Genomic DNA, 72,089 nt, shown 5'->3' with positions numbered 1-72,089 from the left:
AGGGGTGTTATAAACTTTATTTTGAGTTAGTCATCCATCCTTTTTAAAGAGTGGCTTGTGTTTGTGCCACAGCTACTTATTAGCATTTCTAGAACATGCTTTCCCAGCCATATTTAGACAACTTCCCTCTGTTTGTTATTACTACTTCGGGGTTAGCACTATGGGTAGGGGAGGCAGCTCTATGGGCCGGAGTACTTTGCATTGACTGAGTGAGAAATGTAGCGTTGCATGGTGAGGGTCTTCCATCGAAGAAGTGGTTTCGTGCTCATGTCAAATCATGGAGGTCTTTTATCTCCATCCTCATGGCTGACTACCCTTCCTCCCCTGCAGAGGACTGCAAAATAAGAAGCTTTTGGAGTCAATATTCGAAGGACAAAATAGTATAATTTATTGAACATTTAGAGGAATCACAATGATAAAGCAACCATTGAGGAATGTTACACTTAAAGATGGGAACAGCAGATATTGAGTGAAAGCAACGAAGACTTGCAGGGGAATAAGATACTGGGGACAGTGAAGCCACTGGCCTAGAGCAGAGCTGTGGGCTGTTACCCACACAAATGAGCTTCACTTATCTGGAGGTTTAAACAAGTTTCAGATCCTCCAAGGCAAATGAAAAAGAGATTAAAACAATCCCAACAGAATTCAAAGAAGCGCTCTCATACAGCAGGACGATTGGCTGGGAAGGAACAGAGAGGAACAGACTGGGGCACCTGAGCCCGCACAACTGCAGCCCCTGCAGGGCCCAGCAGGCTTCCCTCAAAGGCAGCCAAACCATCAGCACCCGCCAATTCTTACTTACATTCGCCAAAGCCACCAGCCAGAGACGAGCGAGACAGTCTCCATTATTCGATTAACGACCTTGTGTAGCAGCTCCCTGTTATCACATCAACACGTACCGGGTCACCAAAATTTCAGAGTAGGGACACTCAACCCACGAGAGGAATCCCGGGCCACTCAAACACAGTGGCAGAGAAGAGCAGAGACAGAGAGGAGCCTTAGCAGCAGGAGCAAGTGGACCTTCTAGGAGCAGCGCCTGAGCCCGGCACCTAGCAGCAGCATTTTTTCTGGCAGCAGCACTTCTGCTGGCAGCAGCCGCAGCCACAGCCCTTCCCGCAGCCGCAGCCCTTCCCGCAGCCGCAGCCGCAGCCACCACAGCCACCACAGCTGCAGCAACAGGGTCTGCAGCAGCAGCTGCGGCGGTAGCAGCAGACCATGGGTTGGCTGCAGCAGCCCCCACAGCAGCCACAGCAGCAGGGGCAGCAGCCGGAGCAGCAGCCCACGCGGTAGCATCTGCAGACGGTGCAGTTGCTACAGCCGCCACAGCCACCACAGCCACCGCAGCCACCACAGCCACCACAGCCACCACAGCCACAGCCACCACAACCACCGCAGCCACCACAGCCACCGCAGCGAGTGCAGCAGACATAGGTGCGACCTCTACAGCCACAGCACCCCATGGTGTCAGTAAAGAGGACTCAAGAGAGGTGAGGAGGTGAGGAGATTAAATGAGGACGTGAGGGAGGATGAGGTCCTTCTGTGGGGGAGGCCCTTATATACCACCTCTCAGCTTTATTTTTAGCCCAATGTCCACAGAAGAATCTCACAAGACTTTTTATTGACTTCCTCTTGAGTACTCTGACCGGTATGACATAGCCATTTTTAGCGTGGAAGGTGCCTTAGAGAATTTTGAGCTCTTAGTTAAATAAAGGTGTGTTGTTTCCAGTCCTGAAATGATTGGCATGAAACAGTCCTAAGGCCTCAAAAGAGACTCTTCCCTCAGACTTGGGCCCTAGAGACATGGCCTGAGCATCTGTGTATGCAGGGACTTTCTTTGGGATATTGAAAACCAAATGGAAAACTAGAATTCCAAAAGCCTTCTGGTTGACAAGTAGTACAGCGAGGAAAAGCATTTTCAAATTTCCTGTGGGTTTTACAAAATCTTCTTATAAGAGAATCACAAAAGTAAATCCAGGAACAACAGTGTTTGGAGAGAAGAGCAGACCTTCATTTAAGGTTCTTTGCAGTACTGAATACAATATACAAGACCTAAAAGCAACCCCAATGTCCAATGGAGATGATTGGGGAAAACAAGAAATTCTCATATATATATAAATATACACACATATATGTATATATGTATATGTATATGTGTGTGACTATGTGTTGGTGCTAAGCCAGGACATTAGGACGAGCCTCTGGATGCTGCCCTGCAAGCAGAAAGAAGAACCGAGGCCCCACTTTTACATTAAGTGGGCAAGCTAAAACTTGTGAGCCGGATGCTCTGAAGAAGTACAGCATGCTCTCATACACCCGCCTGGTCACACATTATCTTGGCAGTACAAGGCAGCAGTTTCCCCCTCTCTTACACATCCTTAATCTGGTTTGCCTCCAACTATCAGTCTGAGACTTTTCTTTGCCCTATGTGTAATCAACCACAAGAATGCAGGGGACATGATCTGTAGAGCCTACATGTCCAGCTCCATATCTTCCTTTGATGTTTTAATCATGACAACATAGCTTTGACAGCATAGCTTTGACAAGACAATGTACACCCTGACGTTCCTTTGACAAATGCTCATTCTGTAACTGTTTGTACTCTTGTCAGTGAGTCTTTCTTTGTGATGAAGTCATTAGGATGTAACTGATCAAAAAAAATAGAATAAAAGGAGGCCTCTGGCAGTTGCTCTTTGCCTCAAGCCTAAGCGAGCCTTGGCCCTCTGTGCTCTCTACATTCCTCTCACGTGTCTTATCTCTGTGCCTACGACCGATGGATATATCACTTCATGCAGCAACTCTATATATATGTATATATACAGATATATACATATATTTTTAATTAAAACTGTTTAAACTTTGAGTATGCGAGCCAAAAAGGAGAGTTTCATAAAGCCCAGGTGATAGTAAAAGTCAATACCATAAAGCTTACCACTGGTAATAATGTGGATAGAACTGAAAAGGTTCAGATGAAGTGAAATAGAGAAAAACAGATCCTGGATTGTTTTACTCATATATAAGATATAGCTAAACCAAGGAAGCAGACAAAACCGAACTAAAACTACTGGATTCAGGCAGAACTAAGGATATTGCTGGAGAGGATGTGCAGGGGTGAGTACCACAGAGGGTCCAACATGCATATGGTATCATAAGGTGATTGGCGTGAAATCTGGCATTTTCACACACATAGGAAGAAGTATGACTCTGTTCTCATAAAACATTTGTGTCTTACAAACCAATTAAAAACGAGAGCAAAAGATTGGAGAGATAACTCAGTTGAATGCAACACATGCTTTGCATATAGGAATTCAAGTTCAATCTCCAGCCTTACAGGGTGGCCCCTGTACATGGCTGCAAGTGATTCCTGAACTGTGGGTAACTCTAGTTCTGCTAAGGGTGCCCTCACGCAAAGAAAAGACAGAGAGAGAGAGATTAAAATTCTATTGCCAGTAGGTCAGATCCATGTGTTAACTGGGACAGATGGAGGCTCAGTAAGTACCATCTTCCAGACGCAGCCAATCCTTTCCAATAAATAATTTATTCTGTTTTCCTGTTTTACAATGATTCAAAACACAAGCAGGAACCTCGTCTTAGGAGTTGGTTGCACAAAACAGTAATTTTAGAACCTTATATCAATATTTTTTATAGTTTTAAGTAATTAAATCATTCTTCCCATGAATACAAAATTCCAAGAAGTCAGCTAAAGCTTAAATCCATGTTTTAATATCAGCAGTGAGGAGTACTACATTTAGGAATATGTAGTACTTTCTGAGTCTGGTTCTTCACTTACTCTATTGAGAAGTCTTTGTTAATTTTTCTATTTAATGAATCCCAGAAGAGATCAAAGCCAACACCTCTTAAGATCAACGTCTTAGTATAAACAAAAGCAATTGCCTTTACCCAACTAATGATACAGACTTCCATTTTTATTTTTTTTAAAAAAAGCAAAGATTATTCTTAAACACCTCAAGCATTTCTTTCATTGAACAGGCAAATGGAATACTTAAATATAGCCAGGCACCATGATAGACCTCATGGCAAAAAATAATACGCATTTTAATTTTCAGGACGCAAGCCTCTCAGAAGTATTTCTGATCGAAAGATAGATTGTAGATGAGAATATAGGTTAAAGCTAAAATGTTAATTAGCCAAGCAAGTTCAACGAGGAAGGGGGCAAGGGACCTCATGAAATCTTTTTTTGGGAAGTAAGTAAACAGTAACAAGGAACTGCCTCTGGGGACAGCTCGTCAATTTCGTATATAAGGCCCACCAGGGAACAAGGACTCATCCTCCCTCACCTCCTCCTGAACCAACCTCCTCACCTCTCCTGACTCCTCTCAACTGACACCATGGGTTGCTGTGGCTGTAGAGGTCGCACCTATGTCTGCTGCACTGGCTGCGGTGGCTGTGGTGGCTGTGGTGGCTGCGGTGGCTGCGGTGGCTGTGGTGGCTGTGGTGGCTGTGGTGGCTGTGGTGGCTGTGGTGGCTGCGGTGGCTGTGGCTGTGGCGGCTGTAGCAACTGCACCGTCTGCAGATGCTACCGCGTGGGCTGCTGCTCCGGCTGCTGCCCCTGCTGCTGTGGCTGCTGTGGGGGCTGCTGCAGCCAACCCGTGGTCTGCTGCTACCGCCGCAGCTGCTGCTGCCAGCCGTGTTGCTGCAGCTGTGGTGGCTGTGGCTGCGGCTGCGGCTGCGGCTGCGGGAAGGGCTGTGGCTGCGGCTGCTGCCAGCAGAAGTGCTGCTGCCAGAAGCAATGCTGCTGCTAGGCGCCGGGCTCAGGCGCTGCTGCTAGAAGGTCCGCTTGCTCCTGCTGCTAAGGCTTCTCTCTGCCCTTCCATCACCTCCTCCTTGTCTCTCTGCTCCTCTCTGCCGCTGTGTCCTGAGCTGCCTGGGATTCCCCTCGTTCGCTGAATATTCCGTATTCTGAAGTGTTGGAGACTCAGTACGTGTTGAATGTGATAACAGGAAGTTGCTGCACAAGGTCATGTCTAAAATGATGGAGACTGTCTTGCTGATCTTCTGGCTGGTGCCTTTGGTGGCTGTATGAATTGGCGCGTGTTGATGGTTTGAGGGAAGCCTGGCGGGCCCTGCAGGGCCTGCAGCTGTGAAGGCTCAGATCCCCCATCCTGCTTCTTTCTGCTGCTTCTTGATCCACTTCTCCTGCTGGGTGAGATGGGTCCTCTTGCATCTGCACAGAAACCTTCTTTTCATCTCTTCTTGGTTTGCTTTGAGTAGATCAAGTGTGTCCAGAGATACATGAGAATGTCATACCAGCAGGAAAAATGGAATGGAAAGGTGGGAGCACCTGCTCCCACCTGAGCAGCGGCCCCTAGCTCAGACCTTAGATGGGTAGCTTGGAGATTCTCCACGTTTTATTCTCTAGCATAGGTTCATTGCTTTTGTTTTACCATGTCCACCTGATTTCCCAATTGTTGCTTTATATTTGTAATTTCTTCTAACTGTCTAATAAACTGTACTAAGTTGTCCTTAAAATATTGAGTCCCAAAAGCTTCTTATTTGGTGGTTTCCTCTGGGGTGTGGGTGGGAGGCAACTGGGAGTAGGAAAGTGAGCGTCAGGACTGACCTGAGCATGAACCCCTTCAAAACAGAAGATCCTCAAGGAGCACCATTCAGCATTGAGACTTGAAATAGATGCATGTGTTCAAGAAAGAGAAATAAGGGGCTGGAGCCATAGCACAGCGGGTAGGGAGTTTGACTTGCACGCGGCCAACCCAGGTTCGAATCCCAGCATCGCATATGGTCCCCTGAACACTGCCAGGAGTAATTCCTAAGTTCAGAGCCAGGAGTAACTCCTGTGCATTGCCAGATGTGACCCAAAAAAGCAAAAAAAAGAAAGAAAGAGAAACAAAACAGAAAAAAAACTGCAAATGGCCAACCTGCACACAAAGATTGACAAAACCCACCTTTACACATGGATTTCTGGTATGGATACTTGGACATATTTCTTTTTTTAAAATCTTTTTTAAAAAAAAATTAGTGAGTCACCGTGAGATAGTTACAAGCTTTCATGTTTGGGTTACAATCACACAATGATCAAACACCCATCCCTCCACCAGTGCACATTCCTCACCACCAATGTCCCCAGTATACATACGCCCCCTTTCCCACCCTCCCCTTGCCTCCATGGTAGACAATATTCCCCATACTCTCTCTCTACTCTTGGGCATTATGGCTTGCAACACAGACACTCTTCTTAGGCACAGTGATAACATTAACATCAGGGATCCTTCTACAACATAAATTTGACTCAACACTGTTTTTTTTTCATTTTTTATTAAAGAATCACTGTGATATACAGTTACAAACTTATGAACTTTTGTGTTTGCATTTCACTCATACAGTGATTGTTTACCCATCCCTCCACCAGTGCCCATTCACCTCCACCAATGATCCCAGTATCCCTCTCATCACCCCCACCCCATCCCCCACCACCCCACCCTGCCTCTGCGGCTGGGCATTCCCTTTTGTTCTCTCTCCTTTTGGGTATTTCTTTTTTTTGATCAGTGGATTTACTCAATTGAGTTTAAAGTCTTATTTCTATCAAAAGATTGATTACTAGGAGTTTTTAACTCAGAATCTAAATATGCTTTATAACCAGAGAACATAATACCACTCCTGAATTTAGAACTTTTTTTTCCTATTGTTGCTGGCAGGGAGATGGAGGGCTCTGGCAATGTAGGCTGAAAAAAACATGCTAGAACCTTAAACCAGCTCAAAAGCATGAAGGCTATGGAGACAAAATATAAAGTCAGGAAAGCTGTTGTGATGCAGAATTCCAGATCAGAAGCATGGATGCATCTGTGGGACAAGAGATGCACGGACACAGGCTGCTAAAAGAACTCCAGGATAGGGCTGGAGCAATAACATAGCGGGTAGGGCATTTGCATTTTAGGCGGCTGACCTGGCTTCGATTCCCATCATCCCATATGGTCCCCTGAGCACTGCCAGGAGTAATTCCTGAGTGCACAGCCAGGAGTAACCCCTGTGCATCACCGGTGTGACCCAAACAACAAAACAAACAAAAAAAAGAACTCCAGAATAGAGTACCAGAAATTCATTGCTCTTCCTCAGGAAAATCCCCTTTAATTCAACTTGTAGGAATTTGTTCCTACAAGTAGGAATTTGGGACAAAGATGGTTATGGAAGATAACCACATATAACTTTCCTCCGAAGTCTCTTTGGGCACTTTCCACTCTGGAGAAGCCTATGTTGTCTCTTTGGTACTATCTTTTCTCCCTTTGTTTCCCAACTAAACTTGTCTTACTGCACTATTCATCTCCTCCTGAAAATATTGCCTGTGAGAGAAGGCAACATTCCTGGTAAGACCTGACTTTCCTCTTTTGTAAAATGCAATTCCTTGCTCTAGCACGAGTTCCATGAGTTCAGGTTGCAGCAATCATTTCCCACACAGCGCAGAACAAGTGGAACCCTGGTATGGTTTGACAACCACCTCATGGTGCCGGTGAAACATGGTTTGTTCCATTCAGTGCTGATAGCAGACTTTTATCAGTCCTAAATTTCGCCAGTCCTTCACTGGGTTGAGAGAGAAGTGGTAGACAGCCCTCTCTGCCCCACTACACATAAGCCAACCCAGGGCAACTTATCCTTCCAATGGAAGCCATCTCACCCACAGGCAATAACATTAATTGCAAACAAATTAGCCTTTGGGCTCTGAAGACTTTGGGTGAATTCCACTATCCCCTTTCCAAAAAGAACGTATTTTACTAGGGATTTGCTACACATTCCTAAAACATCGCCATCAGTTTGCATACAATAAGCATGGCTCGAACGAACAAAGACTCTTGGGGCTGGATAGATAGTATACTGTATAGGATGCTTGCCTTGTTCCATGACCTAGCTGGGTTTCATCACCAGTGCCCTATATTGCCCCCAAGAGTGATCCTTAGATCAAAAACATAAGAAATAAATGTGCAGTTAGGCATAAGGTAAAAGTAAATCCTCATTCACTGTTGGTATGGATGTAAAACTAGTTTATCTTCTATGTGAAAGAGTCTGGAGATTTTTTAAAAAACTAAAATTTGAATTATATGTGTCAAAATAGTACAAAAACAGTAATTTGAACAAAATACATACATACTTTTATTCAGTACAGTTCTATTTACAATAGGCAAGATCAGAAAACAACTCAAGGGATACAGGAGGGACGACTGGATTAAGAAGTTGTCTTACAGGTGCTGTAGCGATAGCACAGCAGGTAGGGCATTTGCCTTGCATGTGGTTGCCCGGGGTTCAATCAATCCCTGACGTCCTATATGGTCCCCCAAGCAACACCAGGAGTGATTTCTGAGTGCAGAGCCAGGAGTAACCCCTGAACACTGTGACCCAAAAAGCAAAAAAAGAAAAGAAAAGAAGGAAAGAGAAGAAAAAAGAAGTTGTCATATGGTTCTGGAGCAATAGTTCAGCAGGTAGTTCATTTTTCTTGCACATGGTCAACCCTAGCATCTCATATGGTTCCCTATGCACAGCAAAGAGAAGAAGAAGGAGGAGGAGGAGGAGAAGAAGAAGGAGAAGTTGTCACACATATACACAATCGAATATAGAGTAGCAATTGAAAAGATTGTCTAACTTTTGGATTCAACATGGATATATCTGGAGAATATCATGCTCAGCAAATTAAGTCAGAAAGCTAAATATAAATAACAGATGACTTCACACATAGGTTTTATATATAATACACACACACACAAAGTAATGAACAATGTCCAGTGAAAACAAATCTGTTGATCTAAAGACAACTCAGGGAAGTTTAAGTGATATGTTATATGGGTACCTGATTGAAACAGATGGGACTAGGGAAAAATTGAGAAAGAAAAAAATGGAAGTCGTATGGTCTTTTGAAAAAGAAAATTAATATTATTTTTTCAAAGCTAATAAATTATCAAGTGTAGGTTGTGACTAGCAATTAATTCCAATAAAACACAAAAAGACAAATAGAAGTATGTGCCTCCTGCTGGGAGAATGGAGTTCCTCCTATGACGTAGTCTAATAAAAAAATAGAACCTGAGTTTATGTCTGGGTCAAATAGCTACATTGCCAGACATCAGGATGTTAAATATGTCATAGAAACCTCACCATAAAATTCTAATAGTCAGTTAAAGAAAACTCTAGAATAAACACAAACACATTCAAAAAGAGGCCATGATATAGAGGGGGAAACAGTTATAAGAGACTATTGAAGACACATAAACCCATTGCAGTGATATCCCTGAATCTTAGGTGAAAGTGAACTCCATCTAGATGATTGTTTTTTAAAATAAGTAAACAGGAAATTTATGTACAACTAATTAATAAAAAAATAATAAAAAAATTATCTTTATTTTCGTCATGATAAGGGTTGTGCTCTTCTCTTTTATTTCAAGTAAGTTATACTTGAAATAACCTCACTTTGCCTTGTTATATACATACTAAAGTAAGTATGCATGAAATGGTATCTTAGAAATTTCCTTGACTGACCACTGGACACATGGGAATTAATTATATATTTAAACTTTGGGGTTTTAACCATCACAAAGTTAAGAACATGAAGAATTGAGCCATAACTTATCATTACAAATCAATTTTAAACTATGAATATTCAAAAAGCTAACTTCTTAATTTACTATATAGTAAAATTCTATTTAAGTTCTATTTGGTATGGTATGTAAAGTTTAAAGCAAATATTACACTTTCAGTAGGAATAAATTAAAATATATTATGTAGACAGGCTGGAGCGATAGCACAGTGGTTGGGCATTCGCCTTTCACGCGGCTGACCCGAGTTCAATTCCTCTGCCCCTTTCGGAGAGCCCGACAAGCTACCGAGAGTATGGAGCCTGTGCGGCAGAGCCTGGCAAGCTACCCATGCGTATTGGATATGCCAAAAACAGTAATAATAAGTCTCTCAATGAGAGATGTTACTGGTGCCCGCTTGAACAAATCGATGAGCAACGAGATGACAGTGACATTATGTAGAAGAAATTTTGTATCACTGTGCAAGTACTGATAAGTTTGTCTAGTAATTCTTTTTTTAATTTATTATTTTTTTATTAGTGAATCACCATGAGGGTACAGTTACAGATTTACATATTTTTGTGCTTGTGTTTTAGTCATACAATGCTCAAGTACCCATCCCTCCACCAGTGCCCATTCTCCACTACTGATGATCCCAGTATCCCTCCCACCCCTTTCTAGTAATTCTATACCTAGTTTACCCAAAGGAAATAATCAAAAGGACAGAATGTGTAGTGTCCTAAAGCAACATTTTCTTGATCACTTATTTTGCAAGAGGAACTGATTTATGCAATCAAGATAAAACCACATAAATAAACTAATGTTAATAATATTATTATTTCTATTTTAGGATGAGCAGAGGATAGAAGTGAGACTATATCACAAACTAGCCAATTTAAAGATAGAATCACTGGAATTTGACCCTATACCTGGGTATAACGTGTTCAAATATCTTTTTTTCTTGCAGCATCATTTAGAATTGCAAAATATTTGAAGTCATCTTAAAATTGAGTTTTAAGTCATTAAAGCTATATGCTTATTGTCAATATTCTCTATAAAATGGTATAAATCTATTGGCAAACAAGGACAAATTCTAGCAAAGAGCCTTATGCCACCCTAAAATCCAGATACTATCTTATCAAAAGGTCACATTTCTAGTAAATGTGGAGATGACAGGATCCTCCAGCCATTCATGAAATTTGTGCCTCTGCTGGTTCAAATTTTCTTGTTTTTCAGTTTTAGGTGAATATCTCAGCTGTTTTTCGTGAGACATCCTATCCTGGTGTGCAGGTCATATAGCCACACAACTGCCCCTCCCTCACCCACCTGCCTTCCTCCTCTTCCTGGGTCCTTACCTGGGCGCTTCTGCTGCCACCAGCTGGCACTCTTCAGGATTGAATGCCCTCTGCTGGTGGGCACCGCTTTACGCCCTTGGCACGTGTCCATTTTACCTTCCCTAGGTCAGATTATCCCTGTGTGCCCTCAAACATCAAACCCCAGCTTTAACTTTTGACAAGTCTTTACTAAAGACTCAAAGAAACAAGTAGTCTCAAGTCAGGATAGAAAGAAACCACGTCCCTTACCCAGTGTGTCCCTTACTCCAATCCACCCACCAGCACCAACAAGCTCCCTCCCCACTCAGAGATGGGCTCTCCAGGTCCCATCAGTTCCCAGGAGTCCAAATAGCAGACACTTACAGTTCCTGTGAAACCAGGAAATGTATTTTCTAATGAAGGTTGTTCTGGCCCTACATCATTCTCTTAAATGTGCCTTTCCCCCAACTAGACGGTAGAAATAACTACCGTCTTCAGGGCATAGCTTCCTTTATTCCCTCCCACCCACATAAGTTTGGTCTTGATTCTAATCTCAGGTGGTTCCCAGCAGAACAGTATTTTCAAGACCAGTGCCCCAACATCTCTCCCTCCTGTTGGTCCAGTACTTAATCCCAAGGGTACATGGACAGGATGTGAGTAGTACACCTATAATGAAAAGGGCCAGACCATGCCTCATCTGTGTTCATGTTCTATTAAACTGGGGGTGGTGAGGTGGTTCTGGACCATTCTCGGTTTTCACAAGAGCATGCAACTGATCCCCCCAGACAGGGAGAGGCCAAAATCCTTGCTGAGAAACTGAACTCCTCTCTTCAAACAGTTCTGAAATAACTGCCTCGTTGCTGAGCCCAGATGGAACCTCTGCATGTGCTTCTGCAGAAACAGGACGAAGCAGGTCTGTCTTTGCACCTTACTCAACAGGGCAGTGACCTGAAAGTATAAACTCCTGGGAGAAATTGTTTCCTTGACAAAAACCCCAAGGTTGGGGTGTTCTCCTGACCATTGGGACCTTAGTATACAAAGAATTTGCAAATAGGCATCTGGGAAAGGCTAGAATAGATAGCAGGACAAGAAAAAGTATACTCAGGAAAGACTAGTAAAAACTGGGTAGGCTCTTTCAGATGTCTTCTGATTGGCTATGTGGAATGCCCCAAGCCTCTTCATCCAACAGCTATTGGAGGCTGATGCGCTTACTAATTGTCCTTAATGTCTCTGTCAACTCAAACAATGATTCACATCCCCCCTCCCCCCACACCAGGATAGAACTTTAGGGTAGAGATTTTGCCTACCATGAGGCCAATCTGTGTGAGGCAGACTCGGGTTTGATCCCCATCCTGGCATCCCATATGGTCCCCCAAGCTCTCCACCAGGAGTAATTCCTGAGTGCAGAGCCAGGAGTAATCCCTGAGCATTGCCGGGCATGACCCCAAACAAACAAACAAACAAACAAACAAAACAATGGTTCATGTGTCATATTGTGTTGAATAAATATGTGAGTGATGTGAGCATCACTTATGACTTCCCAGGGAACCCTAAAACCTGGACAACGGTTTGTCTCATTCTCTGTGACCAACCCCGTCTTGACAGAGATTGAAGGCACTAATCTGATTTGCATTAAACAAATGGCAATGCCCAGTGTGGTTGGAAAATAGAAAGCGAGCATTGTAGAGAAACGACCAGTGAAGCCACCAAAAAGGGTGAATTTTGAGGTACACAAGCTAATAGACATCTCCAGGTGAGAAAGCAGAACCACTCCAATATTATTTATAGGGGTCAGAATGAATAGGTAAGGAGTAAGGAATGAAAAATGTAGTAAGAAATGGAGAACTTGTTGATCTTAGAGCAAAAGAATTACGTTAGAGTCCTTTAGACTGTTGCCAGAGTCAATATTTAGGCTAAAACTTTACTTAAATTACAACCATCTATTCAATATGCAAGACAGACACTTCCAGTTATAACTTTCACTGGAGACTTTCCTGCGTTTCCACACCCAGGATTTTACTGGGACACCGGCATCAGTGGGAAGGAAGACAGCTGACAACTATAGCGATACATGATTGAATATGGACATTCTTTTCCACCAACTCCCCTCTCCACCCCTGCCCCACAAATAGGACGTCTCACCCTCACAAGTCTTTCTCCATTAATCTCATCTAACAGCTAACTGGTCTTCATTTGCACTGGAGAACATTTCATTGGTGTCAACAACAATCCCGTGGATGCTTCTCACCTTGACTGGATTTGCTAGCAAATCCAGTTGAGCTTTCCAGACCATTGCCTGCACACCTCCTCAATGATGCAGCCTTATCCCCCGAACTCCAGCAAGAGCTTCTGCAAGATTCTGTGATCCCATCACAGCCCTTCCCAAAGTCAAGTCTGAAAATGCAGTATAGAGAAATCCTGATACAGAAGGTATGATCTCACCTTCTAACTAACTCAGACCTCCCCAGGATGGCGGCTTCACTCTTCTCAAAGATAAAGATGGCGTTTACAGACATCTATAGCAATGCCCACGAAATGCAAGATTCCTCCCACAGTCCTCTCTCGGGCTCTACCCAACCATCGCTCCCTTCCTTCTTCCAAATACTCTCATTCCAGTGACTGGAGATCCACTTCCCCCTTCACTCTAGTCTGCTCAGATGTCAGCTTCTTCTGTTGTCCTCCTTAGACCATGACATTTTAAAATTGAAGTGTTAGACACTGAAAGAGGAAACCTCTGTTTACCTTTGCCAGCTGTTGTGATCAGCCATGTTTTTTCTTGACTGCCTCAGCCTACATTTTTGACTTCCTGGGAAATCCTTGACTCTTTCTGGTGAACAGGGAGTTAACAAGTGTCCATCATAAAGTTCTGCCCCAGAGCTTTTGGTCCTGTATTAAGTTCCTACCCATTTGAAGAGCTCCTTTTCCTTTCTCTTCTACTTTCCCATAAACTTTCCTACTTTCTAACTCCTGGGATCTTTATTACTCAATATTTCCATTCCTTTTATTTCTTTTTAAATTTTACCCAGGTAGTAGAACAATCCAACTATTTATTTTATTTTTGGCTTTTTGGATCACACCCAGAAATGCCCAGGGGTTATTCTTGGCTCTGTACTCAGAAATCACTCCTGTTAATGCTTGGGGGACCATAGGGCATACCAGGGATTGAACCCCAGTTAGCCGCCTGCAAAGAAAATGCCCAATCTACTGTACTATTGCTCCAGCCCAATATTTCCATTCTTGAAATTATTGAAGAACCTGGGAGATGCAGACAAATAAAGTCCTGCCATCACGACTCCAGAATCCTCTGCATCAACATATTCCCTAATTTACTAATCTCTCCTAATCTATTTTTAATATGTTTTGATCTTTACAGTACCTCAGGGGCACAGGAAACGGTAGACCTTAATCACTTGGATCAAAATCACTCTAGGCATATCCTTTTTTATTGGTTAATTAGATTATGAATGTAATAGTCTAGGGCCAAGATGACAGAATGTAATTCTACCTTCCCTTGCTGCGTCTCCACACCCAGGTAATCCTTCCTCTCTGGCCTGTGCTGTTAAGTTTCTTGTTGTGGTTTCCTCATTGTGGACATGGGATTTTATTGCATCCATATGCATTCCTTCCATGGTTATAGTATGATTCATTTCTTCATTTAATTTTGTCCAAATGATGGATTTTTTTCTTTGTTCCAGATTTTTCACTCCTTTCTTAAATTGTTGTAGTTGAGATAATATGCTTACATCAGAGTTAATGTTTGTTTATAATTTTGTTGTACAGTTACTGCAGCTCACCATCACCAAAGTGCCCAGTAAGCCCCATCAATGTCCTCATGTTATTTGAGGGGGAGGGGTTAATTTTGGGTCACATCCAGCAATGTCCAGGTTTACTTCTGACTCTGCACTCCTGGTGGTGGGGACTGAACCAGGGTGAGCTGCATGCTGCCAAATGCCCTACCCACTGTACTATTGCTCTGGCCCCAATGTCCTCATCTTATTTTTTAGTTCACCTATTCATACCTCTTCCCCCACCTTTCTTCCATCCCCAAATCTTGCTCCTTTCTTGGTCATCTCAGTTCTATACACCCAGGTCTAGGATTTGCATTATCCTTATTGTTTCTTCAATTGTTCTGCCTCTATAAATACTACAAATGAGTAAAATCATATGGTACTTGCCCTTCTCCCTCTGACTTATTTCACTTAACATGATACACTCTAGTTCCACCAGCTGCAGTATATTGCAAGTTTTTAATCCCCTCTTGTAGATTAATAGTATTACCTCCTGTATATAAGCAGCAATATGTTTATTCTTTCATCTGGCGTGGACATTTAAGTTTTTTTCAACATCATATATATTGTACTAAGTATGGCAATTGACATAGGTGGACATACTTACTTTCAAAATGACGCTTTTGTGCTCCTGGAATAGATACCAAGAAGTGGGATTGCTTAGTCATATGGAAGCTCTATTCCTAAGTTTTAGGAAGTCTCCATACTGTTTTGAATAGAAGCTAAACCAGATAACATTCCCACCAAAGTGTATGATGGTTTCCCTTTTTACCACAAACAAGTTTTATCTACAATACTAGAAGCTACTAATTTCTAGTATTTTTATATAATTCCAGTATTTTTATATAATTATATCTTTTTATATAACTGTATAAGGATACCTCATTATTATTTGCATTTTCCTAATAATAGCTAAGAATTAATGCCTTTTCACAATATTGTCCCTATTTTTTCATGATTGTTTCTTCCCTTGTACTTACTTTTTTGCTTACCTTTTGTTTTTTTCCCAATTTATTTAGCTGTGATAGTAGATTATTTATTTTAGCTCTCTCTTAACTTAAGCCTGCACTGCTATGGAATTCCCCCTCTTAGTACTACTGTTCTTGTGTCTTATGATTCAGATAGTTTCTGCTTTCATTCTCATTCATTTTGAGGAACTTTTATTTCTTCTTCAGTATTTTCTCTGATCCAAAGTTACTTAGCATTTTGTTTCCAAATATTGGAGCTTGTCTCATCTTTCTTTTTCTTATTAATTTATACCTTCACAGCATTATGGTCTGAGATGATACTTTATATAAATTCTATTTCAATATTTTATGGATACTCTAATTGTGCCCCAGAGTGAGATCTATCTTGGACAATGTTCCACGCACACTGGCAGAGAATGCATACTTGGTTTTTCAGGAATAGAGGGTTCTATGTATGTGAATTAATCCTACTCCTCAAGATTCCTTGTGTGGGTTTTTGTTTCTGTACTAATGTCCTGCCTGATTCATCTGTCCAATTACAAGATGAAGATGTTAAAAACTTCCACAACTACTGTGCTACCATCATTTTATCTCAAGTTTTTTAGCAGGTGTGTAATGAACTCTGTTACTCTTTTATCAGGTGCATATATGTTGATGAGAGTTAAGTCATCTTGATCAATTGATCTCTTACCCAGTATGTACTGTCATTCCTATCTCGTTGTTTCTAGGTTTTCACTATTTTTGAGAATATGGCTGAGGGCACCAAATGTGGTGCCAAGGATCAAACCTGGGCACATGCAAGATAAGTGCCCTTCCCACTCTACTGTGGTTCTGGCCCCAATCCTGGCTTCATTTCTGTAAGTTATTAAGGTCAGACCATTGTGAAGCAAACCTGCCTCGGCTGGTTATCGACATAATGAGATGGTTTCTAGGGCTGGTATCATAACAAGGGATTGAAATTTATTTTATATATGATGATATGGCTATTACCTACTTGTACTTCCAGTCTGTCCATAGTCACCAAGCTGAATAGTATTTCTATCATACATAATCCTAAATATTCTGATGTGGAGGTGAGTTACAGGAGCACATGACTTTTTGTCTATTTCATTCATTGAAATAGTTTGGCTCCTAGAACAGTGCGTAGCCCATTATAAGTTCTAATTAATATTTGCAAGGTGAGAAGAAAATCATTTCTAAAAACATGCTAGGCTTCTGATACTTCTCTGTTAGCTGCTTTCACCCTCAGAAAGAAAAGCAGAAGTCTCACATTGGATGCCGCTCAGTAATGCAGTCAAACTCCCGGCCCGGGCTGTGCCTGTGCTTCCCGCCCTGCTCTCAGTCTCAGAGCTGAGCCACCAGCCCTATTTGCTGATGCAAGTTCTCCTCTTCTGTGGCATCTGGTTCCTTTGACATGACAGCTGGAACATGAGCACGTGGTAATTCCTCTGCAGAGACAATATCTATGACCTTCCAGGGTCCTTCGCAAGTGGGAAATACCCATGTGCTTTCGGTCACTCAAGGAACCCCCCAGACACTCCCTGTAGGCACTGGTGACATGGGTCTTGAGGGGTTGTTCTTCTTGCTCCTGCTCCAATCCTTTCTGCAGTGGTTTCCATCAACTCCTGTGAGCCTCCACACTGCGGCCTCAGCTGGGGGTGGGAGACCACAAAAAGGAAAGGGGGGTCGAGCAAAGCCACTGGCCCTTTGTCCTGGGGCAGGAAGTAGGGGGAGTAACATGCAGCTCCTGAGCCAGTGTAAGACGTATCTTCTGCTCCTTCCTCCATCTCTCATCTTAGAAGCGAGCTCATTGAGGCAGCAAACCAACGACAGTTCATCGCCAAGGCACTGAACTCAAAGAAGGGTCTTGCTAGGTCTATACTGTGTGTTCTACATGCATGGGGTAGGAGTGGGGAGGACATGAAGCTTGAAAGCATCTCTGTGGCCTTGTAAATTAATTATTATAGTGTGCTTATGAAGTCGGCGGGCACCCACAGGTGGCTTATGTGAGGCATAGTAGAGAGATGGTCACTTTCTCCTGATCCACCTCTGCCATCCTGGGACCAGTTTGGGAAGGCTAGGGTGGATATCGCCTGTAGATGAGCCCCTGCACAGCATGGGCCAGAGTCCCACAGGTCCCACTAGGTGGCCATCAAGCCACAGCTGACGTCCACTTGATCTTCACGGTGTGGGACCTGATCCTCACCACCCAGTTTCTCAGGGATCCGTGGACTCAGGCTGGAGTGAGGAGTTTCTCTGCAGGAAAGGAAAGTGAGTCCTAGGCCTTGTCCAGGCCTTCCAAGTCTTTTTCCTATCTCACAGAAAAGAATTTCAGGATGATGAAGTAAAAGCAGATTTTATTTGGAGGTTTTTAGGAAGGGGGAGGAGGGAGAGAAAAGGGAGAGAAAGTAATGCACTCAAGAGAGAACACAGGCTTCTCCAGAGATGGAGAGAGCCCCAATACACATCTCAAGAGGGGAGGTGTGGACAACACATGTGCTCGAATACCACATGTGCTCGGCCACATGAGGACAAGCAGCACATGGGCTCGGGCAGCATATGAGCATCCTTTATTTGTTCAAGGTGGCTTTTATAGGGTTTTCCCCAAGCTATCTCACATGAGGCTTCTACCTCGTAGGTAAGAGTCTCTTGCTAGGGTGGTTTGATTACTTCCTAGGAATCCCATTGCCATGGCCCCTTTCTCATATCACTTACATTACAGAAGGGTTTATATATATATATATATATATATATATATACATATATATATAACTGTATAACACTGTCATCCCATTGTTCATTGATTTGCTCAAGCTGGCACCAGTAACGTCTCCATAGTGAGACTTGTTGTTACTGTTTTTGGCATATTAAGTGTCTCCAGGACATATTTCATGACATACAAAAGAATATGTTTAAAGCCACAAATATTTTACCACCATGTAGAAATCTACCAGAGAGAGATAGTACATTAATTCTTATAAACCTTATCTCAACCAAGCATGACAGTTCTTAGTCACTTTGAAGTGTTTAACTGCATATTTTTCATGAGACACACTAAAAAAATACACAGGATACTTTGCTGGATCTTTATTGTCATTTGATAAGTTTATTAAGACAAATATATCCAAGCTTTATAAAATCAGAAAACAGTCACAAATAGGTTGAAAAGGAGAAAGTAGAGACATGGAAAAAACACCATACATTTTTAAAAATTTATTTTATTCTTTAATTAGTGAATCACCATGAGGGTACAGATACAAATTCACACATGTTAGAACTTGTTTTTCCCTCATACAATGTTCACAAACACATCCCTCCACCAGTGCCCATTCTTCATCATCAATAAACCCAGTATCCCTCCCACCCCCCAATCCCATCTCCCCCCCTACCCCACCCAGCCTCTGTGGCAGGGTATTCCCTTTTGATCTCTCTCTCTCTCTCCAATTGGGTGTTGTGGTTTGCAATAGGGGTGTTGAGTGGCCATTGTGTTCAGTCTCTAGTCTACTTTCAGCACACATCTCCCTTCCCGGGGGGGATCTCCAACCACATTTTACTTGGAAAGCACCATACATTTGATGACTTTTTTCAAGAGAGAATGGCATGAAAACTTTGCCATATTGTTCTTGGCTCATACTTTGGTGATCAAAGCAGGTTCATTCTGGTGATTCTTCATCTGAAGCAGGATTGCAGGGCATGAGGCTGCGTCTCCACAGCCTGAGGACCTGTGTCAGGTCAGCCCCAGCTGGGCTAATGAGAGAGGACAAGCAGAGGGACAGACAGAGTCTTACCAGCAAGACAGTCCCTGCAGCGCCTACCCCGAGGCTAGGGCCTGCCTAGCAGCAGCATTGCTTCTGGCAGCAGCACTTCTGCTGGCAGCAGCCCTTGCTACAGCAACAACCCTTCCCGCAGCCGCAGCCACAGCCGCCACAACCAGAGCAGCAGCAACATGGCTGGCAGCAGCAGGTGCGGCGGCAGCAGCAGACCACGGGTTGGCTGCAGCAGCCCCCACAGCAGCCACAGCAGCAGGGGCAGCAGCCGGAGCAGCAGCCCACGCGGTAGCATCTGCAGGTGGTGCAGCTGCCACAGCCGCCACAGCCACAGCCACCGCAGCCACCGCAGCCACCACAGCCACCACAGCCACAGCCACCGCAGCCACAGCCACCGCAGCGAGTGCAGCAGACATAGGTGCGACCTCTACAGCCACAGCACCCCATGGTGTCAGTCGAGAGGAGTCAGGAGAGGTGAGGAGGTTGGTTTAGGAGGTGAGGGAGGATGAGGTCCTTCTGCTGGGGGCGGCCCTTAAGTACCATCTTAGATGAAGAGGGAGAGGGAATGGCCAGTACATGTGGCCAGTGTTCACTTCCTCATGTGACTATTTTTCTTTCCATATACAGAGTCTATTTCGTTCTCTGTTTACACTCTTGGAGCTATAGTTGACCCAATACTTATGCTAACTTTAGATTTCTTTTTATTTATTTTTTATTTATGTGTGTATCATGGTTTACATCAGGATTGAAGTCTTTGTTTCACAGCCGCAGTTTAATTATAAAGTTTAGCTATAATTGACCCAATACTTATGCTAACTTTAGATTTCTTTTTATTTTTTAGTTATATATGTATCATGGTTTACATCAGGATTGAAGTCTTTGTTTCACAGCCGCAGTTTAGCATACCACCCCCTCCAGTAGTGTTCGAAGTTCCCCCCCACCAACACCTCATGGTTGATCCTTTCCTCCTCCACACCCAAACCCCTCCGTTCCCCATCTGGCCATCAAATCTCAGGCTTGTTTCCAGAGGGAACTGTTGAATGCCTTTCTTTTTTTCTTTATATTCTGAATGTGTACGAGATCATCTGGTATTTATCTTTTACTCCCTGACTCACTTCACTTAGCATCATAGCCTACAATTCCATCCAACTTGCAGCAAATTGCAAAATCCCATCATTTCTCATAGCTGAATAGTATTCCATTGTGTGTGCATGCCACGATTTCTTTATCCACTGATCAACAGAACATGTTTAGCTTTCCTTTTAAAAAAATGTCTCAGCAACAAATCTAGGAGTGCCAACACGATAGACATAAGTACGTTTCCACAGAACACTTGAATCTCAGGGATCTTGAGATATAACTCTCCATGTTGCCAGTTCCTTTGATCCTTGGTGGTTTTCTTTCATATTAGTTGGGATCTCCTGCTTAAACAAAATCCTCTCAGAAGTAGGGGAGGAAATGTGAAAGTCTGAACTCGACAAGTCACTCCCTTTAAAAAATTTTCTCATCTGGTTACTGGCGCCGCTCTGCCGAGACGTGACCCAAGCGGCTGCACGTGTGCGGCCTCTCTGTTGCTGAATGACCATGATCCCCGAGGCCACTATCTACTTTTGGCACCAGCAGCTTCTTGTAGAAATGTCTCTAGACTGTGAACTAAGCCATGGCCCCATGCCACCCCAGGAGGGGAAAGGTTTTTCTCTCTCGGCTTTTCCTTTCAAGGGCGGGAGGGGGAGGGGAGGCGTGGCGACTGCCATATTATAAGGACCACTAAAGAGAGGTACAAGCTTGCAATGATGCAATTTCTGGCAGAAATTTCGCTGGACTTAGTTACTAAAATACTGAAATACAGAAATCCAAAACCGTGTGGCTGCTATTGTGCCGCGCAACCTCATATCTCTTCATTCTCAGCAATGGAAAACAAATTATCAAATGCTTCCTTTGTAAAGACCTGCTGTAGCAGGTCTGATTTTGGGAGGGAAACTCCAAACAATAATAGTGAGGTTTTTTTGAAATATTAAATGTAATCAAAGTAAAGTGAAAGTAAAGTGAAAATTCTCAGCTACACAGGTGGGGGGGTGGGGTTGCGTGTTTGTGTGGATCGAGCACGGAGACAGATCTCAGGGAAAGGAGTCTGCACAGAAACAGGTCAATGCACGTGAGCACAGGGAGAAAAGGAGGAGAGGAATATCACCTCAAAGTTCTAAAGGCCACTTTCAGGTTTAATATAAATGAAAAAGTGCCATTTATTTCAAGGACAGTTCCAGTTCATCTGGAAACACTTATGTACATTACTCTTGAAAGAACTTAAATGATCAATTAATAAGTTGGACACAGATGTGAATTTTTTTTTATTGAATCACCATGTGGAAACTTACAAAACTTTCAGGCTTAAGTCTCAGTTATACAATGATCGAACACCCATCCCTTCACCAGTGCACATGTTCCACCACCAAGAACCCCAGGGAGGTGATCACAAGTCTGCCCTCTCTCTTTCTTCTCGATGGATAAAAGGGACTCCTTGAGCAGAGGGGCCCCAACCTGCCTCACCTCCTGAACCAACCTCCTCAGCTCTCCTGATTCCTCTCGACTGACACCATGGGGTGCTGTGGCTGTAGAGGTCACACCTATGTCTGCTGCACTCGCTGCGGTGGCTGCGGTGGCTGTGGTGGCTGTGGTGGCTGTGGCAGCTGTGGTGGCTGTGGTGGCTGTGGTGGCTGTGGCGGCTGTGGCGGCTGTGGTGGCTGTGGCTGTGGTGGCTGTGGCTGTGGCGGCTGTGGCTGTGGCGGCTGTGGCAGCTGCACCACCTGCAGATGCTACCGCGTGGGCTGCTGCTCCGGCTGCTGCCCCTGCTGCTGTGGCTGCTGTGGGGGCTGCTGCAGCCAACCCGTGGTCTGCTGCTGCCGCCGCACCTGCTGCTGCCAGCCTTGTTGCTGCAGCTCTGGCTGTCGCGGCTGCGGCTGTGGCTGCGGCTGCGGGAAGGGCTGTGGCTGTAGCAAGGGCTGCTGCCAGCAGAAGTGCTGCTGCCAGAAGCAATGCTGCTGCTAGGCGCCGGGCTCAGAAGCTGACACTGTCACCTTGTTGGTAAGACTTTCTCTCCTTCCCCTACTATAGAGTCAATATAGTCCTAGGCTTCCTTCCTGTCTTTCTCTGGTACCTCAAATATTCTATCCTAAAAGTGCAAAATTAAGTATTCAGTCCAGCACTTGAGTAATTTTTGGAATCAATTGAGTTTAATGAAATCACTAATGTTCATGTTTAATGAGTTCCTTTATTTCTATATTCTCCCTTCCTTTTTCTCATGCAGAAGTACTTTAATGTTTTTGTTTTATCTTCTTTGTTACACAATATTACATACCATGAATTTTCCAATAAAATGAAACTATATCCCTGTAAATGGTGTTGTTTTGATTTAGCGGTGTCTGGGCATACTGAATCTTAGCTTGTATGTCCTGCAGCTGAGAAGAGAATTATCTTAGAACAAACACTTGAAAACGCTCATGGCGAAATCATCACAAGCAAATGTCATTGACCAGGTTCCGGGAGAGCATCAGCATCCGTAAGTGACATATCACTGTGTTTCAAAGTCTCTATCCTGCCCTACACCCCAAGATCCACTTCCAACAGAGCCCTTCATTGGCCTCCCATTGCATGCTGTGCACATGTAGCTCATTTTTAACATTTGAACAGAAGGCTGGTGTCCTGGTTTAGTCAAACTGACTGCCACAGGCCTCACCAAACACCATGCCACTAGGTTAGAGTATGCTTCCCTGGTCTACTCAACCAGAAAATAGAGTCACCATCTACCAACCTGTCAGCTTCTTGCCAATAATGTTCTTTCTTGACCCATTCAAAAAGAAAGAAAGAAAGAAAGAAAGAAAGAAAGAAAGAAAGAAAGAAAGAAAGAAAGAAAGAAAGAAAGAAAGAAAGAAAGAAAGAAAGAAAGAAAGAAAGAAAGAAAGAAAGAAAGAAAGAAATCAAAAGCCCAGATCCAGACAGATTCACTAGGAAGTTCTTTTGAACCCTGAAAGAGGGCTTAATACCTGCCTTTCTCAAGGTCTTAGAGTAACTGGAATAAACAGGAATTCCTCCTCACAGTTTTTATGAGACCAACATTATGCTGAAACCAGAAGTAAATTAAGACATCACTAATAGAGTATAAAGACTGGGACTGGAAATACGGTACAATAGGGACTTGTGTGTGACCTACCCCATTAATCCCTGGAACCATATACTATTCCCAAAGTATCTCAGGGGTTATACCTGAGTTCAAGGCCAGAAATAGGCCCTGAGCACCACATAATGTGGCCCAACCCAACCAACCAACCAACAACAACAAAAGAATAGAAATATTCTATATTCATCACTATTAGCTCTGATGAATATAGACAAAAACATCCTCAGCAAAATTTTAGTGAACCAGATTCAATAATACATTAAAAGAAACAACAGATTCATTTCAGAGATGTGAAGAATAGTTGAATAGATGCAAAATCAGTTAATGTGATAGATCACATCAAAGGAAGGAAAGATAAAGATGGCATGATCATATATGTAGATGTAAAAAAAGGTTTTTATCAAGATTCAACACACATTTGTGATAAAAATTAAAACTTTCAAAAATAAAAAAAGGAACTTACCTCAATATTTTAAAGGTCATATACAAAAACCCACAACTAATGTCACAGTTAAAAGCAAACAAATAAACAAAATCCCACCTGAAAATTCTTACCTCTTATATCAAGCACGGGAAAGAAATGTCTACTATCACCACTACTACTGAATATAATATTTTAAGAATGGATATTCAGTTCCACTGGAACTCAAGAGAAAATAATTACAGAGACATAATGACAAGGTTTGAGAGAGAACTTTATTATAAACAATTGAGCAGGTTAGAAGAGGGCAAGTTCATGTCCTCTCAGTAAAGAAGAGTCATAAGGAGCAGATTTTGTAGGGAATAAATACAGGTAAGCATGCTTTGAGAAGGGGTGGGTTGCACCAGAGGGCTCAAGAATGCGACTGGTTCCCTGAGGTACACTCCATCATATCTACAAAGCATATTTCTCTTCTTTCTTTCTCCCTCTCTCTCCCTCTCTCTCTCCCCCTCTGTCTCCCTCTCTCCATCTTCCTCTCTCCTTCTCTCTCTTCCCCTTTCTCTCTATCGTTTTATCTCTCTCTCCCTTCGCCTATCATTTTCTAGGCAATGCACAGTTGTGCTCAGGGCTTTGTTCCTGCTTTGTACTCAGGGATCACTCCTTGCTGAGCTTGGGAGACTATTCACAGTGCTGCAGATTAAACCCTGGTGACCTGTGCAAGGAAAGTGCTCTGCCCACAGTACTATTATGTCTCCAGCCCCATGAAAGACTATCCTTAGCTTTAGGTTGTAAAAGGACAAGCATGGACAGTTTGCCTTGTCTAATATTGATCTCTGCATCGGTTTTAATCTACACTGCCCATTTTTGTTTTTAATAGCAACATAAGTTGGGGTATTGAGTCAATTCTAGATGTTTCCTGCTGAACATGGGAATTTGAGATGGAAGAGACTGACATAGTAGGAGAAATAATCCTCTACCCATTTTTCTTAGGATTTGAGCATGTTAGTTTTTATTAGTTTTATTTATTTTAATTAGTTTTTATTATTGTATTTCCCCTTTAAGCTATTTCTTTTATTCCCATCTATTGGTCAATCATTTTAGCAACACCATGACAACTCAGAGTTGGTTATTTCATGACAATTAAATCGGGTCTTCATGAACAAGATAAATGAACTAAAGTAAACTGACCTGATGTGGAAAATATCCCTTCAAAGGTAGACTACATTATACCTTCAGGGCCCTTCCCATTGGTGTAAGCTTTAATACAAAAAACATTTGCAGTAATAGATTTTTTTAAAAAATATATTTATAGTCCTGCCATCAGAACTTTTTGAGAAATTTCAGCTGTTTTCTGTAATTATATCAGAGAATCAATAAGTCCTGAAGACAGGTAAGTTCACTAAAAGAACTGTGTCTATATAAAATTAAAGGCAAAAGGGTGAAGAAAGGAGTTAGGATGGAAGGACTGAAAATTCAGTTGAGAGCTCAAGAACTGCCAATTCCCTGTTTCAGTCCACGCTTCTTCAGTTAAGAGATGTTTATGGTTCACAGTATTTTCGATGTCCTTCAGCATTCAGAAAAATAGGAAATTACTGTGCAGTATCTACACTCTGCATCAAGATCTCCATATTCAAGTTGTATGGCCTTTAGAAGCAGACTGTCCAAAATTTTAACTAAGTGTGGTGATGACCACGGTTGTGCATATTTTCTTTCAAATGAGTGTAATTTGGGAATGGATGGCAAGAAGTGGTGTTTCTGTGCTTTATGGTTATTTTTATTCCTATTTTTTGTTTGATCTAATATTGCTTTCCATAAAGGCCAATACAGATAACATTCTCACCTATGGTGGATGAGGGTTATGAGGGTTGCTTTTTCACCACAAGCCCACCAACTCTGGCTGTTTCCAAACTTTTTGATATGTGCCATTCTCACTGGTGTGAGATGACATTTCACTGTTGTTTTGATTTGTATTTCCCTAATCATGAAGGGTGGTGAGCACTTTTTCATAGGCCTATTGGACATCCATATGTCTCTTTTGAAGTGCTTATTCATCTCCTTGCCTCATTTGTCGATAGGGTCATTGGATTTTTTCGAAGTTGATTTTTGTGAGTACTTTATAGATCTTGGCTAATAAAACTTTATCTGATGCAGTGTGTGCAAATATTTTCTCCCATTCAGTGTTGGGTCTTTTCATTGTAGTTTGAGTTTCTTTCCTTGTGAAACACTAATTTTAAAAGTAAATTAAGTTCAGGGCCAGAGAAATGATACAGCAGGTAAGACACTTGCCCTGCACATAATTGACTCTGGTTCAATCCCTGGCACCCTGAGATTACCTCAAGAGATCCCTGAGCATCACCAGATATGGCCCCAAAACAAACCTAAAAGTAAATGGGATCTAATAACTAACATTATAGTTATCTAAATGCTTAATGAACTCTAAACTTCATATGGTTTTATTTTCCCAAGAGATTTGGGACATATAGTCAAAATAGATTCCCTACACCTCCATTAGTACTCAGCACTTTAGCTTCAACAGAGCAGACTCAGTCCAGTCAATCTGGAACCATGATCTTGCCTGAATTAATCCTCTCCCTACTCTATTTCAGTGGTCCTTAAACTTCAATTTATAAAAAAAAAACTCGGAGATCAATTATTTCTAGAACGTCTATCACCTGACTTATTTATGTACTTATTTATTTAACTTCCCAAGCAAGTTCCCTGACCTGGAAATTCCACTGACATTACCACAGGTGACTCTCAATTTTTTTCCATACCAGTTCAAAACCTTAGAAGACTACATCAGTTACTTTTCATGTCCAGATAACATGAGCTAATTCTAGTTAATAAACATGGATATGATAAAATTCTATTCAACTTTATCACTTTAAAGATGTGCAGGTTTCGAACAAAGCCATTTTAAAGCAGTTTCTATTTTTTAAAATTACTTCTGATCATAAATATTTGGGGTGAGATAGTCCAAATATTTCTTTCAGAGAAAGAGGGAGAGACCTATAAATATACATTCAAACACAAAAATAAGTCTTAATTTTCATTAAAACTTCAGGACTTTACAAGCTTCAAAAATTTGAGCTTCCAATATTTGTAAAAATATAACAGTGCCGGGACTGGGGTGATAGCGCAGTGGGTAGGGCATTTGCCTTGCACGTGGCCCACCTGGGTTTGATTCCCAGCATCTCATATGGTCCCCTGAGCACTGCCAGGGGTAGTTCCTGAGTGCAGAGCCAGGAGTAATCCCTGTGCATTGCAGGGTGTGACTCAAAAAGCAAAAAATATATATGTGTATGTGTGTGTGTGTTGATTTAATTTCAAAATAGTTGTCTGCTTCTGCTTCAAGAAATTTCTCCTTAATGTTTCTGAAATTATGCCTTCATCTTTAAAAAGACAGTCAGTTCATAACACAACTTGCATCACAAACTAAAAACCTTATTGCTACTCAATCATTTTAATACCAATGTATCAAACCAAGAGAAAAAACACTCCAATCTCATGATCTTCTCTTAATAAAGGGCACAAAAGGTGCATTTCACACAGGATAGGTAAAATAGTCTAACTCCTCTTGTCTTATTTTCTGTAGGTCCTAAATCCTTACCAGCATCATATTAAGAGACACTTATCCATCTGTTCTGTTTCTTCTTTAGATTTGTGGCTTTTAAGCTTAATACAGGTTTTGAACCTTAACAGTCATGACCAACGCCTACTGAGACTTTGGCAGACTTCATTCGGTTTTAATCCTTCTTTCTTATGATAATATAAAAGACAGAACCCTGATGCCACAACACAAAGTTATGAAGCAAACATTTAAAAAATCTAAATCCTTATATTCATAGACAAATCCAAATATCATAGCATATAACACATAACACAAACAAAACATGACACATGAAAAAAAACACCCATCCAACCTCTCCCAAAGGTGTGGGATCATGAGGTGGATAGAAGAGCTCATCAAATTTTTTTTTTAGCTAAGTGACTCTTGGGTCCCTCAAACTGCTAACTAGTTTCCTGACCTCCCATTGCTTCCGTCTCGCCATGATTCAGCCTGTTCTCTTTATTATCCGGTTGAACCAAATCATCAGAATACCATGGTTTCTCCTTCAACTACAAGAGTTCTCAGAAAATGGTAAGGTAATTTCCCTTTCTAGAAAACCACTAGAATTTCCCTTTCTCAGAAAACTTTTTTTCCCTGAGAAGTAACAGATATAGAAGTGGCCACACACAGAGAGACAGATGAATCAATTCACAGATTCCAATTAAATTCAACAAGTATTGTGAGAGTACGTGCAAAATTGCCCTGAGTTCAAAGTAAAGGTGAAGATGAAGACAGAGGCAAAGGAAATTACTGAGCATGCAACCCAGAACAACTTTCCCTATTCAGACACAGAAGTGGCCACACAAATATGGTGGATTGACCAACCCTGACCTACTTCTCATGGCTACTCTGCCTCTGACCTAATAGAGGTGGCACAAGAGGTAGCTGGCATCAGGCCAGGAAGGTGAGGGTTGGCCCCAGGACAAAGAGAGTCATGTTGGCTATGACGCTTACCTCAGCATTTCCCAATGATAACAGAATCCACTCCCAGTCAGGCGGCCAAAGTATCACCTGGACAGTCCAGTTCCACTGCTGCTCAAAGGTCAATGAGTCAAGAGACATGATAAAAAGTACAAAAAGAGTTTTACGAGAAAGAGGGCAATCATAAGTGGTGCCTGCTACATCACTTTTTGCCTGGCATTCCACTCTAATGGTATCTAATCAATAATTGTTTTCTTCTCTCAAACATTACAAACATCTTTAGCATTGAACCTTCTTATATGACCTTTTACACAGTAGTTGTTCAATGTTTGAGACATCATTTAAAAGTTCTTATGAAACAAAATGTGAATATCATGTTTTCATAGTCAGTGTTTGCTTAAATTGATTCACACCTATTTATTTCAACATTATTTCTTGTATCAGATCATTTCCTTTGGAAATAATTGTCCGTCTCCCTCACATACTGCTTTTGTAAAAGTCTATTGGTAATGATACATTCATTTCTACTTGTCTGAAAGTATCTTCATTTGTCCTCACAGGTTTTCTTTTTTGCTTTTTTGGGGGGTCATACCCGGCAATGCACAGGGGTGACTCCTGGCTCGTAAACTCAGGAATTACTCCTGGCGGTGCTCAGTGGACCATATGGGTTGCTGGGAATCAAACCCAGATATGCCGCGTGCAAGGCAAACGCCCTCCCCACTGTGCTATTGCTCCAGTCCCATCCTCATAGTTTTTCTCTTTGCAAAGAACTCAGGGCTGGCCATGATTTTCTCCAATCTTCTACTGTTTTCTTGGTCTCTTGCTGCTATTCTTATTCCTCTGCTTTCAAGTTTTATTTTTCCTATGTGCTCTGCTGTAGGATGACATTGGGTTTGTCCTTTTAGTCTTGCTGCAAGGATCTTAGGCTTATTGGGTTACACCTATAAGAGTGCTCCCAAGTCACTCCCATTCCTCTGTTTATCTGTAAACTCTTCTCTTCGCTCTCCTCCCCAACCAATTGATCACCTTTTCCCCTAATCAGATTGTTAACTTGTAAAATCAGATCCTTCTAAGACATTAACTTGTGTTGTAAATTAAATATTGCTTTTCTCCATCTTTTGCATAGTTTACCTTAAAGCAATGTCCTTTCTGTATGGACACAGGAAGACAGTTAATATTATGCTCTTATAACTTGAGAGTTGATTGACTCTGAATAATATTTACTCCTGGGCATCTGCTTTCTTGACTCAGTTGCCCTTAGTTCCTAGCACCCCAAAATCAGGGTCCCGATGAGGGACAGAATGGACCCAGGGCAAGCTGTGAGCTACTCTGGCATCGAAATGGGCCAGGCCAAAGTGCCGCAATACTCAACTACAAGTTGAGAGCATGGTCATGGACAAATGCTGTCATGATCCAAAGGTAACTATGAGATTAGGACCCTGTTGGGGTTAGGAAGATTAACCTGGCCTGAGGACTGTGGTCTGGAATGTATAGTGAGATGTCCCCAGGAAGAACCAAACTTTAAATTTATGTCTCTTACTGTGCTCATACAGAATGACATTGCTAGAAATATTAGAAGTAAGTGAATTACTAGCTGAGGAAAGAAGAAAGCGACACACCCTTGTTTGGATCCCACCCTTGAGCGGATCTCCTAGTAATCTGGAGTAATCTCCTTAGATGAGATTTTGTCCTGGAGGAGTGGTCTTACATCTCTTTGTTGATTTGTTAATGTTCTGACCACCTTTGTGTTACCACCCTATGTGAGTGCTATATAAACTAAGACTGTAGGAGAAGTGAGGGGAGAAGACACAGAAGCAGAGCACAAGGTGAAAGAGAATCAGGGAGTCAGAAGCAGGGGAAAGAAAGAGCACAGCGCGAGTGAAAGCCAGAGTCTTCTGTAAGGGTCAGAGTCAGAAGTAATAGACAAAGTCAGAAGTGAGAGCGAGAAGGGCGGAGAGACAGAAGCAGAAGGGGAATGAAGATTGGAATAAACTGCAATTGATACCGACCAGCCTGGCACTCGTTCCTTCCTTCGCCTGCCCATTGCCATCAGCCTCCCAGGGGTGGGGAAGCGGTGTGAGACTACCAAACGTGGGTGGTGGAAGAGAGATAGAGCACTGCTGTCCTTTTCTATGAACACACACTGCAGTTTCACCAGAAGTGACCAGATATAAATATCTTTGGCTCTGGCATTTGATAATTTTTGTGGTCTTCCTGATTCTGAGAACACGTCTTTTATTATTAGTTGAGGAAACTGTCAGTGCTATTTCTTTATCTGAGTTTCACACACATTTCTATTATGTCCACATAGATATTTGCTGAAATTTCTTACTTTGATCTGCATGTGTTAATAATTTTCCATTTCTGTGTCTGCTGCATTCCAGGTGATTTCCAGTTCAATACTTTTCTAGTACGAAAATGTCTAAACTCTTTTCATATTTTTTTATTTTCACTTTACAATTCTGGCTTTAATTCTATTTTCCCCAAATAGTTGTGATAATTTATGGTACATATTCTCATTCTGATGTTAATTTTTCCTGGTATATAACTATGTTTACTATTGTTTTATAAACTAGTGATGATAATTCCTCTGTCTCAAATATTTTTTGATTTGCTGCTTATTATCTAATTTGACTTGTTTCTGATACTTTATATTATGTGCATGCCTTTGTTGCTTTTTTTCTGGATATTAAATAAGGAATTCGCAAATAAAAAAGGAAACCTAAGTTTGAGTCCTTGGTCTTTCTATTGGGTTTGGGATCTATTATAAAAATACTTCATTCTGTAAAAAAAAATGGTCTCTATGAGATTATAAATAACAGGTTCATCATGAATGGCTTAAATAGATAGGAGTACTTTTTATTTTAATATTTGGTTTCTGTTGGGATTCTGTAGTTTACAATACTATTAATATTGGTTTCTCATATGCACAATTCCAACACCACACCCTCAACAGTGTACCCACTCACTCTCCCAACAACCTCTCCCTCTCAAATCCCTTTTAAAAAATTGGGGCGGGTCCACACCTAGAGATAATTAGGGATTACTTCTGGCTCTGTACTAGGAATAACTACTGGTGGTGCTCAGGGGGTCATATGGGATGCCTGAGATCAAACACAGTTGGCTGTATGCAAAGCAAGTACCCTACCCACCCCAGACCCACAAACCCTTTTGTTTTTAATCCTACCACACATTTGATAAATTTTTTCTGAAATTTTAAAATTCTTTTTAAGGAACTTTCTTTCAAAGAGCATTTAACTTAGATCCATATTAGTGTTTGGATCATGAACAATCAGGAATACTTTAACCAAATCTCCAAATTTTTTGTTTCATTTTTAGACTTTGGACCCTGAATTATGTGGTTACAAAGGTAAATGCCCAGATTAAATTTTTCTGATATCATCCAAATTAGGCTTCTTTGTCTAATTTCCTCCACAATTTCAAAGTCTGTTTTATCTCATAACTCACTGAACGTGTAAACCTTTAGGGTGACACTAACCAAAACTCTAACTCACGGGGATAATTAGGAGATAACCATGAGCACCTGACAGACTTAGTGCTCCCTTATCATTTTTCTGTTGTTGCTTAGATCTGTGAATAATTTTAAATGTTTTATTAATTCACTATTTTACTTAAAATTTTAATATTTTTCCAAATCTTTTAGATGTTTTTTCTTTCATTTGGTTGGTTTTTTTTTTCTTTTTGGGTCACACCCAGCGATGTACAGGGGTTAACTCCTGGCTCTGCATTCAGGAATAACTCCTGGCGGTGCTCGGGAGACCATATGGGATGCTTGGAATCGAACCCGGGTCAACCGTGTGCAAGGCAAACGCCCTTCCTGTTGTGCTATCGCTCCAGCCCCTTTTAGATGTTTTGTGGTATAATGATACTTTGCTTTCTTTTTCTTTCCTTTATTGTCAATTTTTTTTAATCTGTTATTTTGGTGGAGGTAAATTTTCCTAAATTTAATATTTTTAAAACACTTTCAAGATGAGTATAAAGATGAAAACAACTCACTTCTATTCTTTCTTCAAGCTCGTGCCTTTGATCTCATTCTCAGGTAGGGACTGGAATTAAGACTCTCACCAGAAGAATAGACATATAAACAAACATGACAATGTCTGAATGACCAGGACCAAATTCGTTGAAAATCTACATGAGGTATGAGGTCCAGTTCAATGCACAACATGGAAAAAATAAAATTAAACTTTTTAAAAATAGAAAGGAGAAAAAAATCCGTGCAGGTAACTTTTTTCATGATGAAAAATCTGGCCTTCAATTTCAGCTATTGAGTAAGGCATCAAAATATCTTGTGATAGAGTGAACCCTGAGGTTGATAGATGATGTTTATCACAGATGTAGACTTTTAAGTGTGAAGTGAAAAGATTAATCTGAGCTATCTTGACAGTAAGATTTTATAGGGTTTAAATGCACTTGAAAATATTCCGTTTTGATGTGTTACACATCCACCAATCCAAATGAGTCACCATTATTTTTCAATTTATGGCATCCCTAGGATATGCTCTGTGAAGTAATCTTTCTGATTTTAGAGTGGTCTTTTTCTACTAACTTCTTCAGGGTTATAATTAAAAATCTATTTCCATGATTCCTATGTTTACTGAAATGAGTGTAGACAAAATTACCAATTACACTATCTAGCTCGTCTAATGGAGGCGCCATAAGGCAGGTCCCAGAGGAGGAGGTGACAGTCTCCTGCAAATGCCCTAGAGAAGGTCAAGTTGCATTTCCAGTGGGAACAGCAGCTCAGGGCAGCACAGCAGCTCTGCTTTCTCTTATCAGGACCAATCAGCACCACTGGCCTCACTGTTTCCTTTTAATGGCACTTCCCACGCTAGGGAGTGATAACGCTTAGAATATGTAAGCCCCAAATAGGACAATGTGATAGCTAAGCATTTTTTTTCTATTTGGGGGTAATTATGAGCTTTTCATTATATATTAACACAGCCCTAAATATGTCGTCTTCGTCATCCTCCTCCTCCTCCTCCTCCTCCTCCCCATCATCATCATCATCATCCCACTGATCGTCAAATTTCTCCAGCGGTCTCAGTAGCGTCTCCATTCATCCTAGCTCTGAGATTTTATTTTTTTATTTTTTTTTAAATTTATTTATTTTTAATTAGAGAATCACCGTGAGGGTACAGTTACAGATTTATACACTTTTGTGCTTATACTTCCCTCATACAAAGTTTGGAACCCATCCCTTCACCAGTGCCCATTCTCCACCACCCGTAAACCCAGTGTCCCTCCCACCCTCCCCAATCCCATCTCCCCCCCACCCCACCCTGCCACTGTGGCAAGGCATTCCCTTCTGTTTTCTCTCTCTAATTAGCTGTTGTGGTTTGCAATAAAGGTGTTGAGTGGCCGCTGTGCTCAGTCTCTAGCCCTCATTCAGCCCGCAACTCCCTTCCCCCACATGGCCTTCGACTACAATGTAGTTGGTGATCGCTTCTCTGAGTTGACCTTTCCCCGGAACGTGAGGCCAGCCTCGAAGCCATGGAGTCAACCTCCTGGTACTTATTTCTACAGTTCTTGTGTGTTAGTCTCCCACTCTGTTATTCTATATACCATAGATGAGTGCAATCTTTCTATGTCTGTCTCTCTCTTTCTGACTCATTTCACTCAGCATGAAACTTTTCATGCCCATCCACTTGACTACAAAATTCTTGACCTCCTTTTTTCTAACAGCTGCATAGTATTCCATTGTATAGATGTACCAAAGTTTCCTCAACCAGTCATCCGTTCTAGTCTCTTTACTCATCCTTTCCAATGGTGCTGTATTGGAGGCTCTTTCAGGGTCAGGGGAATGAGACCCATCATTGTAACTGGTTTTAGCATATGAATACGCCATGGGGAATTGACGTGGCTCTCCCATGTGGGCAGGAAACTATCAGTAGCTTGCCAGATTCTCCCAGAGGGTGAACTAGGCTATAAGATGTCTTCCAGGAACTTGGTTTTATAGTCTCTGGATGTTGGGCATTGGTGGGATTACACGGCGCCAGGGGCAGTCCTGGGTGTGACCGCCTAGCTACTGGAAAATAGGGAATCTGGGCAGAAGAGGCCCAGTCCCGATCCAGGCAGGTTTGGAGGTCTCAACCCTGGGAAATTTCCGTTGGATATGGATACAAGTTTTAGAATATTTTTAATTCAAATATATGTCATATATCTTCATTAATGTAACATCATGTTATATAATCAAATAAATTCCAGGTGAGCATTATTAAAAATTCTTCCCTATACATGCTACCCTTTCAACCCTGAAAACCCAGTTCCTTCTTTCACCATACAATTGTCCTTTGTTTTGTTTTTCCCATTCCCTCTTCACCTACCCCTCTGGAAGATGCTAATTTAATATCCTTATGTAAAAAAAAAAATAAAACACTCAATAAAATGAATTCAGAAGGAATATACTTTACCATAATCAAGGCCATATACAAGACACCCCACCTAACTTTATATGCTGTAGTGAATAAAGGCTTTGTCTCTCTGACCAGCAACAAGAAAAACAATGATAATTACTACTATTAAATGAAGTGCTGAAGGTCACAGTAAGGACAAAAAGTTATGTTAAGGGATTCCAAGTTTGAAAAGACGATTGCTATTTTAATAAAATAATTATAGGTAGAAGAATCTGAAGTGTTTCTAAGAAATGCTATCATAAATAATGAACAACTAAAGCAGAGTATCAGGCTACAAAATTAATATAAAGAAACCTGCTGTCTTTCCACCAGAAAATAATGAACTTGTAGAAAGGAACTTGGGAAAGCCATCTCATTGACAATCATACCAAGAGTTAAATATCTTACAATAAGTCTAACCAAAGAAGTAAAAGACCTTTATGGTGGAAGCAAACATTTTTGAATGATCTTTGAAGACACAATTGACAGAAAGAGATATTAAGCACTCGTGGATTGGAAGAAATCATATTTCAACAAAATGGCTTTGTTGCCTAAAGCAACATACTGTAAATTTAAACCAGAATCTGTGAGACTACAGGTGTAAGAAGGACAATCTGACCTTCCCCTCACAAACCCAACCCAGCCCCACCCTCATCTTGGAGCACCAATCCCTAGAGGGAAGAAGCATCCTTATATCTGCAGACCAAGAAACAAATGAATCTAAATGACTAGCCTTCTTTTTCCCCCTCGTCTTTTGATAATTTTAAAAATGTGCTTGGAACACCTTTAGAAGGTCTTCATTATCCTTTTGGATGGGATATCCACAAAACACTATGTTATAATAACAGATGTTATTTGATCAACAAATTTTCCAAAAAAAAACTTCAAAAATTAGATTGATGTTTTGAAATTATCAATTAAATCAAATGTTAGAATCCATTTTAGTTTGAGAATGATTAATTAGTACTTAATAACTGAGTTGGCTAATATTTAACCATATTGATCATATTTTATGTAATGAAAAATCTGATACACATATTTTTAGAGAAACTTCAACCTTCAGTTTGATATGACTCTCTGGGTTGAAGTAATCAGGATTAGTGAACAATCTTAGAATTTCTTATGTTTGAACACTATCTTTTGGGGTTTTTTTTTGTGTGGGGGAGGTATCACACCCAGCGATCCACAGGGGTTACTCCTGACTTATACACTCAGGAATTATTCCTGGCAGTGCTCAGGGGACCATATGGGATCTGGGAATCGAATCTGGGTTGGCTGTGTGCAAGGCAAATGCCCTACATGCTGTGCTATAGCTCCAGCCCCTGAACACTAACTCTTTGCATCAACGTCAAATTCATTCTACATTTGTTAAACTCATTTCAACATTTGCTTAAAGTTGTGATCAGATCCGAATGAAGATGCAGAAACTGGGCTCACCTGTTTCACAGACAATGATCTTCTATCAGTTTTTATTTTTATACGTAAGTGGTTGCTTCATCTCGTGGCTGATTACATGCCAGTGAGGTCAGTTCTCTTTTTTCTCCCTACTGATTGTGTCTCCTGACATCTAAATACTAGTTCAGTGCTGTCCTGGATTTTATCATCGTTTAATGTAATCAAAGCTAATTACATCTAAAATAATTGTCTGGAGGCCTCACATGATGGAGCTTAGAGGACTACGTGATGACAAGTATTGAACTCCTGACTTTCTCATGCAAACATGTGCTTCAGCCCTTAGAGTTCCCAAATAACTCTTGAGTTCACTTGCTGATTTTATTACTAAACTTGCAACTTAAATAGAATATGCCTGTAGTGGGGACAAAAGCAATTGTACGGTGGGTAGGTAGGTGGCTTTCCATGTATACAGCCAACCCAGACTCAATCCCCAGAATGCCATATGGTCCCTCAAGTCCAACCAGGAATAATTCTTGAAACAAGCCTGGAATAATCCTTCAGCACCTCCAGGTATGACCCCCAAGCAGGACAAAGAGAAAATATTGCTCGGGGTTAGGTAGAAATTTCTCCTGTGGAAACCGTGCCAACTTATGTGTGAACTCCATCTTTATGGCTCCAAGAATCTCAGCATTATATTTATATGTTTTAACCTTTTACTGCCTTCACATCCACATCTATAACAAACCATTTTGGTAATTTTTCCATAGATTAAAACCTTTTGGGTGTTTTCTTTTTCCTAACCCACCTGACACTCCAGCAGTTCATTCCTTCTATTTGTGATTTTTCCTGTTTGTGTGTTTAAGTAGAACAATATTGACTTCCCTCAAGGACCCTTCATTTAGGACAGTCAAAATAAACATGACTTCTAGTGACCTATTTCAGTCTGGTTGTAGCTGTCTGTCCACATATGTGAAATTGTGAGTGTTCAGCTTGTGTTGAGTTGTGCAATTCTCCATGAAAATCAAATCAGTTCTGGACCTGAAGAGGTAGTACAGTTGGTAGTACTCTTGTCTTGCACACAACTGATCTGGGTTTAATTCCCTGGCACTCTGGTCTACCCAGGCATTGCCAGGAATGATCCTTGAGTGAAAGAACCAGTTGAATGTGACCCACAAACAAAACAAATTAGTTATTTCAACTTAATATTAAGAAGAATGCATATATTACTGCAGGACTGGAAAGATAGTACAGTGGGAAAGGGAAGTATTTATTGCCTTGCATGAAGCTGACCCAGGTTTGATCCAGCACACATATGGTCCCCTGAGACCTTTCAGGAGTGATCCCTGAGCACAGGTCCAGGAGTAAGTCCTGAGCACTGCCAGGGGTGGCCCCAAAACAAAATTAAGTAAATAAAAAATAAGAAGATATCTTTGTAGTGGGTGCCTATTTTATTTTACCTAATTCCTAGTGGTGAAGGGAAAATATTTTTATTCAATGCTCCCATGCTTTTACAGCCTTGTTTTCTGAGCTTTTGAAAAGTTGACCAAGGGGCTGGAGCGAAAGCACAGCGGGTAGGGCATTTGTCTTGCACGAGGCTGACCTAGGTTCGATTCTCAGCATCCCTTATGGTCCCCTGAGCATCGCCAGGAGTAACTCCTGATTGCATGAGCCAGGAGTAACCCCTGTGCATCGCCGGGTGTGACCCAAAAAGAAAAAAAAAGTTGGCTAAATATTGTCTTTGCCTGGTCAATGAAAAATGAAGAAATTCTGGGACACAACATGGCTTTTTAAGAGTTAATACAATTTAGAATTCAGTGCTGTTGGAAGGTAGAACCACGAGACTTTTCCTTCTACTCTAAGGACTGATATCTATCAGATATGGGTTCCTTTTTCAGATTTTTCAAGTTCTTTATTGTATTATATACCTTCTCTTTCCTCTGTTCATGGCATGACTTAAACTTGTTCCCTAAATGCAGAGCGTCAAGACATCATGTGTTAACCCGGTGGATAATTAATGAAGTATGTTTTCTTGACACCATTACATACACAAATAGTTCTTTTAGCACTCTGAGTTAAAAATGAAACAAACAAAAACAAAACAAAACAAAAAAACCAGCTGTTCTTTACTCAGAGAGAAACCATCCTGTTCAATAGCTAGTAACATCAGCCAGTGGTAAGAATTTGGGTTGATAAAGTACATTATGACGATATATAAAGGCACCAAGATTGAAAATTCAGGTTGAAGAAGGGAATTATGTACATTGGAGTCAACTTTCTCTGGGAGACTGGGAACTACAACAAATCTAAGTCCCTTTTTCGCCGTTTTCCAGGCATAGAATCAAATGCTGGCATCACAGCAGAGCTTTAGAAGTTACTTCATAGAAGCTTTGCCTTTTTTGTTCGTATTATAGAACCTGATATTATATAATTTTTAATAAATTAAAAAAGCTTTCTCCAATATAGATCAAATAATAAAAATTAACAATACTTTCATTACTAATTGACTCAGGTAAAGGACCTTCTCCACACAGATGTAGTAAAGAAATTCTTTTAAATCCCTAGTTTTCCCATTGCCCTCTCATCTTCTATCTTTATCCTCCCTTCTGAAACGAACCATTTTTTCTGCTTTGTTTTACTCTATGAAGATCGCACCAGACTGGCAGTTGGTAAAACCAGTGGCGGAAGCAACAAGAAGTCTTTCATCAGCTGCTTCTCCCTAAAAACAAGGGAGGCTCCTCTGAGCTTATCTTTGTGTTCTTGAAATGAATGAAGAGAAGGCATCACCCAGAGAGCACATTAGCCACCCAAAAATGGAGTCAAGGTCAGTGCCGGGGTGAAGGGTGCTGCCCCACCCATGCCCAAACAGCCACAGTGACTACAATTTCAGAGTCCGGATCTATAGGGCAAGCTCAGGAATCCTGCCACAAGTTTCGACTGGGCAATTAGGTAGCTAAGACAGGCTGCAACCTCCAGGGACAGGAGACATCGAGTCCAAGTCCCATGGTCACAGCTTCATGCATCTTCCATCTGTGCACTGTTCCTGGTACTAAAAATAAATCGCTGCCGACACATTTTAATCTCATGCCATGGGCATTTCCAAAATCACAGTGCCTTCCGGGAATACCTGGGTTGCATTTTCAGTAGTTGATGCACTTGCCCTTTTCCTCTATGACGTTTTACCTTAATCGCTATCTTCAGAGTTGGTTGTGTTCCCCCCACCCCCTCCCTTTCTTTGCTGAATTCTTCCTTTCCTGTATCTCAGAAGCCATTTGGTTTCTTAGGACTAAGGTCCAGACACCTCCCTGCTTCCCTCAACCTTATTACAGCCATTATGCCCTGTCCCCTGTGTCCTGTTACATCATTTGCAATCTGTTCTTGAATTGCAGACTCCAAGTTATTTGCAGTGGGCTCCAGGCCAACTTATTTCTCCCTGTGTGTGTAACTACAGGGCCAGGCGTCTGCCGTCAGCACCGGGATTTTCTTATAATGGGCCAGAAACCCACACACATTCTCAGGCCAGTCGTCCTTGTGATCTTTCCATGGGACAGGAAAGGGAAATGACATTTGTGAAGAGAAATGTCAGCACATCCCAAGATTCTCCTCCTAGACAGGAACAGGTATGAATCCTAACATTTTGCTCTGGCTAATTTGAACCTTATCACTGAAGGTTAAGAGCGTATCTCCAAAGATGTTTTATATCACTGAAGGAAAGTGAGTGTGAATTTTAATGAAGCAATGAAGAAAATTTTTAAATCTTGAATTTTGTGAAAATTACAATGTATACTATGACCAAGCTTAGTGATGATTTCTGGCTATCACAACAAAGGAAAAGACAACAAAAGGAAAAAATAAACAAGTAAATTCAACTTCATAAATTTTTCTTAATGGATGCATCAAAAGATAGTCTGATTGGTCTGCGGACACACCTGGTGGTGCTCAGGGCTTAGTCCTGACACTGTGCTCAGGGATCACTGCTGGCAGATTCAGGGGATGTGATGCCGGGAATCAAACATGGATCAGCTGCATGCAACCCCTCATAAGATAGTCTGAACATTGTCAAAAGGTAATCTTCAGAATGAGAGAGAAAATTTGCAAATTATCTGTATGTATAAGGATTGAATACAGTATACAGTGAACTAAAACCAATAATAAATATAGGAACTGCCTACAAAAAATGAATAAAGGACTTAAAAAGACCTATCTTTAGAGAAATAGAGAAACAGTTAACAAGCACATGAAATGATACTGAACCTCTCTCATCTTTAGGGAAATTCAAGTCAATAGTAACATCAAATACTACCTTATTCCCATGAGTTTAGCTACTACTTTTTTAAAAAAGACAAAAAAGAAAACAACTTTTTTAGAGAAAGTGTGAAGAAATTGGGTATGTGATATAGTTCAGACTCTGGAAACCAATATGGTCCCCCGAGCACTGCCAGGAGTAATTCCTGAATGCACAGGAGTAACCCCTGTGCAACACTGGGTGTGAACCAAAAAGCAAAAAAAAAAAAAAATAGGCTGCTGAAAATATTAGAACCAATCTTAGCCTAATGACATCCTTGTTTAACTATATCACAATCTGGGTATTTCCTCTCTATTTATGTATCTCATTTTATAATTATGCTTAATTTATGTTCTTGAGTGACTGATTTTGACATTTGGAATTCCATAACCAATAATAGAATTCTTTTTATTCCTTATTCTTCCCCAACTCTCCTGACTGCTGTGCCTGGCACTGTCTGATACACAGTTAAAGTCCAGTAGATCATTATTATTCTTTTCCTTCTGAATTTCTGGTGATAGAAGCAGTGTGTGAAACCAAGAATAAAGCGAAGAAAAGGCACAACTTGAAATCATCTACCAACTTCTTCAACACAGCTATCTCTTAAACACACCAAAAAAACACAGCAGATCTGCTAGACTGAATTTCTATAAGCTTTTCTCCTTTAAGTATGGTAGTTTATAGACGGAATTTAATTTTCATTCAAGTGATTAAATTTTGGGATCTGAAAGATGTATATCTGGAACACAAATTGTGATCAACATTCTTTTGTTTCCACTGGTAGACCATTCAATGCATCCATCAGTGAAGTTTCAAAGAACAGACAAGCTCAGACAATTCTCAGCATAATTTTTTATCAAAAAATTGGTAAAGCTCTTTAATATTTCTCTTTAATAATTATTTTACGTAACACAACCTCTACCATCAAAACATTAAATGTTCCCCACAGTGTCTCCTAATTCATGAGGACTTGTAGAAACGCCTGATTTCCATTTCCATTTTTCTGTTTAGAGAGACATCACACTGACATGCATCGGAGTGCTGGTTGGGAGAGAGCTCAGTCTCTCTAAGGCCACTGGGCATTCACCTGAAGGTCACCTTGTGCATAGAGTCAAGTGTCACAGTTGTTCCTGAGGTAGGGTTGCAACAACAAAGCTTAGCAGAGTACATGAAAAAGTCATGGAAAAATACATGGCAGGACCAGCTAATAAAATCGAACGGGTTCTTCTATTATCAAGATAAAAGCAAAGTGCCGACAATGAAACAAAACCACGAAGTCTCTCAACTGTAAGTTGCACAGAAGTACATCTAATCAAAAGAGAAAAATGGTCTGAGAGGTGAAAAATGTGCCATGTGTTGTTAGAATTTCTGCTCACCACTATTGAACACCAACTCCAAAATAGAGGCCTTCTCTCATGGTTTGCCTCCATGTCATTGCCCTGTCCTTAGATGAGGTCAAATCTAGAATTTACCACTCCCAGGTATTCGCTAGGTCCCACACTGGGATATCAAGTGCAGCTGAGAATCACCTAGGACTGCATCCAGTCACCTGGACACATATATTCGATCCAAGGCTGGAGTCCTGGGGTGGTTTTGAAAAGGTTCACTGGAATGCAGACTTGTGAAGAATGTCAGCCTACAGCACCAGTGACTGTGATCAGTACAGTTCACGCTGAGAAGGCATCGCTGATACAAGATTAGAGCTTTGTTCCCATGATGGCAGTCCTTGGTTCCTCTGGTTGTGGCCCATATGGATTCTGACCTATAGCACCGTTCTGTATTTTCTTCTGGCATTTTGTGGAGCAGATAACGTATATGCTTCTTATTAGAAAAATTATGGCAATGATTGCAAAGTAACTGCCATAAACTAAAAACTAGAGAGCAGAAACTTAGTTAGACACACATACAATCTGACCTTCTAGGTCACTGATTATACAGAGTGGTATTTAAACTTAGCTTGGTTTATGGTATATCTGAGACCCAGGATGCTAATATGAACCACTTAGATTAGCACCATTCTTTCTCTGCCATCTCGGAAGAACCAGAAAGATGGTATAAGTAATGCAGGAACTAATCAAGAGCGAATGTTTTGAGTCAGGGTTGCATGAATCCTAGAGATCGTTATCAAGAATGTAAATGCACTAGATCCCATTGACTTATGGTCTATGTTTCAAGGATGGCTTTCTGAAATGTCTTTAACAATGAAATGTGGGAGTTTGAGAGATGGTACGGTGGGTAAGGTGCTTGCCTTCTAAGTAGCTGACCCAGATTCAATCCCGCATATGGTCTCCTGAGCATTGCCAGGAGTGATTCCTGAAAACAGGGCTAGGAGTAAGATCTGAGCACAGCTTGGCATCGGCCAAAAATGAAAATAAAATCTTTCTTTATCAGCAGGTCAATAAATAAAGCCATAAATTGGGCTAATGTCAAATCCTCCTGATACAGGAAAAAGTCAGTGTTTTGCCTTCACCAACTCCCCACTTGAAAATCAGTCATCCTTGGGACTGAGTACATGAAGACGATGAGGTATGAGGACTCGGTGTTAAGATATGATAAATCTCATCTAAAATCTCATCTGCTGAGGTTTTAGGAGACAAAAATAAACGCTTTTTCTATTGTGTCTGGAAACTTTCTTGGTATCCTATGCTCTGGTAATTATTCTTAAAAATGCCTCTCCAAAATTCCAAGAAATTCACTAACTGCAGTAGTGCAACCAAAGGTCTTTGAGATAGCCTGGTTCTTCTACATTCCAACAAATGACTTGACCATAAAAACAGAAGAGTTTCTGCTTACCTGGGTGCTGATTGGGAGGCTGAGTCCTCTCTGATCCACAACAATCACAGTTATAATGGTCTGAACCACAAGAGCAATGAAAGTGTTGATTCCAAACACTAGGGCATAGCGTTCCACGGTCAGATTAACAGCTATCTGAAATCTGCCATTAAACAGCAAAAAGTTTTTAATGATGGGAGGCTGGAGCACTAGCACAGCAGATAAGGCATTTGCATTGCACGTGGCCAACCCGGGTTTGATTCCCAGCATCCCATTGGGTCCCCTGAGCACCGCCAGGAGTAATTCCTGAGTGCAAAGCTAGGAGTAACCCCTGTACATCACTGGGTGTGACCCAAAAAACAAACAAAAAAGTTTTTAATGATGGGATTATTTAAAGGACAGAAGTTAAAGAGAAAGCAGTCTGTTATTAAAAGCACTAACATTCATAAATCTCCATAGTATAGATTAACAAGTGGAACAAAGAAAGGGAATTTTTAAAGAAATATTAAGAACCGAATTAAAACAGTTCAAATAAATTTCCTCCTAGCCAATACAATGCTTCTGAAACTAAACCCCAATAATTACAGTGCTTATAGCTTGTGAACATTGTCTGCCATTTAGTTATAGAGAGTTTTACAGTGAACCTATGGAAATGCAAGATAAGGGCAATAGGAGGACTTTTTGAACACTTAGAGCCTTTGTTATGACCCACTTATAATGACAGTTTCAATGACAATTTTCAAACTGGTGGGTAATTTGTGGTTTAGTAGTTTTAAAACTGGGTGGTGGTTAATGGGACTGGTTAGATCACTAGGCAAATCTTTAATGATATATTCCAGAAAATTATATAGATTTTGAAATCTCATTACAAAACACTATGAAAGACTTTCGCTGTCTGACATTTGTACTAGCTCTTCTGAAGAATGCAAGTAAGATGCTTAGGGTTCTGGGTATCACTGAATCACTGTAATCCCGTTGCTCATCGATTTGCTCAAGCGAGCACCAGTAACGTCTCCGTTGTGAGACTTGTTGTTACTGTTTTTGGCATATAGAATACGCCACGGGTAGCTTGTCAGGCTCTGCCGTGCGAGCGAGATACTCTTGGTAGCTTGCTGGGCTCTCCAAGAGGGGTGGAGGAATCAAACCCGGGTCGACCACATGCAAGGCAAACAATAGCCCTACCCGCTGTGCTATCGCTCTAGCCCAGGGTTATGGGTATCTCAAAATAAAAAGAAAAGAATATTACTTTACAAACAAATCTTCCTGTTATAAAAGAACTCAATATAAGTTTGTCATTAAACTAACACATTTCAGTGAACAAAACAAATTTATCTCTTTTCCTTGCTTCATGATCTTTTCTTGGATCCTTGCTTCTATTTCTGTTATGTTAATTACATATCAAACATTTTTAATAAATTCAAAACTTGTTCAAATTATAGTCTAGTTTTTAAATGTGATTTAAAATTCTAATATTTTTCATTACTATAGTGAGCTTTCTCTCACTGACATACAGAATGAAACATATTTATTTGAGAAATGATCTCTTAGATTTAGATCTCTATCCTCTTTACCTACATCTACTTTTTCAGTATCAACTTCATTATTGAGAAAATTTTAACACAAAAATATATGCTTCAAAATACTTAAGCAATATGGTGATGCCAAGGATAAAATACCTATCATTCAAAATCCAGTCACACTATAATGTTTTCTGGCAAACTGCTCAAAATGAAAAGTCACAAACTGATATGATCACTTTGGTGTTAGAAAACTACCAGTCTTTCATTTACCATTTTGTCACTTGTCACTTGTCATCCCGTTGATCTTCGATTTGCTCGAACAGGCACCAGTAACGTCTCCATTAATCCCTGTCAAGTACTAGTGTAGCCCAATAATATCTGCTTGCTCCAGGAATAGGAAGAGCCTAAAACCATTCATTCAGGGTTTTGACAAAGAAGTCTGACCATCTCGTAGGTGGGTGGCCATGCAATCTTCTGAAGTCCCATGGAATCCAGTTGGTAACAGCTCTAGTCCAGCGGTCATCTCTGAATCGCATTACGTGTCTGGCCCATCTGATTTTTGACGCTTTGGCAAACGAGACAGAGTCCCAGATTCTTGACTGTCGATGGAGGTCAGAACTCCGGATTCCTTCTCTCACTTGAGTGAAACATGATATTCCAAGCATAGCTCTTTCAATTCCTCTTTGGGATACCCAAATAGCGTTCTCATCCTGTTTGCATAGGGCCCACGTCTCTGAGGCATTATGTTAGTGCAGGAAGAATGGTGGAGTCGAAAAGATGTGCCCGGAGCCAGAGGTTCTTTGTCCTCTTAACCACTTCTTCGATGCTCTTGAAGGCGTTCCACGCTGCTCTCTTCCTCCTGTGCAGTTCTGGAGCCAAGTCGTTCCTCATGTTGAGTTCTCAACCCAGGTACACATAGCTGCTGCATTCGGAGATGTTCGTTCCGTTGAGAGCAAATGGAATGAATGTCAGGGACTAGTTTGTTTTTCATGAACATTTTTTTGCTGAAATTCAGCTGCAGTCCGACCTTTCCACACTCTAGGTCGGCCAGCATTTGTGCTGCTTGGCTAATGTTTGGTGTTATGAGAACAATGTCAGCAGCAAAGCGGAGGTGGTGTAGTTGCCGACCATCCATCTTCACTCCCATTCCTTCCCATTCTAGTCGTTGCATGACGTTCTCGAGGGTGAGTATGGCAAATGTAATAAGTAAAATATGGTAAATGAGTTTGTTCTCCGGCGCTCCAGGTAGGTATCAAACTCATTTACCATATTTTACTTAATTGGAAAGGTGGCTTACTTTGTCTTATTTGATATGAAGTAGTCAAAATTTAACACTGTATGTGATTAAAATCCATCTGAAGGGGCCGGAGCGATAGTACAGGGGGTAGGGCACTTGCCTTGCACACAGCTGACCCCAATTAGATCCCCCAGCATCCCATATGGTCCTCTGAGCACTTCCAGGAGTAATTCCTGAGTGCAGAGCCAGGAATAACCCCTAAGCACTGCTGAGCATGACCAAAAACCAAAAATAAATAAATAAATAAATAAATAAATAAATAAATTTGAAGTTCTAACGCAAATATGGGGCTTCAAAAGAGAGAGTATGGATTACTTTCAGGAGAGAAATGAAGTGGCTGGCAACACTTACACCGCTATGGTTATGAGAAGCATGTAGCTGGACTTGAAGATGAAATAGCCACCATAGCAAACCCACACATTGGTGGTGTAATGCATGAGAAACAGAGAGCCTGCGTTGACAACTGAGAATATGCCCAGAGCCAACTCTCCCAGAAGGTCCCAGTCGGCTTTCACAAGACCCACGGCAAAGGCAGCCAGTGCTCCTGAAAGAGAAACATTGGGAGGTTCAAGCAGATTGACCTGGTGTGGGAGAAATAGCATTCGGCTCCCGTAAGACCTGCACCACGGTTATTCCAAAGAGCAGCTCTCCTACTTACACACACACACACACACACACACACACACACACACACACACACACACACACACACAAAGTGATCTACTCAATGTGGATTTATCCTGTTTCAACCCGGTTGGCCCTTGGATTCCCTCTATTCTATCATTTGCTGGTCTTATTTTTCATTCATATCATGAGAAATTATTGGGGAAAAGAATTATTAATCTTGGGCTAGAGTGATAGTACAGTAGGGAGGTTGTGTGCCTTGCATATGAGTGACCCAGGTTCAATCCTTGGCACCACATTTGGTCTCCCAAGCACTGCTAGGAGTAATTCCTGAGCACTTAGCCAGGAGTAAATCTGAAGAACCTTGAGCTGGGTGTTAAGTAAAAACAAAACAAAACAAAAAATAGTAAGACCAATCTCTATTACTTATTTAAATTGTGTCTTCATCTTAAATAACTTCAAGGTCCCTTCTAATTTACTTGCTTTGGAGACCTAAAAATTGGCAATAAATTTTTAGCAATTACAGTTCTCTTTAACAAAATGAAAGGCATGCTTATAATTTCTGACTTTTTATTAATTTTTCTACATATGACCAAATATGACCATTATTATAAAAAGAAAACAGAATCATTTTCCCCTGTAGAATGTGGAATGTAGGAGAAAGAGTTCAATGAAACAACTCTGGAACAATCTGGTCCAGGTGTTAACCTGGTGTCTCCCTAAAAGAGAGGAAAAATAAAATAGACACGCCATGACCTTCCAGAAACTGCTTGTTATTAGGGAGTGGAAATCTCCTTCTACAAAATATCTTCAAAGTTTTGGTCCATCAGGATATAAATATTTATTGTAGAATAAATTTAAAAGGCAATTTCTCTTTGATGTTAGAATTCTACCTCTTATGTACCTTACACTACTCATTTTCCACTATAATTAGACCAGAATGGTCTAGATTTGCTAACCTGGGTCACAACATAACTCTGTTAAACAAATCTCAGCAAAACTTAGAAGCCATAGAAAGTTACAAAAATGTAAAACAGTAACTCTTACATTTACATTACACTGGCATTTTCTTCTTGATAAAATAATCCCAGAAGAAAAAGAGTTATTGCTAACATTTATGCTGTTGATGAAACAAAATCAGGAATTTGGCTAAAATGTAATCTTTACAATTTAATCCTGAGTTTGTGAGTTTTCTGTTATTACTCAAACACATTTAAATATAGGGGTCATGTCCCTCTTTTTCCCTAGAACATTGCAATCCTGATTCGTGGGGCTAGAGAAACAGGATCAGAGTGAAGGCAATTGCCTTGCATGCAGTTCATCTGGGTTCAGTCTGGTACCCCATATGGTCCCAAAGCCGGGAATAATCCCTGAACCCAGAGCCAGGAGTAAACCCTGAGCACAGTTGGGTGTGGCCCCCAAAACAAACAAACAAACAAGCAATGTTTGTTCTGAAAATTGCACCATGGGGGCTATATAGCCACTGGAGCAATAGTTAATGGGGTAACCCGGCAAAGAAGGAGAAATAAAAGTCTGCTTACCTCCAAATGTTGCAATCCCTTCTACAGCTCCATTATAGATGTCGGAATTTTGGGAGGGTGCCTTATAATCCCAGAGGATTTGAATATAGTTCAAAACCTGGTTAAACCCTGCTGTGGAAAAAGCCCACCACAGGGACCAGTAGAAAAGATGCTTGGAGTGGTAGCACGCCTTGAGATCTTGGAACCACTGCTCAAAAACTCTCAGAGCTGCGTGCTTTGCCCTCGGGCCGCCCAAGTGGCCGCCATCAGGCAAGTTCCCTGAAATGCTGGTGACTCCAGTTGGGTGTTTCTCCTCTTCCCCTCCTGGCCGTTCACACTCGTGAATTTCCTGTAACATGTCCTTCATGCTCGACGGCTGCTGCATCTCTCTGCTGGGTCTCGCATGGAAAAACATGCTTTTACTGGGCATGGGCAGGAAAAGAGAAAAGAGGAAGGCCACAGACACAGAGACCATGGAAATGACATTGAGGTGGAAGAGGGACACGCCGGCCACAGAGACCAAGACTTGGGCCAGCACCGAGGCCGCCGTGTAGGCCACCAGCGTGATGCTCCTGCAGTAGCCGCTCACTTGCTGGTAGTGCTCCGGGCTGACCACGCTGTAGATGTAGGCATAGTAGGCCACCTCGGTGGCCGTGACCATCCCGTAGAAGAACTCCAGCACCTGCATGGCCGGCACCCCTTGGCCAAACAAGAGCAGCAGCCATGTAAGGATGAAGCTGATCCCTTGCAGGATGATGACGGGCTTGTAGCGGACATAGTCCGTGAGGATGAACACGGGCAGAAGCAGTACCAGGTAAGAATAGGTCCACACAGGCAAAATCTCATTTGTGATCTGCAAAGGGGAGAAGGGCTCCTGTCACCATGGATAGCTGGGATGGGGGTGAGGATTACCTTCCTTAGGCCTGAGCATGACGAGGAGCATGGGAGCTGACTGTTAACCGATTCTGCATCCAGTTGGAGAGCACAGTCTTCATATTGTACCAAAGGGCTCCAGAACACATATTTCAAGCCTGGACAAGAGAGATGCTCTCCCAAAGAAACCATTTCCCAAAATTGATTTCCCAAAAATCATTTCCCAAACAAATCATGTCATACGAGAATGGCATGCCTTAATAGGCAATTGGAATTATTTTAAATTTGGTCATATAGATAGGTGATATCTAATCTAATTTATCTAAATTAGATAAATGATACTCTTTGGCAGGCTCACAAAAATTACGGCTGCCTTCCTGCCTAGTGACTATCAACATTAGATCAATAGTGTGGTACAGAAAAGTGACAATCTTCTTTAAAGCCATTCTTCACCACGTTAAAAAAAAAAACAACACCAGCTTATCATTCCGGTGATCACATGAAGAGAGCACAGACTAATGCATCTTGCAGAGTCCCACCACAGAAACTAGTGATGTCATAAGATGTAGGATGACATTACTTTGTCCTCTCCTCTTGATCAAACAGCTAGACTCCCAACCTGTCTTCCCCTGAATCCCAGGCTCCACTCTGCTTCCTCAGCATATCTTCAGTTTAGATGAGTCGTCTACCAGATTGTTGGAAGTGTAATGGATGGTGCCCAGCATCCACCCACTCATAGGAACATAGCAAAGAACTAAAGAAGTCATTCAACTTTGGAGCATTAGACGTGCAAGGCAATGACACTAGCATCTATCCTATCCCCTCCTGATTTCTAGCCTCCAACACACCTACCCCTGCTTTCTCCAGCACCCTCTGAGGGTACAAATGTCAGTGACGCGGCATAGAGATCAGAAAGTCTGGTAAAACTGAGCCACACTTTTAAGGAAATTATCTACTCTTCCACAGTGATGGTAGAAACCAAGCCATTGGGCTCTTAGTTCATACTGAGCCTTTTTCTATATTTTTGGGGGGGTATGTAGGGACAGTGGCTTAAGCTACCCCCTCTGCACTCAGGGCTTACTCCTATTGGGGCTCAGAAATTGGGTTGGAGCGATGGTACAGCGGGTAGGGTGTTTGCCTTGCATGAGACCAACAAGGGTTCAATTCCTGGCATCCTATATGGTCCCCCAAGCACTGCCAGGAATAATTCCTGAGTGTGAGCCAAGAGTAACCCCTGAGTATCACTGGGTGTGACGCAAAAAAGAAAGAAAGAAAGAAAGAAAGAAAGAAAGAAAGAAAGAAAGAAAGAAAGAAAGAAAGAAAGAAAGAAAGAAAGAAAGGAAGGAAGGAAGGAAGGAAGGAAGGAAGGAAGGAAGGAAGGAAGGAAGGAAGGAAGGAAGGAAGGAAGGAAGGAAGGAAGGAAGGAAGGAAGGAAGGAAGGAAGGAAGGAAGAAACTTTATGGGTGATGACAAGGATTGAACATGTGCAGTTTGAGTGCCAAGCAGTGTGTCACCTGCTATACCATATCTTCAGCCCCCCCACCCTGTTCATTTTGTCTCCTCATGATAAGCGTTCATCTGGGAAAATGAAACAGAATCATCTTCCTCTACTCACAGCTATAGCGAAACAACTTGCCTTTTCTGTTTGTTTTTGGACTGCTCTCAGAGGTGATCAGAGCTTACTCCTGGCTCTGTGCTCAGGAATCACTTCCGGTAAGCTCATATGTGGCAGTGATGCGGGACCATATGTGGTTCTGGCAGATCCAACCTGGTTCAGCAGTGTGCAAGGTGTGCAAGGCAAGCACCCAACCTGCTGCACTCTTGCACGACCCCAGCCCCCAATAGAACCAGTGCCTCAGCCTTGCAGGGGTTTTCTCTGTTCTGGGCATAGCACCTGTTCTGATGCCCTGAGCTCTAGTCAGGGAACTCTCCAGCTGGCTCCATGCATTATCTCATGATCCTTATTATAAAGGAAATCAATGAATTTTTTAAGTAAGAGATTTGGATGTCAGTAAGATCAAGCTGGGAGGCAGAGCCGGTAATGTCTCACTGGCTGCTAAATAGTTTTTTAATCCAACTAAGTGTCCTAAAAATACTGCAGTTCTTAATCAGATTCTGTTGCTACCTCAGCAGTGGAATGTCTAGGAGACCAGACGCTGTGCCCGGCAGGGGTGTTATTTGGGGATTACTATAGCAGAAGGAAAGAATATATGAGTGTTAAGATGAATCTTATGACTCCATAAAAGTGAAACATACTTTGGCTAAGAGATAGCTCAAGAGAATGTTTTGTAAGCTTTGCACACGGGAGGGAGGTCTGGATTGGATCTCAGCAAGCCTGTTCACCCAAGCACAACAGGAGTAACCCCTGAGCAGAGAGCAGACTCTGAGCACTGTTAGCACTGCAGCATGTCGTCCCGTTGTTCATCAATTTGCTTGAGCGGGCACCAGTAACGTCTCCGTTGTGAGACTTGTTGTTACTGTTTTTGGCATATCGAACACACCACGGGGAGCTTGCCAGGCTCTGCCATGCGGGTGAGATACTCTCGGTAGCTTGCCGGGCTCTCTAAGAAGGACCGAGCACTGTTAACACCCCAAAAATTAAAACAGGTTGAAAATATTGATTTTAGATCAATTGTGTCTTCTGGCTCCTTTTTTGTTTGTTTTTTGAAGTATAAAGTATCATTTTACCAGTTCTATTTCATTTTAATTACTACAGACAGAGCATTCATTGAGATTGGTGTATCAGTGGTTTCAAGTTGGATGAAGACATGAGATCTTAAGTACTTGTTCAAGCACAGCAACTTTAAAGCTCATATACAGATAGGTACTGACTTACCTCGGCACTGGTCAGGTTTTTATCTTTCCCGGTTAAATATGGAATAAGGAAGGGTTCTGAGGGTCTCATCATGGAGAAAAATCCAAATAGGCAGAGGATCACAGTGGGATAAATCCAGGAGTTAGTTGCAGTTTGGAAGCAACCCATGGCTGATCAAATAGAAGCAAAACCAAAATAAACTGATGTTTCCTCTTTCTGAAAGACTGGACGTCAGGAAATACTGATTTCTAATGTTTTTAGGAAAGGACAAATATCCCTCTTGACATATTTATCCCATCATCAGCTGAAAGAGGAAAGTGATGATTTTCTTTGATGACTAACGCTCTCCAATTTCCTAGGAGAGTCAGTGAGACCCTCCAGCATCAGTGAACTCCTCATTCATGTGTCTGGGTTAGATCACATGTTAGTGTTCCCATAAACAGTGTCACAAGAAGCTACTAATAAGTGATGATCAAAGGACCAACGAATGGTTGAGGGCAGGTAAAAACACTAACTAGTGAATTAAAGAGACCTGTGGTAAACTGGTCTTTCTAGGTCAATTAAAGAGACCTGTGGTAAACTGGTCAAAACCAAGAGAGCACGGAGAACAGATCAACCTCTATGCACCCTCTGTCCATACTGGACTGTGACTCTAAGATCCTTTGTCCCATGAATGGCACGTTTATGTGACACTCATTTCTCCATTATACTGCCCAGACCTCCAAGGCACAGAAGAAACACACAAGACATTTATTTTGGCTGTCTCCAATTTTTGAGAATTTATGATTCAGTTAAAACATGGAATTGATGGAAAATTTTACTTGCCATTAAAAAAAACTGAATTTTGGTGGCCAGAGTAATAGTATCCCCAGCATCCCATATGGTCCCTTGAGCATCACCAGAAGTGATTCCTGAGTGCAGACCCAGGAGTAAGCCTTGAGCATCATCGGGTGTAACCAAGAAAATATAACCAAAAAAAATCTGAATTTTGTTATTTCCTCCTTTTCCCATTCTTGCACTAACTCTATGATGGGAATGGATGGCATTATTTCTTAGACTGTGCTCTGCTTTGAGTTATTACAGAGTACACTTCTACACTAGTTTCACACTCAGTACAGCCAGACACTCATTAATCATTCATACCTTTTTTTGCAATAAAAAAATAATAGTGCTTGAAATACAAACATCAGAATGCAAGTGAAATGAAATATTCCATTTTGTACTGCAAAGGAAATAAAAATAAGCTAATGTATTAATGGTGATTCACTTTGAAAACATCTTGGTTTGGGACCTGGAGAGATGGTACAGCAGTAAGGAATGTGCCTTGTACTAGGCCTAGAGAGGTTAGATCCCTGGCCTCAAATATGGTCCCCTGAACCCCACCAGGAATGATTTCTGAGCACAGAGCCAGGAATAACCCCTGAAAAGATTTCTTTTTCCTCCCTGCACCCCTATCCACCAAGGGAGGGTGGGAGGGAGGGAGGAAGGAAGGAAGAGAGGGAGGGAGGGAGGGAGGGAGGGAGGAAGGAAGGAAGGAAGGAAGGAAGGAAGGAAGGAAGGAAGGAAGGAAGGAAGGAAGGAAGGAAGGAAGGAAGGAAGGAAGGAAGGAAGGAAGGAAGGAAGGAAGGAAGGAAAAAAGGAAGGAAGGAAGGGAGGGAGGGAGGGAGGGAGGGAGGGAGGGAGGGAGGGAGGGAGGGAGGGAGGAAGAGAGAGAAAATTAACATCTTTCTTACATTTCAGGGAATTAAACTGTGCGTAGGAAAAGCCATTGTCACTTTTATATATTTGGGGTCAAGCTGGACTCTGTAAAGCTTACACATTCTGGACACTCTGAGATGGAGTTAAATTTGCTGATAATAATCGATATTTTCTTCTCTGTGTGAGGCTTTTCTGCATTATCCCGTCACATCCCCATGCTAACTACAAATATGGATCACTTTCCCAAATGCCTGGGGCCGTAGGTGGGAGTTCCCAGATGTTCACAGACTTTGAAATAAGTGCCAAGATTTGACTCCAGGTCCCAAGACCAGGAAAGGTCCTCCAGTCCCTTTGCCCCCCCTGTGGCCCTTCTACCTTGGCTGCTGGCATTAGGCTAATGACAGCCTTTCTGGGTGGCGGGGAAAGTGTTTATGTACACAATCAGACTAAAGACAGTGGCTGAAGACAGAGGCATTGGGGCCTGAAAGTGGGTCAGAAGGAGGGAGCTGCTGCCTCCAGCAAGCCCATGAGTGGAATTCCATAGAGGGAGGGTGGGAAGGGCATTGCTTGTTAAAGGTTCCTGGGAAGGCCTCCTGGCCCAGGGCTGGCTCCGCCCCCTCTGCCTTCAGGAGGATGCCGAGGCAGGTGGATGATTTCTCTTAGACATGAATTCAAGTCAAAGCTTTCCTCTTTCTCATTAGTCCCCCACACCCCCCAAGAAGCAGTACAGAACTGTGAGGATCAGGAGCGGAGCTGGCTTTCACAGCTTGAGGGGATAATCTCGTGAAGGGCTGACCGGAGCACACGGAATTTGCTAGAGTCACGTGCTCCCTGACTTAGAACCTAACGGGATTTATCGTCCCTTGAGTTTGCTGGAATTCTCTTTATTCAAATATGCCTCTTTGCCATGTGGGTTGTTTTTAAGTTGCAGGTACTTGAGACCTAGCGGGCTCAAGATGGGTTTAACTGGTTAGAGTCATTTAGTAGATAGCATGAATAGGGACGGAGACAAAGCAAAAATACTACAAGAATACAGGGATGGGGCCCGAGCGATAGTACCGTGGATAGGACCTTTGTCTTGCACGTGGCCGATCCTGGTTTTGTCCCCAGCATCCCATATGGTCCCCCGAGCAATGCCAGGAGTAGCTCCTGAGTTCAGAGCCAGGAGTAACCCCTGAGCATCGCCAGATATGACCCCAAAAGCACCCCCCAAAAAAATACAGGGAACATGTATTTACCCAAGGGAAAATCACACCCTATTTTTTTGGTGTGGGGCATTCTTTTTCATTTATTTATTATTTTGCTTTGGGGGCCAAACCCAGCAGTGTTCAGGAATCACTCCCGGGGGTGCGCAGGGAATCATATGGGATGCCAGGGATTGAACCCTGGTTGGCCACGTGCAAGGCAAATGCCCTACCCGGTAAATTATATGCTCCAGCCACCCAAGGGCAAATTAGCAAGACCCATTTGTTCAGATTACAGCCTGTGTCCCTGGCCTCTCCCAGGCAGGACAAACCTGTGTTTATCTGGTGACCCAATACTGCCCTGCCCCATCTTCCTGCTGACCGTCTCCCGTCCCCTCTGCAGCTCGCTTCTCCTTCCCCTTCCCATAATCATCACAGCAGACAAACCCCATCTGCCTTCTGGAGTTCCCAGAGCTTTGTGGAGGTTCACTGTATCACTGTCATCCCATTGCTCATCGATTTACTCGAGCGGGCACCAGGAACATCTCCATTCCTCCCAGCCCTGAGATTTTAGCAGCCTCTCCTTACTCGTCTTTCCCAATGACTGGAGGCTCTTTCAGGGTCAGGAGATTGAGACCTATTGTTACTGTTTGGCATATCGAATACACCACAGGGAGCTTGCCAGGCTCTGCCCATGTGGGAGGGATACTCTCAGTAGCTTGCCAGGCTCTCTGAGAGGTATGTATATATAAAACTCTCTATGATTTGTTGCCTACTGTCTGAACTCCATCAAATATGGTCTTGTAAATATGGAAAATGGGTAGGAAGTGTCTTATAACATCCAGAAAGTGGCCTGGAGCGTGGTGGCGGTTGGGTAGTGGAGGTCGGCTGCTAGGGCTGGGTCCCTTGGGGCGGGGAGGGTTCTTACCCTCTGGGGCACCCCGAGTGAAAACAGCCTGGCGCAGAGTCCCTTGTGGAGGTTAGTAGGCTACAGTTACATTTCTGTTTCTGGATTGATTTCAGGGTTTCTGCCTCATATGCCTTGATTCTCAAGCTTACTTCTTTTTTGGTTTTTGTCTTTTATTTGGGGGCCATGCCCAGCAGTGCTCAGGGGTCACTCCTGATTCTACACTCAAGAATTAGTCCTGGCGGGCTCAGAGGACCGTATGGGATGCCAGGGATCAAACATGCGTCAGCTGCATGAAAGCAAGTGCCCTACCCATTGAATTATCTCTCGGGCCCCATAACTTACGTATTTAAGTAAGTAAAGGCTTACTTCTTTCTTTGTGTTCAGGATTCACTCTTGACAATACCCAGAGTACTAGATACAATGCAGGGGATTGAACCTGGGTTGACCATGTGCAAGGCAAGCATTTGACCGCTGTACTATTTCTCCAGCCTTCTATCTTACCTGTTAATCTACCATCTCATTTCTATTATAAAACCATCCAAACCATCTTGAAGACAGGAAACCATTTTCTTCTGCTGCTATAATACTTTTCTATTTTTTCACCCATTTTATGGCCATAATATTATTTGCTTCCTCAGGAAATCTCTAAGTGGCCCTGTTTTTCCATTACACTTGGAGGCAAGAATTAATTCTAGGATCATATTTCAAAAGCAAAATCCTTATCTTTCCCTTTTGTGTGTTTCCTAAATAAGAGAATCTCTTAAGAGTCACTGCTTTATGAGCCTGCATTGTGGTTCTAAGATCAAGTACTTGCCTTGCATGTGTGAAACTGTGGATGTCAATCTCTAGGACCCAGTTATTATTATTATTATATTATTATTATTATTAAAATTTCTTCATTGTAACCAGGAATATGGCCCAAAGGGGTGGTACATGGGAATCCTGAGTCCAATCTCTGACAATACATGCTCCCCCACACAGCGAGTTCTAGTCCTGAGATCCTCTGGGTGTACCATTAGAGAACCTTCTGGAGCCTCCAGTCTCCAACACAGAGACAGGCCTAGTATTGTGAGGGTGGCCCCTACTTAAGAAGAAGGTGCTCCTGGGACAGAAATGTCCACACATTATTCATGTGCTCTAATTTCATGTGTAAAAGGGAACAAGAAAATCATGTGGCTATGGAATAAGATAAATAAATAAATAAATAAACAAATGGAAAGTCATTCTCGAAACCCCAAGCCTGCCTGGCAGACTTCCACGACTTGAAATGGACAGAGAAGGTGCCAGAATGTCAGGACCATCAAGGGCTGAAGGCAGCAGCTCGGCCTCCTAGAGAGATCGGGCTGACCTCGCCCAGAGGGGCCTACAGGGCACTCTCTGGGAGAAACATGGGGAGCCTCCAGGAGCACTGAGCATGAGCTTCTGCTTCCTTCAGAGCCTCGCTGTCCAGGGCAGGAGTCAATCTCCCTGCCCACCCACCCTGACGCCCAGGGCAGCTGGCTCCATGCGGTGGTGCCATCTGCAGGGACCTGGAATCCATCACGGGGGCCTGAGGGTCAAAGTGCACGTGCACTATTGGGTTAGCAGCCAGAGTGACTCTACATGGCCCCAGAGACCACCAACACCTTTGCACTGGGCGTGACATGCCTAAATCACCCAGAGGTGACATGGTCCATGTCTTACAGCTCCTGGAGGAGGAATGACCGTTTTCTATCGGAGCCCACACCTTAGCCGGGAGTCCTCTGTGTTCTACTGCCGGCTCCGCAATGTCTCAGTTCTAATTCGGGTTCCTTTCTTAACGATTTAGTCAAATTAGCACCAATCGCTAATCTGCCTAGAAAGGAGTTTACAGACTGTCTGCCTCTCCTGTAATATACATGATTTCCTTCTATTTCTACTCTGATGAAGGTGGATTCACAAGACTCATCCCTGTGTGTGGACTCAGCTGCCTTCAAAAATAGTCAATTGGAAAATCTCTTTCCCATTGTTTCTCTCTTGGATTTCAGAGGTGGTTTCTCCTCTCCTCTTTGATCCCAATTGTTATCCAGTATTGATTTTTCCCACTTTTTTTTGTTCTTTTACCACATCCCTGAATCTTTCCAACTGGCTTCAGGTCCACATTCTTTTCTGTGAATATGTATGTGTGTGTGTGTGTGTGTGTGTGTGGCGGGGGGGTGTGGTAATAACGATTGCTGGTTAGTTCATGATTTACAGGATAATCTCTGACATTTCCAACTGTATTGCAGAGATTGCAAAAGATGGGCCCTTCGGGACTGAAGCAACAGTAGCAGGTAGGGTGCTTGCCTTGCAAGTGGCCTACCTGGGTTAGATCTCTGGCATCTCCCCAGCACCGCCAGGAGTAATTCCTGAATGCAGAACCAAGAGTAAGCCCTGAGCACTACCGGGTGCACAACCTCCTCCTCAACCCCCTCACCAAAAAAAGAGATGGGCCCCTCATTATAATTTCCAGTACAAGGAGAAGACAGCATGTTGATTAATGGAAAAAATAAATTAAAAATGACTCTTAGGGAAAAAAAAATGACTCTTAGGGGCTGGAGCTATAGTACAGCAGGTAGGGTATTTATCTTGCATGTGGCCGTCCCAGGTTCGATTCCCAGCATCCCATAGGGTCCCCCGAGCACCGCCAGGAGTAATTCCTGAGTGCAGAGCCAGGAATAACCCCTGAGTACCGCTGGGTGTGACCCAAAATGAAAAAGAATGACTCTTAGCAGGTTCCATCTGTACTGAGTTGCAAGGGAACCTGGAAGGCACACTTCCTGGTTCCTGAAGCCTACGGCTCCCACCCCTTTGCTATATTTCCTTCCACTGGCCATTGTGGTTCATGCAGCAAAACAAGCTATCACATATACACCCACCAAAAAATGTCTGTAAATTGCTGCTATCTGCTGAGGGGAAAAGGTCTTGGTGCAAGGCCAATGACATTTATCTAAATTTCAGGCAGCAATAAATTAGTGTCCTATCTCCTAACCCACAGGCAAGTGCATGTGTCATTTTAAATACTTAAAGCGAGAAACAAAAGAGATTTCAATATGTACCTAGCCATCAGAGTAGGGTCAGACATCAAGAAAAAGAAGGAGGGTAGAGTTGGCACACACCTGTGGACCCAGGAGGTCTGGGTGCCATCCTCTCCACATGACCCTTAGGCATTCTATTCCACACAGATGATGGAATTTTCTACCAGAGCCAAGGCTATCAGTGCTGGGGCGTTGTGAAGGCAGGGGATAAAGGAGCCAGTCAAAGGCAATACCTTCCCCAGACCTGGCCTACAAAGATAGTTCACCAGGGAGACCCTGAGCCTAAGAGACAGTGATAAAAGACCAGGGGATGATAAAAGGCCAGTTCTCTTCAGAACTGATAAAGACAGCACTTCCAGAATGGAGCATCCGGAACTCCAGTCATTCGTAAAGAAGCTCAAACTCCCATCTCCTCCTTCCCACTACACAATTCCATTGCTGACAGACTTCAGAACCACAGTCACCCAGTCATCAGAAGCACAGTCACCCAGGAGGTGGAAAACTTGGAAATTGAATAGAAGAGACATGAGAGAAGTTTCTGGAGCGACGAAAGATTCAAGATCTTGAGGGGATAGTGAGTGCAGTCATCATAAATGCTCAAACTATTCTGAAAATCTACACTTGGTAGTGTCTGCGATTTTTGCCTCCGAGTTAAAATGTAGAACCCAATTTCAAAGAATTTTACTGTACAGGAACACACAGCCCTGGACTTTTATTCTTAGGGGAGAGTGGGTGAAGGACCTCCCACACAACCCTCAGGCTGCCTGGAGGCCCCTCCTGGTGATTCTGAGTCACCCAGGCTCTGTGGCTAGGCTCAGGGTTACACCCAATGGTGCAGAATGCCACCAACATGTGGCATGGGGGATCAAACCTGGAACCGCACATGGGGTACATGCACATTCAAACCCCTGCACCATCTCTCCAGCCCTCTGGACTTAATTCCTCTGGTTCTTCCAAACTCATTCCTACGACCAGGTCTTCATTGAATCTGAAGACGGACCCACAACTATGGAACTGGATTCGCCCCAGAAAACTAAGAATGAAAGCAGAGCCCATAGCTCACCCTAGGACAGGCCCACAAACTTACAACAGCCATGCTGAACATTATTCAATATCACACATCACAGTTACCTGTGCTCCTGAGTTCCGGGTTTTCTTCTTTCTAGAAGCAAGCCCAGCTTCCTGCCTTCAGATCCTGCCTTCTGCTCCTTCCTGCTATCACAGTTCAAGTCTCAGTCTCAAACCCCTTCTGGCCAGTGGAATCTGGAGTCCTCCTCCTTCAGAACTGAGCTGTGAGGGGCAAACACAACAGGATTTATCCTTCTCCTGGCATCACTCACTGCAGCCCACTCTCACAGAGCTGTCCTCTTTGGAACCCACTGAAATAAATCGATGGCCATGGGATGAAGAGACAGCATGGCAGGTAAAGGCGCTTGACTTGCAGGAGCCCAGCCCAGATTCATTCCACCCACCAGCCCTGCATCACAATAGAGCCCCTCAAGCCCCATCAGGAGTGATCCCTGAGAACAGAGCTAGCAGTAAGCCCTGAGTACTACTGGGCGTGTCCTCAAAACCAAATCAAAACAGTACAGAAAACAAAATAAATCAATAACCAGATCCAGATCCTTCTGAAACAGCTATTATTAGGGAGGAACACATAACAAAAGCATTTCCCCTAAATCTTGCTGCTAAAATGGGCAGCTAATGTACCTTAGCTGAGACTGAGAACTCAGAAAACCCTGACATCACTATCAAACAAGGCTGGTCCTTTGAGCATCCATTACTGCTATCCCCCAAAACACAAACAAACAAGGAGTCTGCAGAAATTAAACCACCCATTTGACTTTAACTGGAATTAGGTCCATATATTTATCAAGTATGGAGGTCAGAGTAGTTTTGCTTTAAGTTAACCCCTGCAGGCCTGGTTACAAAATGAGTCTGAAAATTTTTAGGATGTGCAGTATTATTCTTCTCACTGGCATGACTTGCCCAGACTCTTCTTCTCTGTATATCTGGCTATGGGTTATGCTTAGATCATTCTAAGTTTCCAGGACAGCGAAAGGAAACTATCAAAACTACAAAACTGGGACCAGGAAGAGAGCTCAGGTGACAGGGAACATGGCTAGCATACACAAGGTCTTGAGTCAACACCTAGCACATACTTCTACAATCCAAAATCACTTCCATGCCCCTGGCCTGACTCCACCATCTCAGGACAAACCTCACCAGGATATAACCTGCTGAAAATTTTGGTATGCAGTTTTTGTGACTGAAATCTCCAGGCTTTCTCAGGGTCAGGATGGGCTACCTCCCCCCACCTCCCTGTACTTCCAGAAACCTCGGCAGTAATATCAACACCCCAAAGTGGCCAATTGAAAAGCTACTCCAGCCTTACCGCCCCTGGATAAAAATACCAAATGCCTTGAACAAACGCCATGAGCTCTTAGCACCTATATTGCAAATCATAATGCATAAAAGGAAAAGGAGAGAAAGAGTAAGAAGGAAAGTGCCTCCCACAGAGAGAGGCTGAGGGTAGGGGGTGGGGGACTGGGTACGGTGGTGGAAATGTACACTGGTGGAGAGGTGGGTGCTGGATCATTGTATGACTAAACTCCAATTATGAACATCTTTGTAAAGGTCTATCTCATGGATATCCAATTAAAAAAATATTTTTTAAAGTGATGTGGAGTTCATGCCCTGTTCAATCAGCTTAATCAATGGCTGAATAAAAAGCAGTACTCCTGCATAAAAAAAAAAAAGCACACAGCACAGCCTGACACCCCCAAGCACCACTGGGTGTGGCTCCAGTGTCCCAATCCCACAGCCCCGGCCTTGCTGGGTCTGAAAAGCATTGCACTGCTGGACACACACATCGAATATTCTTGTTCAATGGCCTAGAGTTGCCAGGAGTGATTCAGAGGTCCCTAAAGCACTTGGGAGGTGCCCCTCAAAATAACCTATAAAATGGACAACTTTGAAAGAAAGTCAGTTGACCACAACTAGCTTCTGAAGTGCAGTTTATGAAACTAATTTAAAGCCTGGGATGGATGGAGAAAAGGGTGATGTCTGTCTCAGGGACACAATGTACTGTGAGCTATTTTTAAGTTGCATATTGTGACACGGAGAGCAAGGGGGAAAATTCTTCTTTATAGGCAGGAAAATAAATGCTATCAGGTGAAGAGATAATCCTCTCCTTCCCTCCCGGGAAAATCAGTTTTGCCCCTATTTTAATCTTCCTGATTTTTAAATGTACCTATTCTTCAGGTTCTCCTCCAATCTGATTTTAATAATCTTGCAAGCTTGCTCAGTGATGACTTAAAAGATGTATTCATATTTTTATGTATGCATCACCGCTTAATCTTTTCTGAAAATCATCTTTTAATACCTGTACATTCACCCCACCCCTAACCTACTCAATATCTTCCCAGGTTTTTTCTCTGAACCGAAGTGCTGTGGCTTACTCAGTTCTGATATTTTGATATATCACTGCATATCTTCAGAACTTAGAATGGTTTGCATCTTCCTCTCTCCGGGTTCAAGTTTATGATGACCCCAAGGAAAGAGAATGACTTTGGGGGTCTAAAGTTCGGTTTCATCTAGGCTCCAACCCTGTTTATGCTAAAAGTCTTTAAAATGTGGATGATCATTACTAAAATTCAAATTACAAAGTGGCGGGAGAGTGGGAGGGGCAGGGAAAGAGGATGAAGAAGGACTAATAGTAAGACAAGAACAAGGGTGAGGGATTGGGCATTTTGGTGGTGGTGAAAGTGTGTAGTGAGTTCCTGCATCAATACCCGTTAACACTATTGTTGCTGTTACCTACACTATAACAAAATTAATTTTTAACAGTAAGACCAAAATTAGAGTTAATACATACACACAAGGACGATCACAGCGGCCTGCTAACGTGTCAGAAATTGCTGGATCTCAGTAGCTCAACAAAGCTTCTTTTGCAGCCTGCCTGAGCTCAAAACTCCTCTAAAACAAAGAGCAAAAACAACAAGCACAGAACTACACAGCAAATCACTTCCTCTGACTGCAAAGCAGCCGAGGGTCCCCGGGATCACTTTGAATACTCCTGCCTCACTGCCCTTCCCACCCCAAACCTTTACCGGTCCATAACAAATCATGTAGGAGAGTGCGGGGGAGGTTTACTGTGGTTCTTAGTGGTGGGATATGTGCACTGGTGAAGGGATGGTTGTTTGAGCATTGTGTAACTGAGGCTTAAGCCTGAAAGCTTTGTAACTTTCCACATGGTGATTCAATAAAAAAAATTTTTTTAAATAAATAAAACTTTAAAAAGTATCTAAGCAGGGTAAGTTTCATGCAGGGAAAGTGCTGTAATCCTTGTAATATCCCTCTGGCCTACCTATTTTTATATAGCCTGTGAGATAAGAATAATTTTTTAAAGTCTAAGACTTTTTGATACTATTTTATGATACATAAAAATCATGTGAAATCAAGTATCAGTGTCTAAATAAAGTTTTATTGGAAAATAAAAAAAATAAGGATTTTGATCAATGGCAGCTACTGCTAAGAAAGTCTGAAGATACAATTATTTAGAAGTTAGTAATGTCTGGGTCTATTGGGTCTATTTAAAATAAGTACCTTAACTTTAAAAAAAAAAGTGTTTAAGGAAGCACCAGCTTGTTCCGACGCTGATCAGAGCAGACACACTCCAGTGGGGAACAAAAAACAAAGCTATTCAAGAAGAAAACCTCCCACTCTTCTCTGCCTGATCAAACCCCCTGCACATCTACTGCAGCAACGCTGATGTTCCAGATGAGTGCGCCACCCCCTCTATCGAATCTGGCAACCCTTTCCGACAACGTTCGTGCAATCCCCCTCCCGGTGGCGTTCAACAGAAGCCGGGGGGCTCTTACCTTCAGCGTCCTCCTTCTCTTCCTCCCCGGGCCCTCTTCTGCTCCGGGGAGAGCATCTGACTTCCTGCGCTCAGCTCTCCGTTCAGTGACAACGCGTGACCTCCAGGCGACAGGACCACGTGCAAGGCTGACCTTTCACCACACTCGCGCTGGCTCTCATTGAACCTGCGTTGCCAAACGTCTGCCCCGGGAGAACCGCCGCGTCTGAGCACGGAGTCTGCAGGGACCCGGGAGAGGCGCATCTGAGCACGGAGCCTGCAGGGGGACCTAGGAGAGAGGAGCGTCTGAGCACTGGGCCTGCAGGGGGACCTAGGAGAGAGGCGCGTCTGAGCACGGAGCCTGCAGGGGGATCTAGGAGAGCCGCATCTGAACACTAAGCCTGCAAGGGGACCTAGGAGGGAGGCGCGTCTGAGCACTGAGCCTGCAGGGGAACCTAGGAGAGAGCCGCGTCTGAGCACTGAACCTGCAGGGGGATCCGGGAGGGAGAGCCGCGGCGCGAGCACGGAGCCTGTAGGGTGACCTGGAAGAGCCGCGGCGGGAGCACTCAGCCTGCAGGGGGACCTGGAGCGCCGCGGCGCGAGCACTGAGGCTGCAGGGGGACCCGGGAGAGAGAGCCGCGGGGCTAGCACGGAGCCTGCAGGGGGACCTGGAGCCGCGGCGCGAGCGCGGAGCCAGCCAGGGCCCTGGGAGAGGCGCGTCTGAGCACGGAGCCTGAGAGGGGACCTGGAAGAGCCGCGGCGGGAGCACGGAGCCTGCAGGGGGACCTGGAGCCGCGGCGCGTGCACGGAGTCACCCAGAGGGACCTGGAAGAGCCGCGGCGGGAGCACTCAGCCTGCAGGGGGACCTGGAGCGCCGCGGCGCGAGCACTGAGGCTGCAGGGGGACCCGGGAGAGAGAGCCGCGGGGCTAGCACGGAGCCTGCAGGGGGACCTGGAGCCGCGGCGCGAGCGCGGAGCCAGCCAGGGCCCTGGGAGAGGCGCGTCTGAGCACGGAGCCTGAGAGGGGACCTGGAAGAGCCGCGGCGGGAGCACGGAGCCTGCAGGGGGACCTGGAGCCGCGGCGCGTGCACGGAGTCACCCAGAGGGACCTGGAAGAGCCGCGGCGGGAGCACGCTGCCTGCAGGGGGCCCTGGAGAGCTGCGGTGCGAGCACGGAGCCAGCCGGGGCCCTGGGAGAGGCGCGTCTGAGCACGGAGCCTGCGGGGGGACCTGCAAGCTGCACGCGGACGCGTCCCTGCAAGCACCCGTCAGGGTCCCTCGGCTCCAGCGACACCCCCCCAGCCTCCCGCGCTTTCACAACAGCGAGAAGGGGCTGAAGCCGAGAGAGGATGCTGACTCTTCAGTCGTTCACCGCCCCCGGCTCTTCTCACCTCTAAGTGGGGTGCTCAGTGCCCCCAAGTCGCGGCCCCGCTGGACGGCGCCGCCGGACACTGCGCCCGGAACTCTCGGGTCCCGGAGGCCGCCCAGGAGGGGGCGGGGTCTCGGCTGTGCGCCCGGGGGCACGCCCCCTAGTTTACATATGCTAATAAGGCCTCCAGCACCTCGCATCTGCTGGACTCTGGAGCGAACAGCTTTAGAGCAATAGTGATACGCAGATGGAATGCAGGAGCGGGGTGGGGGGTCGATCCCTTGCTCTATTAAGCATGTATTTCTCCAGTATTTCTCCCCAAAACTTAATGAACAGGACTGCAGTCATATGAGCATTTATGTACATGAAGGGACGGTGGTAGCAGGAAATAGGAGTGAAAGTCTGGATTTTTCTCAGGCAAACTTGTTCATAATTACTGCGTACATGTGTGCGTGTGTGTGTGTGTGTGTGTGTGTGTGTGTGTGTGTGTGTGTGTAGAGGGGATGAGGCGCAATGGCTTACTGGTGCTATAGGAGCGTTCTTATGCAGAGATTATATATTAGTATTTTTATTAAGTGAATAATTTTGTTTTCTTAAAGAAGGACTATACCACTCGGGTTAAAATTTAAATATATATATATATATATATATATATATGACCTCTTGGTAGAAATGGAAAACCTGCACATGGATAAATCTGACTTAATTTTAAAAGGTTACTAAGGATTTAAATTCTCCCAAGGTGTCTGGAGTCGCTCCCATTGGACTGAATTCAATTGTCCCACCTTCAGGTGATTTGAGGAAAATCACCAGATTCTCTGGGTTTGGGAGTGCCCTGGCCTTCTAAACCAGAATTACAATGTTCTTCATGATTGGGTTGCAGTCATACAATGTTCCTACACCGGTCCCTTCACCAGTGTGCACTTCCCACCACAATGTCCCCTGTTTCCCTCCCACCATCCCACACCCCCAGCCTGCCTGATGCAGGCACTTTTCTTCTTTCTCTTTCTGCCTCACTCTTTCTCTTTCCTTTAGGACGTCGTGGTTTGCGATACAGGTACTGAAAGATTATCAGGTTCGTTCCTTTACGTCCTTTTGGTACTCAGTTCTTGTCCAGAGTGATCATTTCCAACCATCATTGTCACAGTGGCCCCTTCTCTATCCTAACTGCCAGAATTGTCCGTGCTTGGGAAACACTAGTGGATCAAAGTCTTTACTTTCTGAATAAAGGTTCTAGCTGTGTGTGGATTGAGGGAGCAGTAACAGCAGAGGACAACAGGGAAAACACATGAATTTCATATATGAGAAATATTGAGTGAGCAACAAAGGAAAAAATAAAGTGGTGGGGAGGGGTGGGTAAAAAGGGACAGAGATGGATAGAGATGCAGGAAGGTTAAAGAGGACCAGGCCTGGAGCAGTGCTGAGTGGGAGCCACTAGAGGCTGGAGAGAAAGAGCAGAGCAGAGGGGGATGGCAGCAGAGGACGGACCTGGGGTGCTCTGTCAATCACTTCCAGATGCCCAGTGAACAGCCCTGCTGAAGTGTCACGACTCACTGGGTCATCTCCCCTAGCAATGAGCTGCAGGTGTGCACACCGGAGTTGAACATCACGACTGCAAGAACCTACACAGAAGTGGAAAAGGGGAGGAAACACAACAACGTCGGAAACGATCAGTGACTGAGGCTGAATGTTAGGGGAAAACTCCTTAAGGCAAAGTCAGGCCTTGGCTAAATCCCTACTGTCACTTAGCACTCACACTTAGCTGAGTGACTTGGAGCAGTGGGTGGAGCGAAGCTCTGCCCTGGGGGCTGTCCACACTCAAATTAGGATTCACTGCAGACACCAACTTTTAGAGGAACACAGTTCCTCGATGTTCATGACCAAATGCTGAGAATTTCCACCCACCTTTGTGTATTCAGTAAAACCCAGTTCTGCACAGTGCAGGGTCACTGACCACCAACAGCAGCCTATCCTGATGTTCAATAGCCCTCCTGGTATCGGACTCCATCAGCTATACCCAGGAGAACTTCTGAACTTGGTGATGCTACCACGGAGCAGGGGGGGTGGGGGGGGGCTGCGGCAGGGCTTGGAAAAACCAGGGTGCTGAGGATAGCCTTGGGTGCACTTGCAATGTGAATTCCATTACTTTCTTTTTTAAAAAAAAAAAAAGATATTTTCCAGGAGAAACTGAATAAATTATTTTTTTTCTGAAAGTGGAGAGTCAGTGTAACAGATTTGGGAACCTCTGCATGAGAGGATATGCATCATGATAGAATAGAGACATAATCAGATGAGGAATGGTTGACTGATTTTTTTATTAAAAATGTCTTTGAGCAGAGACACACATGAAGAAAAAGTTAATGAATGCCCAATTCAAAGAAGAAAATGGTGCAAAGTTATTTTTGATGAACAGTTAGTGATCTTGATTTTATAAAATAGAAGTGGATTTTTGATGATGTTTTTCCACGCCATAATGTCCACAGCTGTATCCATCCTTTAAGAACATAAAAGGATGCCGTGTAATCGATGCCTCCTGCTCGCTAAGTAGAAGGTTCGGGAAGAAGCTGAAGCCAGCAGGATGCCCCTGTGAAGGGAAGGAACAACCCGGGCAGCGCAGAGTCAGAGGACAGAGAGCACGGTGCAGGACACGCGGGAGAAAGTGCAGCCGATGGGGCAGGAGGGCTGGAGGGGAGAGTTTGTCGTGAGGCTGGAGCCAGACCCCGGGATGTCCCACCCTGGAGCAGAGGCCGGTGCCCGCCCAGCAGCAGCCCTGAGCCCGGCGCCTAGCAGCAGCATTGCTTCTGGCAGCAGCCACAGCCGCAGCCCTTGCCACAGCCACAGCCGCAGCCGCAGCCACCACAGCCAGAGCAGCAGCAACACGGCTGGCAGCAGCAGGTGCGGCGGTAGCAGCAGACCACGGGTTGGCTGCAGCAGCCCCCACAGCAGCCACAGCAGCAGGGGCAGCAGCCGGAGCAGCAGCCCACGCGGTAGCATCTGCAGACGGTGCAGCTGCCACAGCCGCCACAGCCACAGCCACCACAGCCACAGCCACCGCAGCCACCACAGCCACAGCCACCACAGCCACCGCAGCCACCACAGCCACAGCCACCGCAGCCACCGCAACCACCGCAGCCACCACAGCCACCACCACAGCCACAGCACCCCATGGTGTTAGTCGAGAGGAGTCAGGAGAGGTGAGGAGGTTGGTTCAGGAGGTGAGGGAGGATGATGTCCTTCCACTGGGAGAGGCCCTTATATACCCACTCTGAGGTCAGAGGCAGGAAGGCACAAGACCATTTCCTTATTGCTCTTGGCTCCAGTGTCCTGGGAGAATCTCATACATATTCATTACTCTCCTGCTGGGGAGTGTCAGTGGATGCAGGAGATGACTTGTGTGTTTTCCTCAGTCCACTGTCCCGTCAATGCCACTAGGGTGCTTAGGACACGTGGAAGGGGGTGCCGTCCACAGTCATGTGCTCCCCAGGAAGCCCCACGTGTGTCATCCGAACTGATGCCCCGTGATCTCACCAACCTGCTTTCAGAAGACAGCTCCTGTGTCAGGCCAGCATGTGTCACCCAGGACTGGAGAAAGGAAAGCCTCTCGGGCTTAGATCCCAGGGCCACAGGCAGAAGGAACTCTGATAGCCCCGGGGAGTGGGTGCCCTGACTCCCTGTCACACCATTCACTGCAGGTGGCTCCCCTCCATCATTTTAAAGTTGTCTGATGGCTTAGAAACCTCAAGCATTTTCTGATACAATTTCAACTGCAAATAAATAAAATCTTATACCCATTTGCAATTGGATATCAATTTGGATGCTGAAAAATTTGTATCAACCGGCATCTAAAGGAAAATCATCATGTAAAATAATACTACTAGTACACTATGATGGCTTAGAAAGTGCAAATAGTGTTTTTTTTTTTATTTATTTTATTGAATCACCATGTGGAAAGTTACAAAGTTCTCAGGCTTATGTCTCAGTTATACAATACTCAAACACCCATCCCTTCACCTGTGCCCATATCCCACCACCAAAGACCCCAGTCTACCTCCCAACACCCGCCCCCCCACCCCATCCCTGCCTGTGTAATTGATAAATTTCACTTCATTTTCTCTTTACCTTGATTACTTTTCATAATTCAATACAAAACTCACTATTGTTGGAATCTTCCCCCAAGAAAGACAGCCCTGCTGCCAATGAAGCATTTGATAGTTTTCCATAGCTGAGACTGGAGAGAGATGAAGTCCCACTGTTTCAAGTACATAGAATTTTTCCCCCTCCTTCCCGCGCCACCAAGTTCATGCCTACTTAATGAATAGTCCTCATATTATGGCTGACACCACACCGTCTGACAAGAAAAAGAGATATTTCTCGTCCTCAGCCGGCATGGGGTTATGGCTTAGTTCACAGTCTAGAAACATGGCTGAAAGAAGTTTCTGGAACCAAAAGTAGTTCCTCAGGATTCTGGTTGATCTGCAGCAACGAGGCCACACAAAAGTGTGGTCACCCGGGTCGAATCTCAGTGGAGCATGCGCTGGTATCGGCCTGAGACTCCCCAAGTGTCCCACTGTTCCGAGTACATAATTTTAATTTTTTTCCCTCCCCTTCCTGCTCCTCTAAGTTCGTGCCTGCTTAATAGACCTCATAATATGGGTGGACTCCACACTGCATTTCTCCCAGAAAAGGGAAAAGAACCGAGAAAGGAGGATATTACCTCTTGTCGGCCGGCGTGGGGCTATAGCTTAGTTTACAGTCCAGAGAAATGGCTGCTACTTTGACTACCTTCAATATTTCAATTAAAAACTCAGTATTATTGTTTGGAGTTTCCCCCCAAAGTCAGATCTGCTTAGGTCACGTGGCCGCAGTGCGGCCGCGCGGTTTTGGATATCTGTATGAAGTCCAGGGAAAATTTTGCCAGAAATTACATCACTGCAAGCTTTTACTCCTCTTTTGTGTTGCTCATGAGATGGAAAAGCCTAGAGAGAGATACTCCTTCCCATTGTCGCAGTCTGAGGTAAACTTTCAGTTCATGGTCTAGGGGTATTTCAGTGGGCTGCTGGTGTCCAAAGTAGTTCATTTGGGCCCCGCGATCTTGCTCGAGCGGCAGCAGTGGCGGAAAGCTAAATAGTGTTTTTTTTTAATGTAGGAGTACTGCTATTTAATCAGCCATTGATTAAGCTGATTAAATTGGACATAAACTCCACATTACTATTTTTATTCAGAAAGTTAATTTTATTTTATTATTTTTCAATTATTACTATTATTTTTTAAATCACCATGAGATACAATTACAAAGCTTTCCTGTTTGAGTTTCAGTCATACAATGATTGATCACCCAACTAACCCTCCACCAGTGCACATCTTTCACCACCAAGGTCCCCAGTATCCACTCCTACCCCACCCTTCCCCCTGCCTGTATGACAGACAATCTTCCCCATACTCTCTTTTGTATTGCTTGTTATGAATAGCATAAGATGTCACGCAGCCACAAGAGTGGCCACATTTTTCTGGAATTCTAAAATTTTAGATAATTAGGGTCTAGAGAAATCTCTGCAGCAAGCTACTTGCTTCAGAGATTCCTTTTCTGTGTCTCTGGATCATGGCCATTTAGGAGCTTAAGTAGCAGCCAGAGGCAGTTTGTGGCCATGACCTCCAGGTTCCCATGGGGAAGAGGAGACGAGAAGGACCAGCCCATTCCCTATCTCTTGAGACCTGGAGTTTGCCATCACTGAACCTGCATGCCTGCACTTCTCACTGGGTTCTGGAAGTTAGCGGCCACTGGGGTTCTTAAGGGGCAGGTGGAGGGATGATGCCTGCCACTGTCTGAGGCACCCCAGTGAAATCAGCCTGGCTTAAAGTCCAGTGGCATCTCTGCAGCAAGCTGCTCAGTTCGGAGATTCTTTTGTGTGTCTTTGGATCATGGCCATTAAGGAGCTTAAACAGCAGCAGGAGGCAGGCAAACAAGTATTTTCTGGTACAATTCCCACTACATATAAATGAAAAGAATTTAGAAGGAGAAATCAATTTCAATGCTGCTAACATTTTAATCAATAGGAAAATGTAAAAATCTATATATGTGAATATATGTAAAAAATTGAGATCAGGCCTAAGTGTCAAACATATGAATTGTGTGCTTACCATTGACCAACATCATAATCTGCTTTTTTACTTATTATTAAAAACATTTTGGCATGGACCCAACTCACAACTTCATGTGGACAGTTTTAGGTCACTCTGTTACACACCCTAAGCTCTGCTTTAAGTCAGACCAAATAATGGCACTTCCTATTCTATAGTTGTGAGTTGGGTCCATGTCAAAATAAATGTTTTCACTATAGGATAGGAAAGGGTTGGAGTGATAGCACAGTGGGTAGGGCATTTGCCTGCATGCAGCTGACACGAGTTTGATTCCTCCATCCCTCTCATAGAGCCTGGCAAGCTACCGAGAGTATCCCGCCTGCACAGCAAAGCCTGGTTGTGGCATATTCGATATGCCAAAAACAGTAACAACAAGTCTCACAATGAAGATGTTACTGGTGCCCGCTCGAGCAAATCGATGAGCAACGAAATGACAGTGCTACAGTGATATGATAGGAAATGGAACTCCCAGTACAGAATTTTGCATGAGCCAATGTATCTCTACTAAGTAATTGAGGAAAATTTTCTTTACGCTGAGTCTCATATACATACATGTGTGTGTGTATGTGTGTGTGTGTGTCTCATATACAAGTTACAGGAGGAGAATGGGAACATTGGTGGTGGGAAATGCACACCAGTGAAGGGTCAGGTATTGGATCATTATATGATTGAAGCCCAATCATGAACAACTTTGTAACTGTGTATGTCACTGTGATTCAATAAATAAATAAATAAATAAAAATCACAACAAAACAGGAACATGTTTCAGCAGAATCTCTCACTCTTGGTCCTTCAGCCGTATTGAGCCAATAGCTCTGTCCTATGCATAGGCGGGTGCTGTGCAGAGGCCCTGGACTCACTCACAAGTTATGAAAATTCATCTCAAGTGATGATGT

General features: G+C 43.2%; 3 protein-coding genes across 5 annotated transcripts; 1 reads left to right on the top strand and 2 right to left on the bottom strand.

Annotated features, from left to right (window-relative positions):
* Positions 1 to 19,426: 19,426 nt before the first annotated feature.
* Positions 19,427 to 19,807, bottom strand: LOC129399879 (small cysteine and glycine repeat-containing protein 5-like). Its single transcript, XM_055121278.1, has one exon. It carries the CDS (start codon positions 19,805 to 19,807, stop codon positions 19,427 to 19,429), a length of 381 nt encoding a protein of 126 aa, XP_054977253.1.
* Positions 19,808 to 22,060: 2,253 nt separating this feature from the next.
* LOC129399667 (small cysteine and glycine repeat-containing protein 5-like) lies at positions 22,061 to 22,405 on the top strand (the record flags this gene model as incomplete). The annotated part of the gene is made up of 1 exon (XM_055120399.1): positions 22,061 to 22,405. A coding segment is annotated over one exon (345 nt), but the record flags the coding sequence as incomplete, so codon positions are not given.
* A 19,052-nt stretch (positions 22,406 to 41,457) lies between these two features.
* SLC19A3 (solute carrier family 19 member 3) lies at positions 41,458 to 65,508 on the bottom strand. 3 transcript variants are annotated; one of them, XM_055121763.1, is made up of 9 exons: positions 65,078 to 65,508; positions 63,711 to 63,977; positions 62,705 to 62,805; positions 59,959 to 60,117; positions 52,022 to 52,170; positions 48,334 to 49,165; positions 46,520 to 46,712; positions 43,373 to 43,514; positions 41,458 to 42,453 (listed from the first exon to the last, which is right to left on the bottom strand). In XM_055121763.1, the coding sequence occupies exons 5-9, from the start codon at positions 52,166 to 52,168 to the stop codon at positions 42,277 to 42,279; spliced, it is 1,491 nt and encodes a 496-aa protein (XP_054977738.1). In that variant the 5' UTR covers positions 52,169 to 52,170; positions 59,959 to 60,117; positions 62,705 to 62,805; positions 63,711 to 63,977; positions 65,078 to 65,508; the 3' UTR covers positions 41,458 to 42,276. The 3 variants fall into 3 exon arrangements, with proteins under 3 accessions (XP_054977738.1, XP_054977740.1, XP_004610909.1); XM_055121765.1 differs by having other exon boundaries at positions 41,458 to 42,366; XM_004610852.2 differs by lacking the exon at positions 62,705 to 62,805.
* Positions 65,509 to 72,089: the final 6,581 nt, after the last annotated feature.

Source organism: Sorex araneus, chromosome X (assembly GCF_027595985.1).
Source record: "Sorex araneus isolate mSorAra2 chromosome X, mSorAra2.pri, whole genome shotgun sequence".
In the NCBI taxonomy this organism is placed as follows: Eukaryota; Metazoa; Chordata; class Mammalia; order Eulipotyphla; family Soricidae; genus Sorex; species Sorex araneus.
Note: the sequence above shows the minus strand (reverse complement) of the source record. Positions and strands in the feature narration are given on the sequence as shown.

Excerpts from the sequence above, each read along its gene's own strand:
- LOC129399879 (XM_055121278.1), bottom strand. The coding sequence starts at position 19,807 with ATGGGGTGCTGTGGCTGTAGAGGTCGCACCTATGTCTGCTGCACTCGC.
- SLC19A3 (XM_055121763.1), bottom strand. The coding sequence starts at position 52,168 with ATGGGTTGCTTCCAAACTGCAACTAACTCCTGGATTTATCCCACTGTG. Across the intron at positions 43,515-46,519 it reads CTTCTCATAACCATAGCGGT|ATTTCAGATAGCTGTTAATC; the intron begins GTAAGTGTTGCC and ends GTTTAATGGCAG. Across the intron at positions 42,454-43,372 it reads GCCTCCCAATCAGCACCCAG|TTTTTAGTTTATGGCAGTTA; the intron begins GTAAGCAGAAAC and ends TCTGCTCTCTAG.